The following is a 72,089-nucleotide window of genomic DNA, read 5'->3' as shown; positions in this document are numbered from 1 at the left end:
GCATACATTACTACTAAACACTAACAATTAACATTCAATGGCATTTAAGCATCCAAAAGTTCATGTCAAGAACTATCAAACCCTAGTCAAACATCACAAAATCATTAATCGGGTTTTTGAAGTTTTCTTAATCAACCTACACATCCAAACGAAGCTAGTGATACTAGTAACACAATTAAAACATGCACTTTAACAATCTAACAACATTAACTCATCCAAAATCAAGGATTAAGCACACCCATTTCAAGTTCATGCTAGTTACTCCAAAAACAACAAATCGAGTAAACCAAACATATATTCATGTTAGACTTGAGCCATAGACACTAACTAACACCATTTCAAATCAAAAACACGAATTTAGAGAAATCTAGAGTTTTAGAAATGTTACCCAAACGAGATGAAGTTGGTATCAAATTGTAGAGGATGAAGAGAGGATTCCAAATATGTAATTTGTTTTGAAGTTTGCTTCCCGATCCGGATTTAGATGATGATTTATGTTTGTGTTCTTGAGAGAAAAAAAGAAAGAAAGAAGGAAAAAGAAATGGATGAATGAGGGGTGGAGGTGGTGAGTGGTTGACTAGTCAACTACTAGCCACCTCTTTGGTCAAGTGGCGGAACTAGTCCCTCAAGTTTCAGAGCGGGTGCGGGAATTAACCAAACGAATATTTTTAAAACGCAAGTTAACGAGAGATGTTATAATTAAATGACGGAATTATTGTGAACGTTAGTCAACGGAAACTACGAATTTAAATAACGAAAGGTATTATTTAAAAGAAAAAGACGGTGTTAAAAATAAATTTAACGGAAAAAGGCGGGATGTTACATTATCCACACCTCAAAAGAAATTTCGTCCCGAAATTTAGTTGGAAGTAGTAGTTGTTGAATCTTACTCGAGATTTTGTGTTGCCAATTCTACGAATGAGGGAGAAGTACGTTCTAGGGTATTTCAACGAATTTTTGACGGTCGGGATCATATGTTGTTTTAAGGTTTGGCTTCACGATTTATGGTTTCAACCGGTCCTCCTAGGAAGTGAGGGTTATCGTCGATAGTGAGTTCATCAAAGGAGATAACAAGTTCTCGTTTCGCAAAACACGTCTTTAAGTTGATACATCCAATGTAGGATAAACGGAGACCCAAAATGAGTCGGAAAAGTCTAAACGGCTAGCGACGGGTCCAAAACACCCCAAGAATTTAAAGGATCAAAATATCGCGGATTTAGCTTCCTACGTGTTCCCGAAACGGATTGCACCTTTCCAAGGTGCGACTCCTAACGTGACGCGGTTTTCCCACGTGGAATTTGAAATGTTTACGTCTAACATCGGCGTAGCTCTTGGTGATTACGAGTCGCGTAGGGTTTTACCTGAATATGAATAAATTTTCTCGGTTGCTCATGAATAAACTCGGCCCCGGTGAATTGATCATCGTTTACTTTGTTCGACAAAAGAGAATGACGTTTCCGGTCACGTGTGGTTTCAAAAGGAGTGACGTTAAAACTTGAATGAAAATCATTGTAGTACGAGGATTCGGTTAAAGGAAAATACTTTTCTCAAGTAAATTTGAAGTTGGTAATACAAACTTGTATTATGGTTTCCAAGGTTTAAATCGCATGTTTGTTCGGTCCGTCGGGTTGTGGATGGTACGCGGTACTCATGTCTAAACGCGGTCCCGAGGCTTTTTGTGAGGCACTCCGAAGTCTAGAAATGAAATGAGGATCTCAGTCCAAAACGGAGTACATTCCGTAAGGTATATTTAGACAAGTTTGTTAGGACAAGTTTCTCAAGAAAATTCGCGTCGCGAAAGATTTGTCGGTTTCCAAAAACGTTCGTCGGAACTATTCACCCTCGAGGTGAATACTAGTATAACGTGGCGAGTCTCCCTCCATTGAGAATTTAAAATGAAAGATTTCCTGAACCAGAATTACGAGTATAAGGCGAGAGAAGTTTCCGCCTCGATGCGAGCATAACGAGTAAATTGTAGTTAGTCAACAAGACTGCGCGAGGACGAGCTAGTATACCCGTGTGACATATGGTTGAAGTCGAATGGAATCGGTAATTCATTCGGAAGCATAAGTATAGTTCGACAAAAGTCGAAGGGGTGTCCCCGGTATGGTTGTTATCAATATTCTCGGAGTTTTCGGATGTCCGAACATGAACGGATGAAGTCATGTACATGACACATGGTGGTGTTTAGGTTGATCGAGTCTAACCACCATCACGTGTCACTAGAACTTTGGTATGTCTTACCATAATATAACCACGTTGATCGAGTGTCGTTATATTACGCTAACTCATACCTCCATTCCCACATCACTCTATAGATTCAAGTTCGTGTCATCGCGAAAATCTAAAATAAACAAAATGTAACGACGTCTCAAACGTGACTCGTATTAAATCGAAAGAATTGGTGCAACTCTGAAGATGCGTTCCCCGAGGGAAGTGTATAGTTGATTGTTTACGTCAATGTGGTTCGAGTCAGACAATATGTATTTAGATATGAAAAGAGTAACGAGTCATGATAACAAGTAGTACGCAACCGTAGTGATAAACAGTGATGACGATACTCATCTAGAGTGGTGGTGGTAACTTTACAATACTCATGGATAGTAAGCTAAGACGGGGTGGATAACAACCAAAGAATTAGAGTTCCCGAGCTAGAGTGGCTAACGAAGTCGCGGTCATCCGTACGCGTATGAATCTTGAATTCACGTGTGTTACCAAAAAGTGGCGGAATACGAGTTCGTAGGATGAAGGTTGGGTACCATTAAAAAGTTTGCCTAAGAATGATTCAAGTATAATGCACAAGTAGTCAAGTAAGTGCTATCTATAGCAAATGTATGTCAGAATGCAAATGCTAACTATCCGGTTGTAGTCTAGACTCACTAATGCGTCCTAACGACTCTGTTAGACACACTAATGCACGTCCTAGTTCCCTACAACCTACGCTCTGATACCATCTGTAACGACCCGACCAAAACCGTTATTGACGGCGCCGTTAACTTAGGTCCCGTTGCGTGGTCGTAGTCCCTATATGAGACTCGTTTGACCAAAATTATGTCGCATTCATTTGAAAGGCACAAGACTTGCAAGTTTAGTTTACAAAACCATTCGACAGCAAGTCTAAGTTTACAAAAGTCATAAAGTATAAATGAAATAACTTGCGACATAATATAAGTTGAAAAACACAGTTGCTATAAATAGCGTAAGTATGTAAACAAAAGTTTGAATCCAAAAGTGCTATCCCTAGCGTATGTATGTATGTATGCTTGACCCCAAGCAAGAAATCAGAGTGTATGCATGTATGCTTGACCCCAAGCAAGTATGAATGTACGCGGAAGCATGTATCAAATAGCCATGTATGAACCTGAGAAACATATAGAAAACTGTCAACGAAAAACGTTGGTGAAATCATAGGTGTTTGTAATAAACGTTATATTTTGAACCACAAGATTTAGTATCAAGCGTATACATCTCTAAAGATGTGTTTGTATCAAAAAGTATACATCTCAAAAGATGTTATCTGTATCACGAGCACCCAATTACCAAAACTTAACTGAATCTTCCCTCTGAATTTTGAATATAGTGTTAGAACATACACTATGCACGTTGAAATTATATTTCATCCACTAACGGTAGCGAACCGTCTGAATGAGGGTTCGTTAAACCCGTATGGCCACACAACATAATCACTCGCTTACACTTACACCCTGCAAGTGGAACTAATGATAATTGGATTGAGGACTTTTGTTCTAACTCGCCTGTATCTCTGTATTCGTATTTGTGTTCAAAGTATAAAAGTATGAAAAGTATATATACATGTGAAATGTATATAAGTATGTAATGTATATGTTTCTCAGCCCACGATTTAAAAGAATAAAAGTTGTTGAAATGGTGGGACTATGATCTCACCTCGAGTGCACGAGTATAAAAGTACTTCACAAAGTAACGTATGCATGAAAGTTGCTTAGCCTTGACCTAAACAAATAAGTTGTATCAATTAACCGGTTACGACACAAGGTCGGGTGAAATGTGTTCAATTAGTCCTATGGCTCGTTACGACTCGAATAGTATAGCATGTGAATCACGTTGTCAAGTTTCATGCAAGAATCAAGTATAAAAGCATGTTAGAACGATTGTAATAAAGTTTGAGTTGACATTTCAAAACCTTACCATTAGAAAGGAAATCTTATTACGTTTCCAACGATATTTGATTCATCGAAAACGGAGTTACGGTCAAAAAGTTATGGCCAAAACAAGTTTGCTGAAGTTCGGATGAAACAGGCAATTGTCGCGGCGCGACAAATTGCTCCGCGGCGCGACAAATGCCTATTTTGAAGGTCAGAAAGCCTGAAAAACATGTTCTAAAATCACCCTTTGGGCCACGGCGCGACAAATTGCTCCGCGGCGCGACAAATAACGTGGTCTGGTGCCTGGTCAGTTTCAAAAGTTCAAGTCTTGGTCAAAACTTCAAACAAACGCAAAACTCAAACCGTAAACAATTAGAAAGCGTATCTTATACCGTTGGAAAGCTCTTTTGACAAGGAACACAACTAAACATGTTTCATCAAACAAAAACATCATTTACCATAACCGAAAACTCGTCAATTGATCAAGAAAGGTTTATTTTCAAAGTTTCAAGTTCGTAAAACGTATTTTATGATTCGGGAATCCAATTTACACATACGATATGCCGTTTTGAAGGTAATGAAGCATACATTACTACTAAACACTAACAATTAACATTCAATGGCATTTAAGCATCCAAAAGTTCATGTCAAGAACTATCAAACCCTAGTCAAACATCACAAAATCATTAATCGGGTTTTTGAAGTTTTCTTAATCAACCTACACATCCAAACGAAGCTAGTGATACTAGTAACACAATTAAAACATGCACTTTAACAATCTAACAACATTAACTCATCCAAAATCAAGGATTAAGCACACCCATTTCAAGTTCATGCTAGTTACTCCAAAAACAACAAATCGAGTAAACCAAACATATATTCATGTTAGACTTGAGCCATAGACACTAACTAACACCATTTCAAATCAAAAACACGAATTTAGAGAAATCTAGAGTTTTAGAAATGTTACCCAAACGAGATGAAGTTGGTATCAAATTGTAGAGGATGAAGAGAGGATTCCAAATATGTAATTTGTTTTGAAGTTTGCTTCCCGATCCGGATTTAGATGATGATTTATGTTTGTGTTCTTGAGAGAAAAAAAGAAAGAAAGAAGGAAAAAGAAATGGATGAATGAGGGGTGGAGGTGGTGAGTGGTTGACTAGTCAACTACTAGCCACCTCTTTGGTCAAGTGGCGGAACTAGTCCCTCAAGTTTCAGAGCGGGTGCGGGAATTAACCAAACGAATATTTTTAAAACGCAAGTTAACGAGAGATGTTATAATTAAATGACGGAATTATTGTGAACGTTAGTCAACGGAAACTACGAATTTAAATAACGAAAGGTATTATTTAAAAGAAAAAGACGGTGTTAAAAATAAATTTAACGGAAAAAGGCGGGATGTTACAATTATTATTTTTACATAATAATGTAGTAACTCGCTATAATTTTTCATAGTGGAATATTATTAGGATTTTAGTAGTTAATTCCTTGTACTAGCTATTATGTATGAACTTAACGGGTAGGTAATACCCTAGAAATAATTATAAAATGCTAATAAGAAGAAAAGGCTTTTATAATAATTGGTTCATATTATTAATATGCTACGATTAAATATTGACAACTCATTTTACCTATAATATTCTATATGATTAAATTATATCTGTTGTGTTTATTGAAGAAACATGTTTCAAATGTCGGATGCTGAGTTTGAGCAACTAGTCGAGAAACGTGTGAATGAAAGAATTGCTGCAACCGAAGCAGCAAAAGCAACAGTCGAAGCAGCAGCCAAAGCAGCAGCCGTAAACACAAACTCACGAAACGGATGCTCATACAAAACTTTTCAAGGATGCAAACCACAAACGTTTAGTGGAACCGAGGGACCAGTTGGTCTAACCCGATGGTTTGAAAAGATGGAGTCCGTTTTCAAAATCAGTAATTGTGCGAACGGAGACAAGTCAAAGTATGCTTCGTGCACGTTGCAAGATGGTGCACTTACTTGGTGGAACAATTATGCTAAAGCAGAAGGAATAGATACGGCATATGATATCTCTTGGGAAGAACTAAAAATGATGCTAATCGAGGAGTACTGTCCTCGAAACGAGATCAGAAAAATGGAATCTGAGTTACGTAATCTGAAGGTTATCGGCGCGAATCTCAATAACTATGAAAAGCGTTTCATGGAACTAGCCTTGTTGTGTCCCGAATTGGTGCCAAACGAGAAACGAAAGATAGAAATGTATATTGACGGTTTATCGATCAATATCAAAGGAAATGTTACATCGTCCAAACCGAATACGATGCAGGAAGCCATGACAATGGCACACCAACTCATGGACCAGATCACAGAGAGTTCGATTAAGGCACCAATTACCGAAGTCATGACAACTGAAGGAAAGAGGAAATGGGAAGACTATAAGGGAAAAAGTACTCACCTGAAGAAACAAGAAACTTTTAAAGGTAAACAAGATGGGGCAACTGCAAGTCCAAACTATAAGGGACCCCATCCGTTCTGCAAAAGATGTTACACACATCATGCAGGTTATTGTCAAGTGGTCTGTGATAAGTGCAACAAGAAAGGACATGTGGCGAAAGATTGTTATGCCACCGTTTCTGAAGTAAAGACAAAACTGACCGATGTCAAGAAATGTTTTGGATGCGGGAAGTCTGGTCACTTTATAAATCAATGCCCTGATAAGGAGAAGAACAAAGAACCCGCACGTGGGAGGGCATTTAATGTTAGTGCCAGTAAAGCACGTGAGGATCCTAATCTTGTCACGGGTACGTTTACCGTTAATAATCAACTAGCTTCTATTATGTTTGATACGGGTGCTGATAGAAGTTATATGTGTAAAGACTTTAGTTTTAAACTAAAATGTGCATCATTACCTCTAGACGATAAATATACTATTGAATTAGCTAATGGTAAACTGATAAAAGCCGATAAAATTTGCCATGGTTGCGAAATGAATCTCGCTGGTGAAACCTTCAAAATCGATTTGATACCCGTAGAATTAGGAAGTTTTGATGTAATCGTTGGCATGGACTGGATGTCCAAAACAAGAGCGGAAGTTGTTTGCGCTGAGAAAGCAATTCGCATCCCTCGTAAGGATGAAACGTCATTAATGATTTATGGGGAGAAGAGCAATTCAAAGCTGAACTTTATCAGCTGTATGAAGGCCCAGAAACTTATAAGAAAAGGTTGTTATGCTATTCTGGCACATGTAAAGAAGATCGATACTGAAGAAAGAAGCATTAATGACATGCCGGTTGTAAGAGAATATCCAGGAGTATTTCCAGAAGAATTACCGGGGCTACCTCCACACAGATGTGTAGAATTCCAGATTGATCTCATACCAGGAGCTGCACCTGTAGCCCGATCTCCATATAGACTTGCACCTTCAGAAATGCAAAAATTACAAGACCAGTTGCAAGAATTATCGGACCGTGGATTTATTCGTCCTAGTTTTTCACCTTGGGGTGCTCCTATTCTGTTCGTCAAGAAGAAGGATGGATCTATGAGAATGTGCATAGATTACCGAAAATTAAACAAATTAACGATCAAGAATCGGTACCCATTACCGAGGATTGATGATTTGTTTGATCAATTGCAAGGATCAAGTGTTTATTCTAAGATTGATCTACGCTCCGGATATCATCAACTGAGAGTGAAGGAAGAAGATGTTCCTAAAACTGCATTCAGAACCCGTTACGGTCACAATGAGTTTCTAGTCATGCCTTTTGGATTAACTAATGCTCCAGCAGTATTCATGGATCTAATGAATCGCATCTGTAGACCGTATTTAGACAAATTTGTCATTGTTTTTATCGACGACATATTGATTTACTCGAAGAACAAGGAAGAACATGAGCAACACTTAAGACTGGTACTGGAGATACTCAAGAAAGAAGAATTGTACGCAAAATTTTCGAAGTGTGATTTCTGGTTACAAGAAGTACAATTTTTGGGCCATGTTGTCAGTAAACATGGAACTAAAGTTGACCCCGCCAAGATCGAAGCCATTAGTAAATGGGAAACACCGAAGACTCCAACACAAATCCGCCAATTCTTAGGTCTTGCTGGTTACTACCGAAGATTCATTCAAGATTTCTCTAGAATCGCCAAACCCTTAACTGCATTGACTCAAAAGGGAAAGAAGTATGATTGGTCCACAGAACAGGAATCCTCATTCCAGTTATTAAAGAAGAAGTTAACGTCTGCACCCATTTTGTCATTACCGGAAGGAAATGATGATTTCGTAATCTATTGTGATGCTTCACGCCAAGGTTTAGGATGTGTATTAATGCAACGCACAAAAGTCATCGCATACGCCTCACGACAACTAAAAATTCATGAAAAGAACTATACGACGCACGATTTGGAACTTGGAGCAGTAGTTTTTGCACTCAAAATATGGAGACACTATCTATATGGCACCAAGTGTACAGTGCACACCGACCATAAGAGTCTTCAGCATATTTTTGATCAAAAACAACTCAGTATGAGGCAACGTCGCTGGGTAGAGTTGTTAAACGATTACGATTGTGAAATCCGTTACCACCCCGGAAAGGCTAATGTTGTAGCTGATGCCCTAAGTCGAAAAGAAAGAGTAAAACCTCTTAGGGTCCGAGCTTTGAATATTACAATTCGTACTGATCTCACAAAGCAAATTCAAGCAGCACGGTTAGAGGCTTTAAAATAAGAAAATGAAAAAGGCGAAATGAGCAGAGGGTTAGAAAAACAGCTTGAAGTAAAAGCCGATGGAACCCTGTATTTTGCTGATAGGATATGGGTACCAAAACATGGTAATCTAAGGCAACTAGTACTAGATGAAGCACAAAAAACGAGGTACTCAATTCACCCAGGAAATGGGAAAATGTACCACGATCTCAAGAAGTTTTATTGGTGGCCTAATATAAAGACAGAAATTGCTACTTATGTAAGCAAATGTTTGACGTGTGCAAAGGTCAAAGCTGAGCACCAAAAGCCGTCAGGATTACTGCAACAACCAGAAATTCCGCAGTGGAAATGGGAAAGAATAACTATGGATTTCATTACGAAATTGCCAAGGACTGCAAGTAGTCATGATACTATTTGGGTGATAGTTGATCGTCTAACTAAATCAGCTCACTTTCTACCAATAAAGGAGACAGACAGTATGGAGAAATTAGCACGCCTATATTTGAAGGAAGTAGTTTCCAGGCATGGTGTACCCATCTCTATCATATCTGATCGCCACACCCGATTCACATCACGTTTCTGGCAGTCATTACAAAAAGCATTGGGAACTCGATTAGATATGAGCACCGCTTATCACCCACAGACAGATGGTCAAAGTGAAAGAACAATACAAACATTGGAAGACATGTTACGGGCATGCGTGATTGACTTTGGAACCAGTTGGGATCGACACTTACCATTGGCAGAATTTTCATACAATAACAGCTATCATACGAGCATCAACGCAGCGCCATTTGAAGCACTTTACGGTAGAAAGTGCAGATCTCCTATATGTTGGAGTGAAGTAGGAGAAAGACAACTTACTGGACTAGAAATTATTCACGAAACCACCGAAAAGATCATTCAAATACAACAGCGATTGAAAACGGCCATGAGTCGCCAAAAGAGTTATGCTGATGTAAGAAGAAAACCGCTAGAATTTCAAGTGGGTGACAAAGTCATGTTGAAAGTGTCACCCTGGAAAGGCGTTGTACGATTCGGTAAACGAGGAAATCTAAGTTCTAGGTACGTAGGACCCTTTGAAATCACCGAAAGAATTGGAACAGTTGCTTATCGATTAAAGCTACCGCAAGAACTTAGTAGTGTTCACAACACATTTCACGTGTCAAATTTGAAGAAATGTTTAGCTGAAGAGGATGTCGTAATTCCTCTTGACGAAATACGAATCAATGATAAACTCCATTTTATCGAAGAACCTGTTGAAATCATGGACCGTGAGGTGAAACAATTAAAACAAAGCAAAATACCGATAGTTAGGGTTCGTTGGAGCGCAAGACGAGGACCCGAGTTTACTTGGGAACGTAAAGATCAGATGAAGCAAAAGTATCCACATTTGTTCACTGATATCGCTCTTGAAACAGGTACTACTCAAAATTTCGGGACGAAATTTTCTTTAAGGGGGAGGTACTGTGATGACCCGAAAATTTTTGACTTATTTAAACCAATTCTCTATACGATTTATTATTTTAACACGCTAAACAAACTCTGTTAGATTGAGTCTCAAAATTTTAGAACTGTTTCATATATACAATTACCTTTGATTACTCTCGACAATTCATGAACAATTATATGTATGTATATATATATGTACAAGTAAAACCGACTTTCCTACAGTAAAACCCTATTTGCTACAGTAAAAATTACTTTGCTACAATAAAACACAATTTGCTACAGTAAAACACTATTTGCTACAGTGAAACCGTATTTTGCTACAGTGCTACAGTGAAAAACGAGTTTGCTGCAGTGATTTGCTACAGTGAAACACTATTTGCTACAGTAAAATACTATTTGCTACAGTACACTATTTGCTATAGTACACACTATTTGCTACAGTAAACGCTATTTGATGTCGACGAACTAGCAAACAAAAACAGAAAAGGCGGCCATGCGATCGCATGGCAAAAACACTGAAAACTCATGCGATCGCATGAGCTACAGTAAATCGAAAAGTACTATAAAAGGTCAGTTTTGCTCGACGAAATTTTTCATAATTATTTCTGTAACTTAAATTTTAATTTATAATTATAATTATAATTTAAGTTTAATAATAATAAAGTATATTCGAGGGTGTTTTAATTCGGGTTTCAAACCGCTTTAAGCTAAGGAAATATTGGGTATTGTTCGGGGTATTGTTCTTGAATCCAAGGCCAACCATACAGTCATCTACCATCATTACGTCTACGCAATTTGCCAACAATATTGAGTCTCAATATTGAACTGTGAGTTATAGATCCCTTTTTAAATACTTTAAATATTTTTGGGCTGAGAATACATGCAATTTATTTTAAACGCGATAAGACACAAGTACATACTAAATTCTACACTGAGTTAAACCGGAAATCCCTTAGCTTTGGTAACTAGTAGCTGCCAGTACATATGATATGGACTGGTGGGCGCGAATAATTGTATATGGATCCATAGGGCTTGACATCCCCGTCCGAGCTAGAGCGCTAGCCTGTTAACGGACGTATGTTATTTGAGTTTAAGACACGTTGGTTTGCGTGTATTAAAACGAATGGGGTAATTATCACTATAACGTTAAGTTTAGTTACCAGGGTGCTCTGTTACGTAGAATCTATTGATAAACTTTTGATGAAATCTTGTGGTCTATCTTTATACATGTTTATGACTCGAGCAATTAAACCTATAACTCACCAACATTCGTGTTGACTTTTTAGCATGTTTTATTCTCAGGTCCGTAGAATGCTTCCGCTGTGATGTGCTTGTTGCCTGCATGGAGTCTCTCATGCTTTGTACAAAGTTTATTGCATTCAAAATAAAACTGCGTTGTGTAATAAATAATTGGACTGTGATGTCAACCTGTAAATTAAAGACTTATGTATTTCGGGGTTTTGCTTATACCTAAGCACTCGCCCACATGTTTATAACTTTCTATGTTTAGAAAGTCACTTATTTTAATGAATGCAATATTTTATCAAAACGTATCATATAGAGGTCAAAACCTCACTGTGGAATCAATGATTAACGTGCCGCGTCAATAGCGATTTTGACGGGTCGTTACAACAATGGAACGGAAAAAGTTTAATTTATAATGGAAATATCAGGCGGAGTAATCGAGGCAGATCACCGTATTTAATTATAGAGATCTTAATTTTCTTATTCGCCGAAGAATCAAAATCTTTTAGATTTCGAAGATTTTCTTTAAATTCCTTGAATTCTGGAAATCAACCATGACTAGTGAAAGTTATGATGAAACTTGTCTATCTCAGTTCACTATTTAGTGATAGCTTCACTCGTACGTTTCGCATAAACGAATTGTTTTATCCATATTACTCAATGGTAATAAAACTCTATTTATCAGCTCATATGAGTCATGAAAACTTACTTAGTGTCAGCCATGACCATCCCACTCAAAGTTCGGGACAAAATTTCTTTAACGGGTAGGTACTGTGACAACTCGGAAATTTCTGACCAAATTTAAACTTAATCTTGATATGATTTCGACACGATAAGCAAAGTCTGTAATGTTGAGTCTCGAAAACTTTGGAACAGTTTACATGAATTCATTTGACCTTCGACTGCTCTCGACGATTCACGAACAATTAATTGTAAATAGATATGTGTGTATGTATATATAAATAATAATTCGAAATATAATTTGAAGTATTACATGTTGTTGCTATTAAAAATTAATAAAATAAAGATAGGATATTATAATAATTATTATTTAACATATATCTCTATATATATTAATAAAGTATATTAAAAATAAATATTAAATGCTTGTAATACTCGTTTGATGTTCTGATTGATATTAAGCAAGTTAAATTCAAACTTATATGATTTTAAAATAAACGGTGATTCGAAAATGAGTTCTTTAAATTTTAGGATTACTAAAAATGTATTTAGAACCTAATTATTAAATTTTAACACTTTTTATATTTTACCCATAAATGAGAGGGACAGTTGATATAATTTTTATTTAACAAATTAATGACTGAATTTTATACCATAATGACCCGAATAAATAAATATAGTTAATTTAAAAATATGGAATTTTTCTGAACACTTTTATCCGCCACTAATTTCGCACGATACACAGTCCTTGAAAATTGTCGGTAGAATAATCCACCGGCTGCTAAACTGTGCCTGATTAAATCATTAATGTTACTATACTTGATTGATAGTGTGTTTTCTTACTTTCTTCATTCCACTCACGACATATATTTATATAAATGCATTCATACATACAAGTCACCACTTGCATTCCATTTTGTTTCTTTCCCTGCATGATTGACCACAAACCACTATCTATATCTATATTAAAAAAAATTTTAAAAAAATAAAAACGTGATCTATATATATATATATATATATATATATATATATATATATATATATGTGTGTGTGTGTGTTGTAGATGAAAGATGAAAAAAAAAACACAAACTATCACCAACACTAGCATCTTCCGTTTTTTTTATATATCTATATTCTATATCTTTTAAACACAACCACCTTTATTATATCATTATGAACACAATTCTTCTCTGTATTATTTATATATATACATTAACCATACATACAAGATATAGAAAGGATATATGCTTGTCACCCTCTCCCATTCTTAAAACAACAAACCGGCCACCCATCACCACCGTACTACCACCACCCGTTACTGTCACCATCCGCCATCACCATCTTTAAACCCATATCGTTACCGCTGTTTTACAATCGAGAACAACCACCATTCGCCACTTTTGAACCACCCCAACCATCGTGAACTTCAACCCACCATTGCCACCTTTATTTTTTTTTCTCTTTCGAATGCTACACCCATTTGTCTGTTTTCTCTTTGCTATAAAACACACCACCATTAATCTGTTTGTACTCAAACGTGAACCACGGCTTGGTTTGCTGCTATATTTCGAACTACAACAGCATTCCTATATTTTTTTTTTAATGCGAGAAGAACAAGGTGATACAAGAAAGATGATGAATTATGTCGGGAGCTTTTAGAATTTTTTTTTATTAAAGTAGACCCATGATTTAATTGGTTTATAGGTGAGTGGGGAAGTGGGGTTCTAGTTGGAGACGTTCACTTTGGATTCCAAATCAACCAACCATATAAAAAAAAATCAAATTCCTTTTTATACAAATCGAGTCATGTAAAGAGTGTTGGATTTTTTTTTAAAAGAAAAAGGGCCGTGAACTTGCTTAAGTTAGTTGGGCCGAGATTTTCTTGTTTGTTGGGTCATCGCATTAATATATTGTTGGACCGAAGTTTTACAATTTTCTGTTGGGCCTGGAGGTTTGAAAAGGATAATGGAGTTATATGATACATAATGCTATGGAGATGATAATAATAAATAAGAGTATGATTATAATTATAATTAAGATTATAATTATGATTATGATTAGGATAATGATTCAGGAAGTAACGAATGATGATATGATTAGGATATATATAATGTTAGTTGATGATTCGGTATAGGATAAATGAAAATGATAATGGGTATGATTATGATATTGTTGAAGATTTGGGAAAGATGATAATAGTCCGTGTATATTAAATAACTAAAACGCGAATTATAACAAGAAGTAATGAGTAGTGCAGTGGTTTAGGAAGGAAATGGGTAGATAAGAGGTTGCGAGTTCTAATCTGGGAAACGACATTATTTTACCATGGGAGCTATATATTTAAGGTAGTATTATTATCATTATTATTATTATTATTATTATTATTATTATTATTATTATTATTATTATTATTATTATTATTATTATTATTATTATTATTATTATTATTATTATTATTATTATTATTATTATTATTATTATTATTATTATTATTATTATTATATTACAACATATATTATTTGTATAAAATATATTTATTACATATCTATACTAAAATTACATAGTTTTATATTTTTAAACAAAATATTATTTTTATTAAGTGATACATAATATATAAATATATTATACAATAAAAATAGTAATATGATTATATATGTAAAAATTAATCTTAATACATTATATACTTAGTTGAATTATATTATAATGTGTTAATATATATATACTTGATTTAGGTTCGTGAATCCGAGGCCAACCTTGCATTGTTCAATGTCGTCATATGTATTTTTACTACAAAATACAGTATTATGATTTCATTTGATTCCCTTTTACTCTTTACATTTTTGGGACTGAGAATACATGCGCTACTTTTACAACTGCTTTATTAAATGCTTTTGAAATACATTTTGAAATGCGAATACATGAAATGCTTTTATAAATGTTTGACGAGATAGACACAAGCAAAACATTCCTCGAATGAATTATGTGAACGTGATAATTACCACCATTGAGTTATGTGGACGTGATAATTGCCACAATTGATATGAATATTTTTTCCCTGATTATTATTGTTTGGTAACCTAAGAATTAGGGAACATCACTAATTTTGAGAATTAGTGCACGCCTAATTGACGCGAATCCTAAAGGTAGCTACCGGGTTTAACACCCCCACCCAGAATGTTCACTAGACGGAAGGGCTAGTGGGCGTGGTGTTTAGTACTTCGAAGTTTATATGATTATTATACAGACGGGATGTTCTGTTTTGGGGATATTATTATGCGCATTATATGTTAAGGTCGGTTACCAAGCCAAGCTATGAAAGAAATGAAAAGTGAATGTTATGTATCGAGAGAATGATTTTATACACAGGTTATGTGTATGTTATTTTGTGCACGAGATATGTGTACGGTTATTAAGATTTATGAAAAATGATTTCGTACACGAGAAATGTGTACTGTATTTAAAAGATATCACATGTACATTACAGGTGGGTATAGGATTCGGGACCATTTGTACCATGCAGCATTTAAATCTTGTGGTCTATCAAAATGATGAATTTTATTGTTTTATGATAAACCTATGAACTCACCAACCTTTTGGTTGACACTTGAAAGCATGTTTATTATCAGGTATGAAAGAAATCTTCCGCTGTGCATTTGCTCATTTTAAGGATATTACTTGGAGTCGATCATCGCTCTAGGATCAAATGTTGATGACTTCGTCCAGATGAATTAGGAAAGGGTATGACATCAAACTACTAATAAGATTTAATTTCGCGTTGTTCTTTTCTCCGTACACCATTAAAGGTTTTCCTTTTTCACGCATAATGCGAATCGCATTTTTGTAACAAACGACTTCTGCTCTCACCTTTTTCAACCAGTCCATGCCAATTATTACATCAAAACTCCCTAACTCGACTGGTATTAAATCAATTTTAAAAGTTTCATCCCCCAGTTTAATTTCTCTCTCCCGACATATATTATCTGCTGAAATTAATTTACCGTTTGCTAATTCGAGTAAAAATTTACTATCCAAAGGCGTCAATGGACAACTTAATTTAGCACAAAAATCTCTACTCATATAGCTTCTATCCGCACCCGAATCAAATAAAACATAAGCAGATTTATCGTCAATAAAAAACGTACCCGTAACGAGCTCCGGGTCTTCCTGTGCTTCTGCCGCATTAATATTGAAAACTCTTCCATGGCCCTGCCCATTAGTATTCCCCTGATTCGGGCAATTTCTAATAATGTAGCCCGGTTTTCCACATTTATAACAAACAGCGTTGGTATTACTACTCCGACACTATTCGTTTCAACATTACTTGTTCCGACATTATTTGTTCCTTTAGTTCTGTTAAACTTTGGTTCGTAGACCTCACACTTTGTCGCGCTATGACCATTTCTTTTACACCTGTTGCAAAATGTCGTGCAAAACCCCTGATGATTTTCTTCACACCTATGACATGGCTGTTTTTGGTTTTTGTTGCCGTTGTTGTTATTGAGGTTGTTGTTGGGATTGTTATTGTTGTTGAAACGGTTGTTGTAGTTGTTGTTGTTGTTGGGATGTTTGTTGTAGTTATTGTTAGGATTGCGGTTATTGTTGCAATTGTTGTTGCGGTTTTTGGGATAGTTCTTGCGATTGTGGTTGTAATTGTTGTTGTTGTTATACTGGTGACTCTTGTCACCGTTTTCCTCCCACTTCCTCTTGAGTTGTTTCGTGTTGGCTTCTTCAGCCGCCTGCTCTTTAATTCTTCCCTCAATCTGATTTATGAGTTTATGAGCCATTCGACTTGCCTTCTGTATAGAAGCGGACTCTTGTGAACTTACATCTTTTTGAATCCTTACTGGTAACCCTTTTACAAACGCGTCGATCTTCTCTTCTTCATCTTCGAATGCTCCCGGACACAATAGGCACAAATCTGTGAATCGTCGTTCATATGTGGTAACGTCGAACCCTTGTGTTCGTAACTCTTTATGTTCTGCCTTGAGTTTATTGACTTCGTTTCTAGGACGGTACTGCTCGTTCATCAATTGCTTGAATGCCGACCATGGTAGTGCGTAAGCAGTATTTTGTCTTACCTGTTCAAGATAGGTGTTCCACCACATTAACGCAGTACCTGTGAAGGTATGCGTAGCGTACTTAACTTTGTCCTCTTCAGTACACTTACTTATGGCAAACACCGATTCGACTTTCTCGGTCCACCGTTTCAATCCAATTGGTCCTTCGGTTCCATCAAATTCCAAAAGTTTGCAGGCAGTGAATTCTTTGTAGGAGCATCCTACACGATTTCTTGCGCCGTTAGCTGCATTGCTAGATTTAGCGTTATTATTGGTATGTATCGCAGCCTGTACTGCGGCTATGTTTGCAGCAAGAAAAGTACGAAATTCCTCTTCGCTCATATTCATGGTGTGTCGAGTAGTCGGTGCCATTTCCTTCAAAATAGCCAACTGAATCGAGTTAATCATACATAATATTAAGAGTAGTCAATAGTATTTCGTAGCATAATATGAACTCATTTATAAAAGCTTTTTCTTCATATTAGCGTTTTATAAGTTTAAATTCGGGTACTACCTACCCGTTAAGTTCATACTTAGTAGCTAATATACAATTCAACTACTAAAATTCCATATAAAAACTGATTATAATAATATATCACATACAAATATTCTTCATACTTACAACTTCGCTATATTACATATAACATGAAATATAGTACACTTTGATACAGGACAGTTTTGAAGATAAATCTAGTTAATACTCAAGTTGTTCAGCAAAGAAAATAAAGACACGTAATTCATAAGTCCAGAAACAAGTCATGCATTCTGGTTTTACTAAGACGACTTCCCATCCTTGGTCTTGTGGAAAATAACCGTTATGACCATTGGCTAGGCAGCATGTTGTAATGTCTTCAAAAGGACGAGGGTTTCGTAATGTCCAACAGCCCCGTAATAATCTAAAAACCTTGTTTCTCACCCCAACTACTGAATCCGTCACTTGTGGGAAGGTCTTATTTAAAAGTTGCAATCCGATGTTCTTTTTCTCACTTTGGTAAGAAGCGAACATCACTAACCCGTAAGCATAACATGCTTCTTTATATTGCATGTTAGAAGCTCTTTCTAATTCACGAAATCCTATGTTGGGATATGTTGAGTCAAAATAGGTTCTTAACCCGTAGCATAAAATTGCATTTGGGTTCCCTGAATTTAATGCTTTAAAGAAAACACGGCGTAACTTACGGTCTCCCCAGTGTGATATACCCCACCTATCAAAGGAAAGCCTTTTATAAACTAAGGCATTTCTGGAAAGTCTTTCAAATGTTTGACAAGTTAATTTCGCCATAACTAAATGTGCTGATGAATTCTGACCGACTCTAGACAAGATTTCCTCAATCATATCCTCTGGTAGGTCTTCTAAAATATTCGGTTGCCTACTCTTAACGTCCATTTTGTTTTTATACTATAAAATAGACAAGGATTAGATTCGTAAAAGATAATTAACAAACAATACAAGCAATTTTTACATAGAACATAAAAGTACAAGCACACTACAATACATATAATACACAACATGATTACAACCCTCTAATCTGAATCACTGGTTTCTTCTTCTTTGGACTTGGTTCATTTTCCCAATTTTCTAGGAATATATGGTGTTCCTCTAATACGAGCCGTCATTTTCCATAATGGTTTAGAAAAACCTAGTGGTTTAGAGGTTCCCGGGTCATTGTTACATTTTAGGAAATACGGATGTTGTCGATACATATAAAGTTCATCGGGGTTGGAATTGGGTTTCTCTATTTTTATACCCTTTCCCTTATTATTTTCTTTCGCTTTATTAAATTGGGTCGAGGTAATTTCTATAACATCATCGGAATCCCCATCGGGATCCAATTCATCGGAAAATTGGTAATCTTCCCAATATTTTGCTTCCTCGGCGGAAACACCATTGACCATTATTAACTTTGGTCCGTTGGTTGAGGATTTTCTTTTATTTAATCGATTTACTATAGGTATCAATATTTCTTCCTCTGAAACCTCTTCTTCTTCTGGTTCCTCCTCTTCTGATTCATCCGCTTCTGGTTCCTCTTCTTCCGGTTCCTCCTCTTCCGGTTCCTCTTCGGGAATTTGTGAATCTTCCCAAAATATATTCGACTCTTCATTATTATTAGGTGAATCAATGGGATTTGTACTAGAGGTAGACATCTATCACACAATATCAAACACGTTAAGAGATTAATATATCACATAATATTTACATCTTAATAATATATAGTTTCCAACAAAAAAAATGTTAAGCAATCGTTTTTGAAGAAAAACACGGTCGAAGTCCAGACTCACTAATGCATCCTAACAAACTCGGTAAGACACACTAATGCAATTTTCTGGTTCTCTAAGACCAACGCTCGGATACCAACTGAAATGTCCCGTTCATATTGATTATAAACGTTCCATATTAATTGATTTCGTCGCGAGGTTTTGACCTCTATATGAGACGTTTTTTAAAGACTGCATTCATTTTTAAAACAACCATAACCTTTATTTTATCTATAAAGGTTTAAAAAGCATTACGTAGATTATCAAATAATGATAATCTAAAATATACCGTTTACACACGACCATTACATAATGGTTTACAATAAGAATATATTACATCAAAAATAAGTTTCTTGAATGCAGTTTTTACATAATATCATACAAGCATGGACTCCAAATCTTGTCCTCATTTTAGTATGCAATCGCGAAAGCTCTTAATAATTACCTGAGAATAAACATGCTTAAAACGTCAACAAAAATGTTGGTGAGTTATAGGTTTAACCTATATATTATCAAATCATAATAATAGACCACAAGATTTCATATTTCAATAAACATCCCATACATAGAGATAAAATTCATTCATATGGTGAACACCTGGTAACCGACATTAATAAGATGCATATAAGAATATCCCCTATCATTCCGGGAAATCTTTCGGACATGATAAAAACGAATTCGAAGTACTAAAGCATTCGGTACTTTGAATGGGGTTCGTTAGGCCCAATAGATCTATCTTTAGAATTCGCGTCAATTAGTAGATCGGTTTACTAATTCTTAGGTTACCAAGAAAAAGAGGCATATTCGACTTCGATCATTCACCCATATAATGTAGTTTCATTTACTTGTGTCTATTTCGTAAAACATTTATAAAACTGCATGTATTCTCATCCCAAAATATTAGATTTTAAAAATGGGACTATAACTCACTTTCACAGATTTTTACTTTGTCGGGAAGTAAGACTTGGCCACTGGTCGATTCATGAACCTATAACAAATATGTACACATATATCAAAGTACGTTCAAAATATATTTACAACATTTTTAATACGTTTTACTGTTTTAAGTTTATTAAGTCAGTTGTCCTTGTTAGTAACCTACAACTAGTTGTCCATATTTAGATGTACAGAAATAAATCGATATATATTATCTTGAATCAATCCATGACCCAGTGTATACACGTCTCAGGCTAGATCACAACTCAAACTATATATATTTTTGGAATCAACCTAAACCCTGTATAGCTAACTCCAACATTACTGCATATAGAGTGTCTATGGTTGTTCCAAATAATATATATAGATGGGTCGATATGATATGTCAAAACATTTGCATACGTGTCTATGGTATCGCAAGATTACATAATATATTAGAATACATGTATAATACAATATAAGTTAGCTAGGATATGATTAATATAGATTTGTTACCAATTTTCACGTAGCTACAACAAGCAAAAATAACCAATCTTGTTTTACCCATAACTTCTTCGTTTTAAATCCTTTTTGAGTGAATACAATTGCTATGGTTTAATATTGAACTTAAGTTTATGAAAATATACAGAAAAAGTATAAGTTTATAGTCAAAATTATAGGTTACAAGTCGTTTTTGTAAAGGTAGTCATTTCAGTCGAAAGAACGACGTCTAGATGACCATTTTGGAAAACATACTTCCACTTTGAGTTTAACCATGATTTTTGGATATAGTTTCATTTTCCTAAGAAAAATCATTTTCCCAGAATAAATCAAAGTCTATCATAGTTTTTAATTAACTAACCCAAAACAGCCCGCGGTGTTACTACAACGGCGTATATCCGGTTTTACGGTGTTTTTCGTGTTTTCCGGTTTTAAATCATTAAGTTAGCATATCATATAGATATAGAACATGTGTTTAGTTAATTTTAAAAGTCAAGTTAAAAGGATTAACTTTTGTTTGCGAACAATTTTAGAATTAACTAAACTATGTTCTAGTGATTTCAAGTTTAAACCTTCGAATAAGGTAGTTTTATATATATGAATCGAATGATGTTATGAACATCATTACTACCTCAAGTTTTGTGTATAAACCTACTGGAAATAAGAAAAATAGATCTAGCTTCAAAGGATCCTTGGATGGCTTGAAAGTTCTTGAAGTAGAATCATGACACGAAAACAAGTTCAAGTAAGATTTCCACTCGAAATAAGATTGCTATTGTTATAGAAATTGAATCAAAGTTTGAATATGAGTATTACCTTGTATTAGAAAGATATCTTACTGTAAATAAGAAAGATTTCTTGAAGTTGGATGATCACTTTACAAGATTGGAAGTAAGCTAGCAAACTTGGAAGTATTCTTGATTTTTATGAAACTAGAACTTATAGAATTTATGAAGAACACTTAGAACTTGAAGATAGAACTTGAGAGAGATCACTTAGATGAAGAAAATTGAAGAATGAAAGTGTTTGTAGGTGTTTTTGGTCGTTGGTATATGGATTAGATATAAAGGATGTGTAATTTTATTTTCATGTAAATAAGTCATGAATGATTACTCATATTTTTGTAATTTTATGAGATATTTCATACTAGTTGCCAAATGATGGTTCCCACATGTGTTAGGTGACTCACATGGGCTGCTAAGAGTTGATCATTGGAGTGTATATACCAATAGTACATAAATCTAAAAGCTGTGTATTGTACGAGTACGAATACGGGTGCATACGAGTAGAATTGTTGATGAAACTGAACGAGGATGTAATTGTAAGCATTTTTGTTAAGTAGAAGTATTTTGATAAGTGTCTTGAAGTCTTTCAAAAGTGTATGAATACATATTAAAACACTACATGTATATACATTTTAACTGAGTCGTTAAGTCATCGTTAGTCGTTACATGTAAATGTTGATTTGAAACCTTTAAGTTAACGATCTTGTTAAATGTTGTTAACCCAATGTTTATTATATCTAATGAGATGTTAAATTATTATATTATCATGATATTATGATATATTACTATATCTTAATATGATATATATATATATATATATATATATATATATATATATATATATATATATATATATATATATATATATATATATATATATATATATATATATATATATATATATCATATTTAAATGTCATTACAATGATAATCGTTACATATATGTCTCGTTTCGAAAACCTTAAGTTAGTAGTCTTGTTTTTACATATGTAGTTCATTGTTAATATACATAATGACATGTTTACTTATCATTTATCATGATTAAACATAGTGTATCAATATCTTAATATGATTCATATGTATTTAGTAAGACGTTGTTATAACGATAATCGTTATATATATCGTTTCGAGTTTTTTAATTCAATAAACTCAATTTTATGTATATAACTCATTGTTAAAATACCTAATGAGATATTTACTTATCATAATATCATGTTAACTATATATATAATCATATATATATATCATCATATACTTTTTACAAGTTTTAACGTTCGTGAATCACCGGTCAACTTGGGTGGTCAATTGTCTATATGAAACCTATTTCAATTAATCAAGTCTTAACAAGTTTGATTGCTTAACATTTTGAAAACACTTAATCATGTAAATATCAATTTCATTTAATATATATAAACATGGAAAAGTTCGGGTCACTACACTGTGACTGTATCTGACCCTCGTTAACCCAAAATGTCAAGTTTTTGTGTCAAATATTTGAAGGATGAGATGGTAAAATCTGATTGGAAATTGGGTGGGAAAAAATAAATTAAATATAAATATAAAATGGCAAAAAAATGTGATTGGCTCTACCAAATCTGACCCACATGTCATGTACCGTCAAAAAACAAACTGACGGAATTTGGCGTCAAAAAGTGACGTCGGGTTAACGGCGTCAGTCGCTGCCACCTCACCTGACGAGATGAAAGTGACGCTGGGATATATTCAGTCTAACAAAGAATACAATGCAAACAATAAGGAAGGAGGTCATAAGATATAGTAAGTCGCAATGGATTTACTTATATATCGTCACAACAGATCTAAAAACATGTAAAAATGGTTAACGATTATACAATGGTAAAAAACTATCAAGAACGGTAAAAAAAATGATCAAAAATCTAAAAACATGACTTTTAGTATAGTTTTTTATATATAGATATTGTTTCAAATTAAAGGCAAATATATTTCAAATCAAATATAGATATTTACTTTTAATTTTACATATTTATAGTTGAAATATATATGTTAGAAATATATTTAAAAAGTCAACATTTATCAACATTGGTCAACATTCGTCTCGACTCCGTCTTGATCGTTGCAATGCTTCAAGGTTCCGATCATCTCGATTCGGTCTCACGTCTTTTACGACCTTTAATATAGGGAGAATGCGTTAATTTCTCCATAATTCAAAAGTGGAAAAAATGGGAAAACCCCTTTTTGTATAAGTCTTTTGCATTGCATTGATTAAAGCCTCAAAAGTTCTGTGAAGGGCCATTGCTTCCTATCACTCTTTGGGGAGCATGGTGGTCCTTGTATAAAATAAAAGTAAATAATTAGTTAAAAACTATAATATATATATATATATATATATATATATATATATATGGGCAATCGGGGGGAAGCGGGGAAAGCAAATTTTTTATTTTTTTCATTTTTTTTGGAATTTTTTTCAGGCATCAAGATCACATGAAAATATGAACATTTAGAAAAGACACTTCGTGATGAATGTTATTATTTAGGCGGAAAAACGATCGACAAAAATAACATTCAAGATAATATTGTTCGTGAAGAATGTTAACGTTTTTTTTCTTCATGTTTTGTGAAGTAAAATTTAGCCCGATTTAGAGTTTAGGGTTTAGGGTTTGGTGATTTGGGTTTACTCCATAAATCCAAAACAACAAACCCTAAACCCTAAACTTTAAACCGTTCGTGTTAAAAACTCAATCTAAATCCTAAATCTAAACCCTAAATCTAAACCCTAAACCCTAAATTTCTAAACCCTAATATCTAAACCCAAATATCTAAACCCTAATATCTAAAACCTCAACATACGCTCGAAAAACACGATAATTGTTATATATTACTTCTTCGAGCGTTTTCCCGCCAAAATAAAAACATTTATCACAAAGTGTCTACTAAATGTTCATATTTTCATCTCATCTATAATGTTCGTGAACAAAGTTTTTTCAAAAAACGAAAAAAAAAGTTTTTGCTTCCTCCCGCTTCCCCCGATTGGTTACTTCCCTCTTGATCCTACCACTATATATATATATATATATATATATATATATATATATATATATATATATATATATATATATATATATATATATATATATATATATATATATATATATATATATATATATATATATATGATGATATGCATCCATTTGGGATAAAAGCTAAGGTTCCCTCAGAACAGATTAATATGTTTTGATCTATATGCCTTGATCACTTTTGATGTATATTACTCTCATACTATGAATAATACTCCGTATTGTCTTATGGACAAAACTCCCTTATATACACACTCTAACTAGATGTATACAAGATACATATATAGATATGGATACATTTACAAATGGGAGTAGATATACATACACGGGTTTAAATTTAATTAACCTTTTTAGTTTTAAATTAGTTTAAAGTAGCCTCATATTTTGTTTGAAAGGAAAGTTAGGTGTTGTATGTTTTTCAATTTGTTTCACTTATCAATTAAGATCAAATAATGTCTTATTCTATCTCCAAATTCGCATGCATGCTTAAAAATATGCTTTTTAATGGTACAGACATGATTATAAGTTATTTAACATACATAAAAACAAACACAAACTGACCTTTATATCACATCTACTGTGATCCGCGATCCGCGTTAAAAAACAAATATCACCTTATTCTTTGAAATAATATTGTGAGAAATCTTCGATATATATAATTTTTGTAACTAATGGCAAAAGCATAGATTCTAGTAGCCGAAAACTTGCTATTTCACACATGAAATAATAGAAGAAAAAAACTCAAGTAGCCAAACTCGAATGTGTATTTGTGTGCATCATGATGAACAAGAAATATAATAAAAAAGAATACACCATGATCATGATTTAATTCAATCTCTCAAAATATATCTATAATAATTGAACCATAAATTCCACTCATGCTAAAACTTTAAAAAGCTAGTTAGCTATACAATTAGCTAGCTATTGATAATGATCATACATTCAATCATACCCTACCACACAAACACAAAAACACAACTTGAAAAAAAGTTGAAAGTTTCTTCTAATAAAAACCACACTAGCTACTATCTCTATTTCTTTATCATCAAAGAGATTCAAAATAACATCAAAAAAGTAAACAAACAACTAATCACCAAGTCTATATGATCATTACTAATAAACAAAACTAAAAGTAATTTGCTACAAGCTAGGATTATGATCATCTTACATGTGTATTAACATGGTTATAAAGTGATACCAAATGTGAAGCAAAAAAGAGCTCTATATCGGGTGGATCAAAGAACGAAATCGGTGCTCTTGTCAATGAACAACTCGAACCAATTCTTCGCTTTTTTGGTGCTGGTGGACACGTTTGGATGTTTGGTATCTTGTACTTTTGTGCTTTAGGTGTTGTACAACCAATAGTAGTAATCTCATGATCCATCTTCTTTGATACTAGTAAATTATCAGATGAACATAATTTAATTGGTGATGATGATACATTATTGATCTTTCCTTTCTTCTTATCATCAACAACTTTAATCCTAACATCTTTCTTCTTCTTCTTCTTCTTTAGTGTTTTCCTTGCATTTTTTCCAGATGGTGCCATTTAAATTAAAATAAGTTAAATAAAATATATAACAAAATTAGTAAAAGATATAAGCTCACTAAAACCTTTTTTTTGATTATATTTCTTTCTAAATTTGGATAGATATAAAAAGAGGTAAAAACGTTAACAACCTAACACCATTTCTAAATTAAAAATCTAAAGAAAGAAATATTTTTTTTTTTTTGTGACTGAATTAAACAAATCCTCCTTTGAAGTAATAAAGAAAAATAAAGAGTGGAATCTTGAACAAATGAAAACAAAGATTAACAGAAGAAGTTGAGAAGAAAAGGTAAGTACGAGAATGAAGAAGATAAAAAGCGTAAAAAAAGGAGCAGAAAATTTAACTAAATCTGAAACCCGAGAATATATGAAAGAGAATTCCAATTGTTTGGTTTGGGTGTACATATATAATCAAGTGGATTTTGGGGAATTTTGTGCTCTCTTTTTTTTTCGCTTTTTAATGTTTAATTTTTTTCTGTTATAAAATATCTAGATTGGATGTTAATTTTATTATTATTATATTTCTTGCATAGTAATATTTTATGCTATAAATAGACATGTATGGTAGCCATTTAAGGTACACCATTTCTCTTGAAATATCAATATCAATATTTCTTCTCTCATTCTTCTCTCTTTTTCTCTCTTTGTTCTTATAACCATTAAAGGTAGTTATAAGCCTACTGAATTATAACACGTTATCAGCACGAAAAGCTTAGTGTAATTAAAAGATATCTCAAACGATCACGAATCACTAATCAAGGTATGAAATTATTAATAATTTTCAGACTCGAATATATCAAATTTTGGACTACTAACATTTATATTTATGTTATTTAAGTTATATATGGTCGGTTATACCACCTGAATTATATTTCTGTAATCTAACTTTTACTAACTTCACTAACATTTATATTTATGTTATTTAAGTTATATATGGTCGGTTATACCACATGAATTATATTTTCTGTAATCTAACTCTTATTAACTTCACTAACATTTATATTTATGTTAATAAGACCTCATGATTGTACGCAACACGTCATTTGACAACACGGTACTTTATGTACGCAACACGTCATTTGACAACACGGTACCATGGGTCGAGATTAATTCCGATCAATACGAATACGACGGGGTCTTTATATGTTATCTAACATTTATGATTACTTATGCAATTAATCATTATTTATTTCATGCATACTAATGTTTATTCTTAAATTTATAATTTTAAAAGTTAAAATAAAAAAATAGTTTGTATTTTTATTAAAAGTAAATCTTAAAAGTTAAAATAAGAAAAAGTAGTTTGTACTTTTATTAAAAGTAAATCTTAAAAGTTAAAATACAAAAAGTAGTTTGTATTTTTATTAAAAGTAAATCTTAAAAGTTAAAATAAGAAAAAGTAGTTTGTATTTTTATTAAAAGTATATCTTAAAAGTTAAAGTAAGAAAAAAAAAAGGGGGATGGTAAAATGGAATAGTTTTTTGTCAAAAAATGAAGTATTGAAAATGAAGTGGTCTCCTTCTATAACTAAAAAAAATATATATATACTTTTATCAAATGAATTTTTTTGTGGCCGACAATTTCAAACACGAGTCCGTGTTTAGTTTATCAAGAATATCTCTTGCTTTGGTGAAAGGTCACGATCACGATATCAGGTGTTGTGAAAGAATTAAAAAATTGGTCAAGTGGCCTTTTAAAAACTAGAAAAAAAATTTAAACAAAAAGTTTTTTTTATATATTTATAATTTACGGGTAACGTAAAAAAAGGAAGTTTTTTTTTTAAAAAAAAAACAAAGAAAGTGTTTAAATGAGTTTTACAGAAAGGGGGAAAGCAAAGTAAAAAAAAAAACTTTTTTTCCAAACAAAGGTAAATGAAAGTAGGACTTAATACAAGAAAAAAGTAAGCATCTCCTAGACGTGATAAAATCTATCAATGATAAGTATTAGACTTGATGAGCTAAATGTGACAAAAATGTTTCAACATGTCTTATGTTAATTTTCTAAAATAAGTTATTATTATTCCGAGTTTAACACATATACATATGTTAATTAAAAACAACCTTTTTGTTCTTATGTAGTGTTGGGTTGCAATTTTGGTTGTATGCCATAATTCCATCCAGTAGAGTGACAATAGAAAATTTTTGATGATAATCAATAAAATTTTTTTTTCCAAACTTGTCAAATGTTTTGTTAAAAACGTGACCGTTGAAAAAATGAGGTTGAATAATAAAACTTAAAAAACAAATTATTTTTTTAAGAGTGTGCATCAAAATGGCCCGTTTAATAATGGAGAGTAAAAATATAGTCAAATTGTTTCAACGAACAAGGGTTCAATTGGATGTCTCTTAAAAAAAATCCGCGGGTACGGGTGATGGATCCAATGGATCCGCATCCACGACCCGCGGGTGCTATCCCTAATTGTGACAAGTACAAATCAATTAAAAGTCTAAAAAATAAATGTTCTTATAGGGACCAAATGTTCACAATAATTGCCTAAGCTAGATATGAAACAAATAGTTCATAAAAAAAAAAAAGGTCGTTGTGCGTTTTCGGGATGATAGCCGAAATACACTTACAAAAGTAGGTCAGCCGTCAATTCTTTATGGCCATATCAACGTAGATCAATAAAATCATTTATGGTTTTGATAAAAGATTAATTAAAAATTAATTGTTTTTTGGTCTTGGATTCTCGGTAACAAAAGCAAAGGTTGTTTTTGGTTGCCACAACAAACAAGACAGAGGTTGTTGACTTTTGTTGTTAAACATGGCACAAGTGAACAATAACAATAGATTATTGTTTTTGAAAAGAATAATGATGCGTTAATTTTATTGTATAAAATAAAATTAAAGAAAATGGTTTTCATTAATGACTATGAACAAACGCAAACAAAGTGTTTGTGGTATTTGGTGATTAAAAAAAAAAGTGCATCTAAAGCTTCTACTGAAAATAATATGCATCTAAAGCTTCTACTGAAAATTAATGTGCAAGGTACAACGTATAACTATATTGAAATGTCCCGTTCTTATTGATTAAAAACGTTCCATATTAATTGATTTCGTTGCGAGGTTTTGACCTCTATATGAGACGTTTTTCAAAGACTGCATTCATTTTAAAACAAACCATAACCTTTATTTCATCAATAAAGGTTTAAAAAACTTTTACGTAGATTATCAAATAATGATAATCTAAAATATCCTGTTTACACACGACCATTACATAATGGTTTACAATACAAATATGTTACAACAAAATAAGTTTCTTGAATGCAGTGTTTACACAATATCATACAAGCATGGACTCCAAATCTCGTCCTTATTTAAGTATGCGACAGCGGAAGCTCTTAATAATCACCTGAGAATAAACATGCTTAAAACGTCAACAAAAATGTTGGTGAGTTATAGGTTTAACCTATATATATCAAATCGTAACAATAGACCACAAGATTTCATATTTCAATACACATCCCATACATAGAGATAAAAATCATTCATATGGTGAACACCTGGTAACCGACATTAACAAGATGCATATATAAGAATATCCCCATCATTCCGGGACACCCTTCGGATATGATATAAATTTCGAAGTACTAAAGCATCCGGTACTTTGGATGGGGTTTGTTAAGCCCAATAGATCTATCTTTAGGATTCGCGTCAATTAGAGTGTCTGTTCCCTAATTCTTAGATTACCAGACTTAATAAAAAGGGGCATATTCGATTTCGATAATTCAACCATAGAATGTAGTTTCACGTACTTGTGTCTATTTTGTAAATCATTTATAAACCTGCATGTATTCTCATCCCAAAAATATTAGATTTTAAAAGTGGGACTATAACTCACTTTCACAGATTTTTACTTCGTCGGGAAGTAAGACTTGGCCACTGGTTGATTCACGAACCTATAACAATATATACATATATATCAAAGTATGTTCAAAATATATTTACAACACTTTTAATATATTTTGATGTTTTAAGTTTATTAAGTCAGCTGTCCTCGTTAGTAACCTACAACTAGTTGTCCACAGTTAGATGTACAGAAATAAATCGATAAATATTATCTTGAATCAATCCACGACCCAGTGTATACGTATCTCAGTATTGATCACAACTCAAACTATATATATTTTGGAATCAACCTCAACCCTGTATAGCTAACTCCAACATTCACATATAGAGTGTCTATGGTTGTTCCGAAATATATATAGATGTGTCGACATGATAGGTCGAAACATTGTATACGTGTCTATGGTATCTCAAGATTACATAATATACAATACAAGTTGATTAAGTTATGGTTGGAATAGATTTGTTACCAATTTTCACGTAGCTAAAATGAGAAAAATTATCCAATCTTGTTTTACCCATAACTTCTTCATTTTAAATCCGTTTTGAGTGAATCAAATTGCTATGGTTTCATATTGAACTCTATTTTATGAATCTAAACAGAAAAGGTATAGGTTTATAGTCGAAAAAATAAGTTACAAGTCGTTTTTGTAAAGGTAGTCATTTCAGTCGAAAGAACGACGTCTAGATGACCATTTAGAAAACATACTTTCACTTTGAGTTTAACCATAATTTTTGGATATAGTTTCATGTTCATAATAAAAATCATTTTCTCAGAATAACAACTTTTAAATCAAAGTTTATCATAGTTTTTAATTAACTAACCCAAAACAGCCCGCGGTGTTACTACGACGGCGTAAATCCGGTTTTACGGTGTTTTTCGTGTTTCCAGGTTTTAAATCATTAAGTTAGCATATCATATAGATATAGAACATGTGTTTAGTTGATTTTAAAAGTCAAGTTAGAAGGATTAACTTTTGTTTGCGAACAAGTTTAGAATTAACTAAACTATGTTCTAGTGATTACAAGTTTAAACCTTCGAATAAGATAGCTTTATATGTATGAATCGAATGATGTTATGAACATCATTACTACCTTAAGTTCCTTGGATGAACCTACTGGAAAAGAGAAAAATGGATCTAGCTTCAATGGATCCTTGGATGGCTCAAAGTTCTTGAAGCAAAATCATGACACGAAAACAAGTTCAAGTAAGATCATCACTTGAAATAAGATTGTTATAGTTATAGAAATTGAACCAAAGTTTGAATATGATTATTACCTTGTATTAGAATGATAACCTACTGTAAGAAACAAAGATTTCTTGAGGTTGGATGATCACCTTACAAGATTGGAAGTGAGCTAGCAATCTTGAAAGTATTCTTGATTTTATGAAACTAGAACTTTTGAAATTTATGAAGAACACTTAGAACTTGAAGATAGAACTTGAGAGAGATCAATTAGATGAAGAAAATTGAAGAATGAAAGTGTTTGTAGGTGTTTTTGGTCGTTGGTGTATGGATTAGATATAAAGGATATGTAATTTTGTTTTCATGTAAATAAGTCATGAATGATTACTCATATTTTTGTAATTTTATGAGATATTTCATGCTAGTTGCCAAATGATGGTTCCCACATGTGTTAGGTGACTCACATGGGCTGCTAAGAGCTGATCATTGGAGTGTATATACCAATAGTACATACATCTAAAAGCTGTGTATTGTACGAGTACGAATACGGGTGCATACGAGTAGAATTGTTGATGAAACTGAACGAGGATGTAATTGTAAGCATTTTTGTTAAGTAGAAGTATTTTGATAAGTGTATTGAAGTCTTTCAAAAGTGTATAAATACATATTAAAACACTACATGTATATACATTTTAACTGAGTCGTTAAGTCATCGTTAGTCGTTACATGTAAGTGTTGTTTTGAAACCTTTAGGTTAACGATCTTGTTAAATGTTGTTAACCCAATGTTTATAATATCAAATGAGATTTTAAATTATTATATTATAATGATATTATCATGTATGAATATCTCTTAATATGATATATATACATTAAATGTCTTTACAACGATAATCGTTACATATATGTCTCGTTTAAAAATCATCAAGTTAGTAGTCTTGTTTTTACATATGTAGTTCATTGTTAATATACTTAATGATATGTTTACTTATCATAGTATCATGTTAACTATATATATATCCATATATATGTCATCATATAGTTTTTACAAGTTTTAACGTTCGTGAATCACCGGTCAACTTGGGTGGTCAATTGTCTATATGAAACATATTTCAATTAATCAAGTCTTAAAAAGTTTGATTGCTTAACATGTTGGAAACATTTAATCATGTAAATATCAATCTCAATTAATATATATAAACATGGAAAAGTTCGGGTCACTACAGTACCTACCCGTTAAATAAATTTCGTCCCGAAATTTTAAGCTGTTGAAGGTGTTGACGAATCTTCTGGAAATAGATGCGGGTATTTCTTCTTCATCTGATCTTCACGCTCCCAGGTGAACTCGGGTCCTCTACGAGCATTCCATCGAACCTTAACAATTGGTATCTTGTTTTGCTTAAGTCTTTTAACCTCACGATCCATTATTTCGACGGGTTCTTCGATGAATTGAAGTTTTTCGTTGATTTGGATTTCATCTAACGGAATAGTGAGATCTTCTTTAGCAAAACATTTCTTCAAATTCGAGACGTGGAAAGTGTTATGTACAGCCGCGAGTTGTTGAGGTAATTCTAGTCGGTAAGCTACTGTTCCGACACGATCAATAATCTTGAATGGTCCAATATACCTTGGATTTAATTTCCCTCGTTTACCAAATCGAACAACGCCTTTCCAAGGTGCAATTTTAAGCATGACCATCTCTCCAATTTCAAATTCTATATCTTTTCTTTTAATGTCAGCGTAGCTCTTTTGTCGACTTTGGGCGGTTTTCAACCGTTGTTGAATTTGAATGATCTTCTCGGTAGTTTCTTGTATAATCTCCGGACCCGTAATCTGTCTATCCCCCACTTCACTCCAACAAATCGGAGACCTGCACTTTCTACCATAAAGTGCTTCAAACGGCGCCATCTCAATGCTTGAATGGTAGCTGTTGTTGTAGGAAAATTCTGCTAACGGTAGATGTCGATCCCAACTGCTTCCGAAATCAATAACACATGCTCGTAGCATGTCTTCAAGCGTTTGTATCGTCCTTTCGCTCTGCCCATCAGTTTGTGGATGATAGGCAGTACTCATGTCTAGACGAGTTCCTAATGCTTGCTGTAATGTCTGCCAGAATCTTGAAATAAATCTGCCATCCCTATCAGAGATAATAGAGATTGGTATTCCATGTCTGGAGATGACTTCCTTCAAATACAGTCGTGCTAACTTCTCCATCTTGTCATCTTCTCTTATTGGCAGGAAGTGTGCTGATTTGGTGAGACGATCAACTATTACCCAAATAGTATCAAAACCACTTGCAGTCCTTGGCAATTTAGTGATGAAATCCATGGTAATGTTTTCCCATTTCCATTCTGGGATTTCGGGTTGTTGAAGTAGACCTGATGGTTTCTGATGCTCAGCTTTGACTTTAGAACACGTCAAACATTCTCCTACGTATTTAGCAACATCGGCTTTCATACCCGGCCACCAAAAATGTTTCTTGAGATCCTTGTACATCTTCCCCGTTCCAGGATGTATTGAGTATCTGGTTTTATGAGCTTCTCTAAGTACCATTTCTCTCATATCTCCAAATTTTGGTACCCAAATCCTTTCAGCCCTATACCGGGTTCCGTCTTCCCGAATATTAAGATGCTTCTCCGATCCTTTGGGTATTTCATCCTTTAAATTTCCCTCTTTTAAAACTCCTTGTTGCGCCTCCTTTATTTGAGTAGTAAGGTTATTATGAATCATTATATTCATAGATTTTACTCGAATGGGTTCTCTGTCCTTCCTGCTCAAGGCATCGGCTACCACATTTGCCTTCCCCGGGTGGTAACGAATCTCAAAGTCGTAATCATTCAATAATTCAATCCACCTACGCTGCCTCATATTCAGTTGTTTCTGATTAAATATGTGTTGAAGACTTTTGTGGTCGGTATATATAATACTTTTGACCCCATATAAGTAGTGCCTCCAAGTCTTTAATGCAAAAACAACCGCGCCTAATTCCAAATCATGCGTCGTATAATTTTGTTCGTGAATCTTCAATTGTCTAGACGCATAAGCAATCACCTTCGTTCGTTGCATTAATACACAACCGAGACCTTGCTTTGATGCATCACAATAAATCACAAAATCATCATTCCCTTCAGGCAATGACAATATAGGTGCCGTAGTTAGCTTTTTCTTCAATAACTGAAACGCTTTCTCTTGTTCATCATTCCATTCAAATTTCTTCCCTTTATGCGTTAATGCGGTCAAGGGTTTTGCTATTCTGGAAAAGTCTTGGATGAACCTTCTGTAGTAACCAGCTAGTCCTAAAAACTGGCGTATGTGTTTCGGAGTTTTCGGGGTTTCCCACTTTTCAACAGTTTCTATCTTTGCCGGATCCACCTTAATACCTTCTTTGTTCACTATGTGACCGAGGAATTGAACTTCTTCCAACCAAAATGCACACTTTGAAAACTTAGCGTACAATTCTTCCTTCCTCAATACTTCTAACACTTTTCTCAAATGTTCACCGTGTTCTTGGTCATTCTTTGAGTAAATAAGTATGTCATCAATGTAAACAATGACAAACTTGTCAAGGTATGGTCCACACACTCGGTTCATAAGGTCCATGAACACAGCTGGTGCATTAGTTAAACCAAACGGCATGACCATAAACTCGTAATGACCGTAACGTGTTCTGAAAGCAGTCTTTGGAATATCATCTTCTTTCACCCGCATTTGATGATACCCGGAACGTAAGTCAATCTTTGAATAAACAGACGAGCCTTGTAGTTGATCAAATAAGTCGTCGATTCTCGGTAGTGGGTAGCGGTTCTTGATGGTAAGTTTGTTCAACTCTCGGTAGTCGATACACAATCTGAATGTACCATCTTTCTTCTTGACAAACAAAACAGGAGCTCCCCACGGTGATGTGCTTGGTCGAATGAAACCACGCTCTAAAAGTTCTTGTAATTGGCTTTGCAGTTCTTTCATCTCGCTGGGTGCGAGTCTGTAAGGAGCACGAGCTATTGGTGCAGCTCCTGGTACAAGATCTATTTGAAATTCAACGGATCGATGTGGGGGTAATCCCGGTAATTCTTTCGGAAATACATCGGGAAATTCTTTTGCAATGGGAACATCATTGATGCTCTTTTCTTCAGTTTGTACTTTCTCGACGTGTGCTAGAACAGCATAGCAACCTTTTCTTATTAGTTTTTGTGCCTTCAAATTACTAATAAGATGTAGCTTCGTGTTGCCCTTTTCTCCGTACACCATTAAGGGTTTTCCTTTTTCTCGTATAATGCGAATTGCATTTTTGTAACAAACGATCTCCGCTTTCACTTCTTTCAACCAGTCCATACCGATTATCACATCAAAACTCCCTAACTCTACTGGTATCAAATCAATCTTAAATGTTTCGCTAACCAGTTTAATTTCTCGATTCCGACATATATTATCTGCTGAAATTAATTTACCATTTGCTAATTTGAGTAAAAATTTACTATCCAAAGGCGTCAATGGACAACTTAATTTAGCACAAAAATCTCTACTCATATAGCTTCTATCCGCACCCGAATCAAATAAAACGTAAGCAGATTTATTGTCAATAAGAAACGTACCCGTAACAAGCTCCGGGTCTTCCTGTGCCTCTACCGCATTAATATTGAAAACTCTTCCACGGCCTTGTCCATTCGTGTTCTCCTGGTTCGGGCAATTTCTAATAATGTGGCCTGGTTTTCCACATTTATAACAAACTACATTGGCATAACTTGCTCCGACACTACTTGCTCCGCCATTACTCGTTCCGACACCATTTGTTCCTTTCGTTCTATTAACCCCTGGTCCGTAGACCTCACACTTCGCCGCGCTATGACCATTTCTTTTACACTTGTTGCAAAATTTGGTGCAGAACCCCGAGTGATTCTTTTCACACCTTTGGCATAGCTGCTTTTGATTGTTGTTGTTGTTGCGGTTATTATTGTTGTTGGGATGATTGTTGTAGTTGCTGTTGTTGTTGTTGTTGTTGGGCCGTTTGTTGTAGTTTCGATTGATGTTGCGATTGTTGGGATAATTGTTGCGATTATTGTTGTAATTGTTGTTGTTGTTGTATTGGTGATTCTTATCACCGTTTTCCTCCCACTTTCTTTTGACTTGCTTCACATTGGCCTCTTCAGCAGTCTGTTCTTTAATTCTTTCTTCAATTTGGTTCACGAGTTTGTGAGCCATTCTACATGCCTGTTGTATGGAGGCGGGCTCGTGTGAACTTATATCTTCTTGGATTCTTTCTGGTAATCCTTTCACAAACGCGTCAATCTTCTCTTCCTCATCTTCGAATGCTCCCGGACACAATAGGCACAATTCTGTGAATCGTCTTTCGTATGTGGTAATATCAAATCCTTGGGTTCGTAACCCTCTAAGTTCTGTCTTGAGCTTATTGACCTCAGTTCTGGGACGGTACTTCTCGTTCATCAAGTGCTTGAATGCTGACCAAGGTAGTGCGTACGCATCATCTTGTCCCACTTGCTCTAGATAGGTATTCCACCATGTTAACGCAGAACCTGTGAAGGTATGCGTAGCGTACTTCACTTTGTCCTCTTCAGTACACTTACTTATGGCAAACACCGATTCAACCTTCTCGGTCCACCGTTTCAATCCGATCGGTCATTCGGTTCCATCAAATTCCAAAGGTTTGCAGGCAGTGAATTCTTTGTAGGTGCATCCTACACGATTTCCTGTACTGCTAGATCCAAGGTTATTGTTGGTATGTAGCGCAGCCTGTACTGCGGCTATGTTTGAAGCTAGAAAAGTACGGAATTCCTCTTCATTCATATTCACGGTGTGTCGAGTAGTTGGTGCCATTTCCTTCAAAATAGTTAAATGGAACAAGTTAATCATACAGAATATTAAGAGTAGTTAATAGTATTTCGTAGCATAATATGAACTCATTTATAAAAGCTTTTTCTTCATATTAGCGTTTTATAAGTTTAAATTCGGGTAGTACCTACCCGTTAAGTTCATACTTAGTAGCTAATATACAATTCAACTACTACAATTCTATATGAAAAACTGATTATAATAATATTTCGCGTTCAAACTTTTATACAATATTTTACAAACTTACAATACCGCTTATTTTACATAAAGCATGAAATATAGCACACAATAACTTTGATACAAGATAGTTGTGAAGACAATTCTAGCTAGTTCACAAGTCGTTCAGCAAAGGCAATAAAGACACGTAATTCATACGTCCAGAAACAAGTCATGCATTCTGGTTTTACTAGGACTACTTCCCATCCTTGGTCTTGTGCAACATAACCGTTATGGCCGTTGATAAGACAGCGTGTTGTAACATCATCAAAGGGACGAGGGTTACGTAATGTCCAACAGTCCCGTAATAATCTAAAAACCTCATTTCTTACCCCAATTACCGACTCCGTCACTTGTGGAAACGTTTTGTTTAATAGTTGTAGCCCGATGTTCTTGTTCTCACATTGGTGAGAAGCGAACATTACTAATCCGTAAGCATAACATGCTTCTTTATGTTGCATGTTAGCCGCTTTTTCTAAATCACGAAGTCCAATATTCGGATATATTGAGTCAAAATAATTTCTTAACCCGTTGCGTAAAATAGCATTTGGGTTCCCCGCAATATATGCGTCAAAGTAAACACATCGTAACTTATGGGTTTCCCAATGTGATATCCCCCATCTTTCAAAAGAAAGTCTCTTATAAACCAAGACATTCTTGGAACGTTCTTCGAATGTCTTACAAACTGATCTCGCCTTAAATAGTTGTGCCGAGGAATTCTGACCGACTCTAGACAAGATTTCATCAATCATGTCTCCGGGTAGGTCTCTTAAAATATTGGGTTGTCTATCCATTTTGTGTTTTTAAACTGTAAAATAGACAAGAGTTAGATTCATAAAAAAAATACTTATTAATACAAGCAATTTTTACATATATCATAAAGCATAAGCACACTATATTACATATATTACACCACACGAATACAACTATCTTATTCCGACTCGCTCGTTTCTTCTTGTTGGGTTTTGGTTCGTTTTGCCAAGTTTCTAGGGATATATGATGTTCCCCTAATACGAGCCATCGTTGTCCACATTGGTTTAGAAAAACCTGGTGGTTTAGAGGTTCCCGGGTCATTGTTACAACTTAAGGACTTCGGGGGTTGACGATACATATAAAGTTCATCGGGGTTGGAATTAGATTTCTCTATTTTTATGCCCTTTCCCTTATTATTTTCTTTTGCCTTTTTAAATTCAGTTGGGGTTATTTCTATAACATCATCGGAATTCTCGTCGGAATCCGATTCATCGGAGAATTGGTAATCCTCCCAATATTTTGCTTCCTTGGCGGAAACACCATTGACCATAATTAACCTTGGTCGGTTGGTTGAGGATTCTCTTTTACTTAACCGTTTTATTATTTCCCCCACCGGTTCAATTTCTTCTTCCGGTTCCGATTCTTCTTCCGGTTCCGATTCTTCTTCCGGTTCCCACTCTTCTTCCGGTTCCTCTTCGGGAACTTGTGAATCAGTCCACGAATCATTCCAATTTACATTTGACTCTTCATTATTATTAGGTGAGTCAATGGGACTTGTTCTAGAGGTAGACATCTATCACATAATATCAAACACGTTAAGAGATTAATATATCACATAATATTCATATGTTAAAAATATATAGTTTCCAACAAAAATGTTAAGCAATCATTTTTAAAGAAAACACGGTCGAAGTCCAGACTCACTAATGCATCCTAACAAACTCGATAAGACACACTAATGCAATTTTCTGGTTCTCTAAGACCAACGCTCGGATACCAACTGAAATGTCCCGTTCTTATTGATTAAAAACGTTCCATATTAATTGATTTCGTTGCGAGGTTTTGACCTCTATATGAGACGTTTTTCAAAGACTGCATTCATTTTAAAACAAACCATAACCTTTATTTCATCAATAAAGGTTTAAAAAACTTTTACGTAGATTATCAAATAATGATAATCTAAAATATCCTGTTTACACACGACCATTACATAATGGTTTACAATACAAATATGTTACAACAAAAATAAGTTTCTTGAATGCAGTGTTTACACAATATCATACAAGCATGGACTCCAAATCTCGTCCTTATTTAAGTATGCGACAGCGGAAGCTCTTAATAATCACCTGAGAATAAACATGCTTAAAACGTCAACAAAAATGTTGGTGAGTTATAGGTTTAACCTATATATATCAAATCGTAACAATAGACCACAAGATTTCATATTTCAATACACATCCCATACATAGAGATAAAAATCATTCATATGGTGAACACCTGGTAACCGACATTAACAAGATGCATATATAAGAATATCCCCATCATTCCGGGACACCCTTCGGATATGATATAAATTTCGAAGTACTAAAGCATCCGGTACTTTGGATGGGGTTTGTTAAGCCCAATAGATCTATCTTTAGGATTCGCGTCAATTAGAGTGTCTGTTCCCTAATTCTTAGATTACCAGACTTAATAAAAAGGGGCATATTCGATTTCGATAATTCAACCATAGAATGTAGTTTCACGTACTTGTGTCTATTTTGTAAATCATTTATAAACCTGCATGTATTCTCATCCCAAAAATATTAGATTTTAAAAGTGGGACTATAACTCACTTTCACAGATTTTTACTTCGTCGGGAAGTAAGACTTGGCCACTGGTTGATTCACGAACCTATAACAATATATACATATATATCAAAGTATGTTCAAAATATATTTACAACACTTTTAATATATTTTGATGTTTTAAGTTTATTAAGTCAGCTGTCCTCGTTAGTAACCTACAACTAGTTGTCCACAGTTAGATGTACAGAAATAAATCGATAAATATTATCTTGAATCAATCCACGACCCAGTGTATACGTATCTCAGTATTGATCACAACTCAAACTATATATATTTTGGAATCAACCTCAACCCTGTATAGCTAACTCCAACATTCACATATAGAGTGTCTATGGTTGTTCCGAAATATATATAGATGTGTCGACATGATAGGTCGAAACATTGTATACGTGTCTATGGTATCTCAAGATTACATAATATACAATACAAGTTGATTAAGTTATGGTTGGAATAGATTTGTTACCAATTTTCACGTAGCTAAAATGAGAAAAATTATCCAATCTTGTTTTACCCATAACTTCTTCATTTTAAATCCGTTTTGAGTGAATCAAATTGCTATGGTTTCATATTGAACTCTATTTTATGAATCTAAACAGAAAAGGTATAGGTTTATAGTCGAAAAAATAAGTTACAAGTCGTTTTTGTAAAGGTAGTCATTTCAGTCGAAAGAACGACGTCTAGATGACCATTTAGAAAACATACTTCCACTTTGAGTTTAACCATAATTTTTGGATATAGTTTCATGTTCATAATAAAAATCATTTTCTCAAAATAACAACTTTTAAATCAAAGTTTATCATAGTTTTTAATTAACTAACCCAAAACAGCCCGCGGTGTTACTACGACGGCGTAAATCCGGTTTTACGGTGTTTTTCGTGTTTCCAGGTTTTAAATCATTAAGTTAGCATATCATATAGATATAGAACATGTGTTTAGTTGATTTTAAAAGTCAAGTTAGAAGGATTAACTTTTGTTTGCGAACAAGTTTAGAATTAACTAAACTATGTTCTAGTGATTACAAGTTTAAACCTTCGAATAAGATAGCTTTATATGTATGAATCGAATGATGTTATGAACATCATTACTACCTTAAGTTCCTTGGATGAACCTACTGGAAAAGAGAAAAATGGATCTAGCTTCAATGGATCCTTGGATGGCTCAAAGTTCTTGAAGCAAAATCATGACACGAAAACAAGTTCAAGTAAGATCATCACTTGAAATAAGATTGTTATAGTTATAGAAATTGAACCAAAGTTTGAATATGATTATTACCTTGTATTAGAATGATAACCTACTGTAAGAAACAAAGATTTCTTGAGGTTGGATGATCACCTTACAAGATTGGAAGTGAGCTAGCAATCTTGAAAGTATTCTTGATTTTATGAAACTAGAACTTTTGAAATTTATGAAGAACACTTAGAACTTGAAGATAGAACTTGAGAGAGATCAATTAGATGAAGAAAATTGAAGAATGAAAGTGTTTGTAGGTGTTTTTGGTCGTTGGTGTATGGATTAGATATAAAGGATATGTAATTTTGTTTTCATGTAAATAAGTCATGAATGATTACTCATATTTTTGTAATTTTATGAGATATTTCATGCTAGTTGCCAAATGATGGTTCCCACATGTGTTAGGTGACTCACATGGGCTGCTAAGAGCTGATCATTGGAGTGTATATACCAATAGTACATACATCTAAAAGCTGTGTATTGTACGAGTACGAATACGGGTGCATACGAGTAGAATTGTTGATGAAACTGAACGAGGATGTAATTGTAAGCATTTTTGTTAAGTAGAAGTATTTTGATAAGTGTATTGAAGTCTTTCAAAAGTGTATAAATACATATTAAAACACTACATGTATATACATTTTAACTGAGTCGTTAAGTCATCGTTAGTCGTTACATGTAAGTGTTGTTTTGAAACCTTTAGGTTAACGATCTTGTTAAATGTTGTTAACCCAATGTTTATAATATCAAATGAGATTTTAAATTATTATATTATAATGATATTATCATGTATGAATATCTCTTAATATGATATATATACATTAAATGTCTTTACAACGATAATCGTTACATATATGTCTCGTTTAAAAATCATCAAGTTAGTAGTCTTGTTTTTACATATGTAGTTCATTGTTAATATACTTAATGATATGTTTACTTATCATAGTATCATGTTAACTATATATATATCCATATATATGTCATCATATAGTTTTTACAAGTTTTAACGTTCGTGAATCACCGGTCAACTTGGGTGGTCAATTGTCTATATGAAACATATTTCAATTAATCAAGTCTTAAAAAGTTTGATTGCTTAACATGTTGGAAACATTTAATCATGTAAATATCAATCTCAATTAATATATATAAACATGGAAAAGTTCGGGTCACTACATATATGGTCAAATTCATTTGAGCCTTCGGAGTCACAAGTATATGATGTATATATATATTACTCAATTAACAAAATAGTAAATCTAAATTAATTCATATGAATAGTAAAACGAAATTAATTAATTTACTATTCACATAAAAAAGCGCATATGATAAAAAGCGCATCGCATATGATAAGCGCATATGATAAAAAGCGAATATGATGAAAAGCACAACGCATATGATGAAAATCGCATATGATTAAAAGCGCATATGGTGAAAAACACAGCGCATATGATTAAAAGCGTATATGGTGAAAAGGATATATGATAAAAAAAAACACATATGGTGATTTATAAAAAAAAAAAAAAAACACATATGGTGATTAATGGAAAGCACATATGGTGATTAATGAAAAGTATATTGTGAAAAAGAATCACAAATGTTTCTTGAAAGAATTCAAGGTAAGATATATGAACCAATTCATCCATCATGTGAACCATTTTGATATTTCATGGTTCTAATAGACGCATCTAGCGGATGGTCTCATATTTGTATGTTATCAAGCCGTAATATGGCATTTGCAAAGTTTCTTGCACAAATTATTAAATTGAGAACACATTATTCTGATTACACCATTAAAAGGATGAGACTTGATAATGCTGGTGAGTTAACATCTCAAGCATTTAATGATCATTATATATCTACAGGGATTGTTGTTGAACATCCAGTTGCTCATGTGCATACGCAAAATTGGTTTAGCTGAATCAATAGATAAACGCTTACAGCTAATAACTAGACAATTGATAATGAGTACAAATCTCTCAATATTTATATGTGGACATGTAAATTTACATGCTGCGACATTAATTCGCATTATACCATGTGGAAGTCGTAAATATTTTCACTTAATACTTGATTTTGGCCAAGAGCCAAATATTTTCTACCTTAAAACATTGGTTGTGCAGTGTATGTTCCAATTGTATCACCACAACACAATAAAATGGTTCTTCAAAGAAAGATGATAATATATTTTGGATATAAAACATCTTCAATCATAAGATATATTGAACCCATGATGGGTGATGTTTTTACAGCACGTTTTGCTGATTGTCATTTTAATAAAACATTGTTCCCTAGATTAGGGGGAGAAATAAAAATAAAAAATAAAATGATGCTTCATGATGTGAACATCAATTAAGGTATATTGAACTCGCACAAAAGAATGTGAAACGAAAGTTCAAAAATAATGCATATGCAAGAACTTGCAAATTAATTACTTTATGCATTTACAGATATAAAAAAGTGACTAAATCATATATACCAGCGATAAATGCTCCAGCTCGAACTGAAATTCCAAAAGCTGGCAATAATGTCACTGTTGAGTCTTTGCCACGCATCAAACGTGGAAGATCAATTGGTTCCGAAGATAAAAATCCTCGAAAAAGAAAATCAGCTGATAATGAGGTAAGAGAAAGTGTTCAAGAAGAACCACAAATCAATATTCCTTCTGCAGAGGATATTGATAAATGTAAATACTAAAATTGCGATAAATTATGCAATATTATGGAACCGAAATGAAACTAAAATCTCTATGAGATATTTTCATATAATGTTACAATGACATCATGAATAAAGATGATGATCTGGAACTAAAATCTGTCATTGAATATACAAAATGGACATGATTGAGCTCAATGGAAAGGAGCAATAAGAGCTGAATTAGAATCGCTCGATAAAAGAAAAGTTTTCGGATCAATCGTTATCACTTTTAAAGATGTGAAACGTATGGGATACAAATGAATTTTTATCCGAAAAGAAATGTGCAAATGAAGTTACAAGGCAAAACTAGACTTGTAACTCAATATTTCCCACAAAGACCAGAAATGAATTAGGAGGAAAAATTATCCTCCTGTAATGGATACAATTACTTATTAGATACTTAATCAACCTGGTAGTTATTTAAATGCATCTCATGAATGTTGTTACTACTTATCTGTATGGATCACTTAATAGTGATATATATATGAATATACCTAAAGGGTTAAGGTATCATAAGCATCTAATGTAAAACCCAAGGGAATATATTCCATTAAATCACAAAGATTTCTAAGTGGGTTTATACAAACGGGACGTATGTGGTATAACCGATTAAATGACTACTTGATAAAAGAAAAGGGTATAAATATAAACTTATTTTGCACGTATGTTTTATAAAAACAATGTTCGGATATGAGATCGTAGTTGTTTATGTCAATGTTCTTAACATCATATGAACAAATAAAGAGATCTATGAAATCATTCAACTTCTAAAGAATTATTTTGAAATGAAAGATCTTGAAAAAACCAAGTATTACCTTGGATTGCAAATTGAGCATATGCCTAATGGTTTACTTGTACATCAAACAACTTATACCGAAAAGATTTTAAAACATTTTTTTTAAAGACAAACTCATTGTTGTTAGATCACTCAATATTGACACTGATCTATTTCATCCCTGCGAAGATCATGAAAATTTTAACAGATCGGAAGTTCTATATTTTAGTGCAATTAAGGTTCTTATGTATCTTATAGATTATACAAGATCTGACATTTCTTTTGCAGTTAATTTGTTGACAAGGTTCAGCTCAACCCCTACCAAAAGACATTGGAATGGGATCAAACAAATAGTTTGATACCTTCGGGGAACTACTGATTTATAATTATTTTATTCTAACAACTCGAAACAAGATTTGTTTGGTTATACAGATGCAGATTATTTATCCGATCTACATAAAGCTAAATCTCAAACTGGATATGTATTCCTAAATGGAGGCACCGCAATATCATGACGTTCTCAAAACAAACACTTGTTGCAACATCATCAAATCATGCCGAAGTGATTGCATTACATGAAGCTACTCGAGAATGATTTTAGTTAAGATCAATGATACAAATCATTATTGATTCTTGTGGACTAGAACGCTATAAAAGCGTAACAACTATCTATGAAAATAATACAGCTTACATAATACAAATGAAAGAAGAGTATCAAAAATGACAGAACAAAACATAATTGTCCCAGATTAATTGTCCAGTATTTCTTTTTGAGACGTCCCAGATTAATTGTCCACTTCCAAATATGGAAAGTAATTTTGATAAAGTTTACAATATTGTCCCTAATGAATTAATTAAATTACAAAGGTGAGAGAGATTTCTAATTAATTAGTTGAGGGTAAAACAGTAAAGTAAGAAAAAGGTACAGAAAAAGTACAGTGTGATAATGACATTTCTTAAACTGTGTGTTTTTTGTCTGGGAACAATTAATCTGGGACGGAGGGAGTAACTTAATATGATTTTTTTAAAGGGAATTCACCCGATAAATATATTAAGATAACGAATATTTACAATGAAGTACAAGGACGACACTTAGAGACGTGCCTCAAAAGTGTCAACGAGCCAAAAATACACCACACCAAAACAATAAACGAACGCAACTACAGTGACTAATGTATTTTCCAATCCGCTTTCATTGTTTGCACCGTCTTCGTGTTCTTCCAATTAATGGCCATAATCTTCATCCAAACCGTAGAGTAAATCGACTCCTTAACTTTGTCACAATCCATAGTCTTCTTCATGAAAAGTCTTCTATTCCTTTCTTGCCATATATAATAAACAGAAGCTCCAAATAATAATTTTGCAACGATAACAGTAGATGTTTTCTTCGTCGCAACTGATGTTAAGTTGTAATACCCCGTCAAAATGTGGCATTGACGTGCTGTATTACCAGAGGTCAAAGTCTGATCGGTGCAAGCTATATGCAACGTTTTAAAAGCAATAGTGGCATTTTATTCAAAAACCAAAGTGTTTACATAACTTAAAGAAAACCAACAAAGTACTAATCAAAACCAAATGTATTTAAAATGAAAAGACATAATGCGACTATCAAAGTTTAAACAAATCTTCATTCCAAATGCATGACCTATACTGCCTTACTAGCTAGAGCGGAAGCATTCCCTAATTACCTGAGAATAAACATGTAAAAACGTCAATACAAGGTTGAGTGAATCATACGTTTAAGTAGTATAAAGTGTAGATTATAGACCACAAGATTTTGTTTGCATGCTTTGCCGGCATCTTTAAAAATATAAAAAAGATTCTATAAGTTTGAGCACCCGGTAACTAAGCCTTAACATTTGTTTAATACCCCTGTTTCTAAGTACACTTAACCACTGTGTACTACCTCAAATAGTATACGCCCGACTTATGCTAGCGCGACTAGCCCGGACGGGTATGTCAAGCCCTATGGATTCATATACACCTATTCGCGCCCACCAGTTCCTAAACTGGTAGTTACTAGTTACCAAAGCTAAGGGATTTTCGGTTATAACTCAGCATAGAATGTAAGTTTAGTACTTGTGTCTACTTGTAAAACAGAAAAAGACATGTATTCTCACCCCGAAAATAGTTTATAAAACAATTAAAAAGTTTGGGCTATGACTCACCTTATGAGCGCAGTAAACAGTATGATAGTAAATAGCAGCGGTAGTCCAAAGTTGTCAACCTATCATCATTAGGTTTAGGTTAGTCGGATCATCATGGTCATCATCATCATCATCATCATCATCATTATAGTTATGTGTTTAATATATATGTTCATATATATTACCGGTGTCCTTTGTAGAGTTTACAATGTTAATCATTCCCATAGTTTAGATGTTGCATAACTCAAACGATCCTCGTTGCTATCAAGTAAGTCAATGGACAGCCAGATGTAACCGGGGGCCAGGACTCTTGATCCGACTTTAAGTCGTGACATTCGAGATCCACAACCTTATCCCAAACTAGAAACCGTGAGTAGCGGTGAGTCTCGTGATAGTCACACGTTATTTGTTTGTGATTATGTTCTAGTGAGTATAGGAATACTTCACTTGATTATTTCTTTCCATATATATACTTACACACATACACATATACTTCTAATTATGAGGTATGTATATATGTATCTACATTTATACATGCGTGCACTCATGTATACATGTATATCTACATATACGCATAAACATAATCTTCCATATATATCAATATGTTTTCATATATACACAATATCACATCCGTATTAGGGTTTTACAAATAAAATATTTTCAAGTTATAATACACTATCCTTATCATAATGTCAAATCATAATACTTTCCTTCATCTCTAAATTACCATTCAATATTTTGATTCAAGTATTATCTTTCACCAACTTTTAATCCATCTAGTTTATTCATGTTCATAGCTATCATAGTCCATATTAATATTTATCATCTTCGTATCGCAATACTTAAATTAACTTCATATTTTTAACATGTTCGTAATCTTTGATATCATTAATATTCATACTACTAATATTTTTTTATTAATACTTAAGATCATAATCTTATCATTAAACATAACCATCTTTGCATGCATGCATATTTCCACCTTTCAATTTTTCAAAATCTTTTTGAACAATCAAGATTATAATCTTTAAACACATCTTTATTAATCACAATCTATTCAAGTGTTCATCCATATTTTAATAACCATATCATTACTCAATACTTATTTTATTAGTCATATTCATAAGTTTATTTAGTTTCATGTTCATGTTCATGTTCATGATCATGTTATTAATTATCTTCATGTGTTCATGTTTAAAGTTTACTCATTAATCACATCCATTATATTAGTATTACTTATAAACTTTGACCTTTTATCATAATACAAACTAGTAACTTTAAAGAGTTAAAACAAAATAAAAGTATCATTAGTTTATAAGTTTTTAGGGATACCTTATGTGTTTTAGAGCAACGGAAAGTGGTGTTTGATGGGGACAGGAATCCGAACAGCAGCAGTAGCAAAACAGGAGCAAAAACGTGACAAAAAGTGGCCAAAAAGGTGGCGGTTTGGTGGTGTTCTGCGGCGGACAGCAGCAGCAAAAACAGGAGGCTGCAGGGGCTGTTTGAGGGTGGTTTTGGGCGGGTTTCTACGCTGCAGACAGCAGCTAAAAGTGGGGTGGAGGTAGCGGTTTTGGCTGCCAAAACGCAGCAGCAGCAGGAGTAAGAGAGGGGCTGTTTGGGCAGCCTGAGGTGGTGATGATGGTTCAGTAGTGGTGACCGAAGGGTGGTAGGGTGGTGGTGCTTGAGGGTGCCAAAAATTGGAGAGGGAGAGGAGGGTTTTGAGTGATTTTTGTGAGGTGATTTGTGAATGGGAATGGGTAGATTAGGGGGAGGGGGTATTTATAGGATAGCTAGAAAAATTCTAGAGTTTAAGTGTAGAGTTAAATTACAATTAGTTTAAGTTTAGGATTATGCTTTATCTCTTTTGATTTAGATTAGGATTACTTTGAGTTGGTTTAGGACTAGTCTTAGTTTGGATTAGGATAAAAGTTTTATACTTAATATTTAATTATCTATAATTAACTTTATTTTATTTATTATTATTATTATTAATTTTTTTTATATAGCCGATTATATATATATTTTTTATATATTTTTTTCGGTTTTTATATATATATTATATATATATATGTATATTTTAATTTTTATCATTTTAATTAATGTGCATTTTAGTCCCTGCACATTTTTTTCGCGTTAGTCCTTCGTTAAATTTTTATGATGATGACGAGCCATGATCGTTAGTTTATGTAACCCCGTACCCATTTCATTAGTTTCGGTTTTCTAACCGAGCAAGTTTGCTTTGGACAACCTAAGTTTCAAGTTCGTTCGTATAAAAAAAATGATCGAAAAAGTTTGGGTGTTATAGTACCTACCCGTTATTAGAAATTTCGTCCCGAAATTTGGTCGTTACCGCCATCTGGCGTTTCGTTTGAAAATAAATGAGGATATTTCTCTCTCATATGATCTTCACGTTCCCACGTAGTCTCGGGTCCTCGAAGCGCGTTCCATCGAACTTTGACGATTGGTATTCTACTCTGACGAAGTCCTTTGACATTCCGGTCAATGATTTCCGCGGGTTTTTCAATAAAGTTCAGTTTGTTGTCAACTTGGATTTCATCAAGTGGGATGATAAGGCCCTCCTTCGCTAAGCAATTTTTCAAATTCGACACATGAAACGTATCGTGTATTCCAGCGAGTTGTTGAGGTAATTCTAGTCGATAGGCCACTGGCCTAATACGTTCGATGATCTTAAAAGGCCCCACATATCTTGGGCTCAGCTTTCCTTGTTTGCCAAAGCGTATTACACCTTTCCACGATGACACCTTTAGCAGAACCATGTCGTTTTCTTGGAATTCTAACGGTTTTCTTCTGACGTCAGCATAACTCTTTTGACGACTTCGGTCTGTCTCTAGCCTTTGCTTAATCTTTACAATGTGTTCGTTCATCTCGTGGATAATTTTGGGTCCAGTCAATTGTCAGTCACCTACTTCATTCCAACAGATTGGCGATCTACACTTTCGCCCATAGAGTGCCTCAAACGGTGCGGCTTGGATACTTGAATGGTAGCTGTTATTATATGAAAACTCAGCTAATGGCAGGATTCGGTCCCATCCTTTTCCAAAATCAATAACACAGGCTCGTAACATATTTTCGAGCGTTTGAATCATTCTCTCGCTTTGTCCATCTGTTTGAGGATGGTAAGCAGCAGTACTCATGTCTAATTGCATTCCCAAAGCTTCTTGCAACGAATTCCAGAATCTAGAAGTAAAACGGCTATCTCGATCCGAAATAATAGAAACAGGCACACCATGTCTTGAAACAACTTCCTTCAAATACAACTGAGCAAGCTTTTCCATCTTATCAGTTTCCTTCATTGGTAAAAAGTGAGCTGATTTGGTGAGACGGTCAACAATCACCCAAATCGTATCATAGCCATTCGCAGTTTTTGGCAACTTCGTAATGAAATCCATGGTAATTCGTTCCCACTTCCACTCGGGAATCTCGGGCTGTTGCAGTACCCAGAAGGTTTCTGGTGTTCAGCTTTAACTTTAGAGCAAGTCAAGCACATGCCCACATAGGTAGCAATATCCGCTTTCATTCCAGGCCACCAATATAACATTTTTAAATCATGATACATCTTTTCAGTGCCTGAGTGAATCGAATACCTTGTCTTATGTGCCTCATCAAGCACTTTCTTTCTTACTTTGCCAATTTTTGGGACCCAAATTCTTCCGGCAAAATAACGAGTTCCATCTCCTTTAATTTCGAACTGCTTGTCTAAACCTCTAAGAGATTCTTCCTTCTTATTTTCTTCTTTAAGCGCTTCAAGTTGGACATCTCGAATTTGTGTAGTCAAATTGGTATGGACAATCAGATTTAAAGCTCTGACTCATAAAGGTTTAGCCCTTTCTTTTCAGCTTAGGGAGTCAGCCACCACATTTGCTTTACCAGGGTGGTATCGGATGTCGCAATCGTAATCATTTAATAACTCAACCCAGCATCGTTACCTCATGTTGAGTTGTTTCTGGTTCAGAATATGCTGCAAACTCTTATGATCAGTAAAGATGGTACACTTGGTCCCATAAAGATAGTGTCTCCACATTTCGAGTGCGAAGACCACTGCACCAAGTTCTAAATCATGTGTGGTGTAGTTTTGTTCGTGAATCTTTAGTTGACGGGAGGCGTAAGCAATGACCTTTTGCCGTTGCATCAAGACACAGCCAAAACCTTGGCGGGATGCGTCACAGTATACAACAAAGTCATTGTTTCCTTCGGGTAGGGACAGGATAGGAGCAGATGTTAACTTCTATTTCAGAAGTTGGAAAGCAGCTTCATGCACATCAGACCACTCATATTTCTTGCCTTTATGAGTCAAGGCAGTCAATGGTCGTGAAATCTTGGAGAAGCCTTCAATGAATCTCCTATAATAGCCAGCAAGACCTAAGAGTTGTCTCACTTGGGTTGGCATCTTAGGTGATTCCCAGTTTCTAATAGAGTCAATCTTCACTGGATCCACTTGTATTCCTTGACTACTAACCACGTGACCAAGGAATTGTACCTTTGATAGCCACAACTCGCACTTCAAAAACTTTGCGTACAATTGTTCCTTCTTGAGTAGTTCCAATAGTAATCTCAGGTGTTGCTCATGTTCCGCTTTACTCTTCGAGTATACCAAGATGTCATCGATGAACACGATTACAAACTTGTCCAGATAGGGCTTGCATACACGATTCATAAGGTCCATGAATACTGCAGGTGCATTTGTTAACCCGAATGGCATCACTAGGAATTCGTAATGGCCATAGTGAGTTCTAAATGCTGTCTTGGAGATATCTTCATCCTTCACCCTCAATTGGTGATAAACAAATCTCAAATCGATCTTAGAGTATACGGATGACCCTTGTAGTTGGTCGAATAGATCATCGATTCTCGGTAGTGGATACATGTTCTTGATAGTTAACTTATTCAGCTCGTGATAGTCGATACGCATTCGCAGGGATCCATCCTTCTTTTTGACAAAGAGAATGGGGGCTCCCCACGGAGATGAGCTTGGTCGAATGAAACCTCTATCTAACAATTCTTGCAAATTGTTGGACAACTCTTTTAGTTCCGATGGTGCAAATATATATGGTGATCGTGAAACTGGTGCAGCTCCGGGTACGAGATCTATTTTGAATTCTACCAATCTATGAGGTGGAAGACCAGGTAGTTCTGCGGGAAAGACGTTCAGGAATTCTCTAACAATTGGTACATCTTCAATTCACTTTTCTTCGGTTTCGATCTCCTTCACATGTGCTAGGATAGCTTGATAACCTTTCCTCAGATACTTTTGTGCCTTCATGCATGAAATCAAGTTAAGTTTTATGCCGGTTTTATCTCCATAAACCATCAAATTCTCCCCATTATCAAGGGGTATACGAATCGCCTTCTCGAAACACACTACTTCGGCTCTATTCTTAGACAACCAGTCCATTCCTATTACTACGTCAAAACTTCCTATCTCAATAGGCATCAGGTCCACCAAAAATGGTATTCCTTCTAAAACTAAGGTACACTCTTTGTAGATTTTATTAGCCTTCATAAGTTTACCGTTCACCAATTCAATACAGTACTTAGTGTCTACGGGTTCATGGGTTTTATCAAGCATGCAACTAGATTCTATGGATACGAAACTTCTATTGGCACCACAATCAAACAGTACTGCAACAATGTGATTGTTTAGAAGAAACGTACCAGTAACCAAGTCGGGGTCCTCACGAGCCTCGTGAGCATTGATATTGAAGGCTATTCCTCTTCCTTTCTCTGGTCCTTTCTTGTTTGGGCATTCATTTCTAAAATGCCCCTTCTGACCGCACTCATAACATGTCTTCATGACACCAGTATTAGTAGCAGGAGGATTTGCAGTACCAGTAGTCTTTGACCAGCAGTTCTTGGTCAGTGCCCTATTTTCTTGCACTTCCACAAGTCACAGTGCATCTTCCCTCATGGTGCCTCTCACACCTTGAACAATAAGGAGCCTTTCCTTGATATCCCTTTCCAGAAACTTCCTGCTTTTTGGATGACTGGGAGTTAAAGTTTCCAGTCCACTTCCTCTTATTATCCCCAGATTTTACTTCAGCAGCATTCCGTTGAGTAAATTGATCCATGAGATAATTTGCCATATTAATGGTCTCTTGCAAAGTTTGGGGTTTGGAAGCATGAACACTAGCTTGAATATTTTCAGAAAGACCCTTAACATAACGATCGATTTTCTTCCTTTCCGTTGGGACCATACCCGGACACAGCAGAATCAATTCCAAATAGCGGTTGGTGTAAGTAGCAAGATCAGTCCCAATAACCTTTAGATCCCATAAATCAGCCTCCATCTTCTTAATTTCATTATCGAGACAATACTCAGTAGTCATACGGGTTTTGATGTCTTCCCAAGGGATGGCATGAGTAGCCTCGAGACCCATTGGTCGAGCAATAGAATTCCACCAGGTCAAGGCTTTACCTTCCAGGGTAGAAGTAGCAAACTTTACCCAGTTAGCTTGAGCACAGTTACTAATACTAAACACTGACTCCATCTTCTCAATCCAATGGGTTAGACCCACTGGTCCTTCAGTGCCTTTGAATGGTATTGGCTTACAAGCCATAAATTCATTGTAAGTGCAGTTTTGTCTCGAGTTCGAGCCTTCAGGAATATTAACCAATGCAGCGGAGACACCTTCATTGATAAGTGCTCGGAGTTCATCAGGACTGTAGGTTCGTCTTCCGAACATTGTTCTTCAAACAATAAATACAGAGTTAGCATCCTTAGGTATGTATGCATATTGTCAAATAGTCGGGGTGATTTCTCCATTCGGAGGAGGTCGTAGGGTGGTAGCTTGGTGAATGGCTAGGACTTTCATCCTCGGATTCGGAGAGAATGATGGGTTAGCTTTTGACATGTTATCTAAAAGAAAACGAGTAAATCTAGAGTAACAAGTAAGTAAGGCAACTTATAATCATCTAGTTATAGATTAGGCTTATTAACGCATCCTATAGGCAGACACACTAATGCATCCTAATTTCCTATAACCAGAGCTCTGATACCAACTGTAATACCCCGTCAAAATGTAGCATTGACGTGCTATATTACCAGAGGTCAAAGTCTGATCGATGTAAGCTATATGCAAAGTTTTAAAAGCAATAGTGGCATTTTATTCAAAAACCAAAGTGTTTACATAACTTAAAGAAAACCAACAAAGTACTAATCAAAACCAAATGTCGGAAATAACCACCGGCATCTTTAAAAATATAAAAAGATTCTATAAGTTTGAGCACCCGGTAACTAAGCCTTAACGTTTGTTTAATACCCCTGTTTCTAAGCACACTTAACCACTGTGTACTACCTCAAATAGTATACGCCCAACTTATGCTAGCGCGACTAGCCCGGACGGGGATGTCAAGCCCTATGGATCCATATACACCTATTCGCGCCCACCAGTTCCTAAATTGGTAGTTACTAGTTACCAAAGCTAAGGGATTTTCAGTTATAACTCAGCATAGAATGTAAGTTTAGTACTTGTGTCTACTTGTAAAACAGAAAAAACATGTATTCTCACCCCAAAAATAGTTTATAAAACAATTAAAAAGTTGGGGCTATGACTCACCTTATGATCGCAATAAACAGTATGATAGTAAATAACAGCGGTAGTCCAAAGTTGTCAACCTATCATCATTAGGTTTAGGTTAGTCGGATCATCATGGTCATCATCATCATCATCATCATCATCATTATAGTTATGTGTTTGATATATATGTTCATATATATTACCGGTGTCCTTTGTAGAGTTTACAATGTTAATCTTTCCCATAGTTTAGATGTTGCATAACTCAAACGATCCTCGTTGCTATCAAGTAAGTCAATGGACAACCAGATGTAACCGGGGGCCAGGACTCTTGATCTGACTTTAAGTCGTGACATTCGAGATCCACAACCTTATCCCAAACTGGCAACCTAGACACCATCCATGACCGTGAGTAGCGGTGAGTCTCGTGATAGTCATACGTTATTTGTTTGTGATTATAGTTCCACGTATGTTCTAGTGAGTATAGGAATACTTCACTTAATTATTTCTTTCCATGTATATACTTACACACATACACATATACTTCTAATTATGAGGTACGTATATATGTATCTACATTTATACATGTGTGCACTCATGTATACATGTATATCTACATATACACATAAACATAATCTTCCATATATATCTATATGTTTTCATATATACACAATATCACATCAATATTAGGGTTTTACAAATAAAATATTTTCAAGTTATAATACACTATCCTTATCATAATGTCAAATCATAATACTTTCCTTCATATCTAAATTACCATTCAATATTTTGATTCAAGTATTATCTTTCACCAACTTTTAATCCATCTAGTTTATTCGTGTTCATAGCTATCATAGTCCATATTAATACTTATCATCTTCGTATCACAATACTTAAATTAACTTCATAGTTTTAACATGTTCGTAATCTTTGCTATCATTAATATTCATACTACTAATATTTTTTATTAATACTTAAGATCATAATCTTATCATTAAACATAACCATCTTTGCATACATGCATATATCCACCTTTCAATTTTTCAAAATCTTTTTGCACAATCAAGATTATAATCTTTAAACACATCTTTATTAATCACAATCTATTCAAGTGTTATCCATATTTTAATAACCATATCATTACTCAATACTTATTTTATTAGTCATATTCATAAGTTTATTTAGTTTTATGTTCATGTTCATGATCATGTTATTAATTATCTTCATGTGTTCATGTTTAAAGTTTACTCATTAATCACATTCATTATATTAGTATTACTCATAAACTTTGATCTTTTATCACAATACAAACTAGTAACTTTAAAGAGTTAAAACAAAATAAAAGTATCATTAGTTTATAAGTTTTCAGGGATAACTTATGTGTTTTAGAGCAACGGAAAGTGGTGTTTGATGGGGACAGGAATCCGAACAGCAGCAGTAGCAAAACAGGAGCAAAAACGCGACAAAAAGTGGCCAAAAAGGTGGCGGTTTGGTGGTGTTCTGCGGCGGACAGCAGCAGCAAAAACAGGAGGCTGCAGGGGCTGTTTGAGGGTGGTTTTGGGCGGGTTTCTAAGCTGCAGACAGCAGCTAAAAGTGGGGTGGAGGTGTCGGTTTTGGCTGCCAAAAACGCAGCAGCAGCAGGAGTAAGAGAGGGGCTGTTTGGGCGGCCTGAGGTGGTGAAGATGGTTCAGTAGTGGTGACCGAAGGGTGGTAGGGTGGTGGTGCTTGAGGGTGCCGAAAATTGGAGAGGGAGAGGAGGGTTTTGAGTGATTTTTGTGAGGTGATTTGTGAATGGGAATGGGTAGATTAGGGGGGTATTTATAGGATAGCTAGGAAAATTCTAGAGTTTAAGTGTTAGAGTTAAATTACAATTAGTTTAAGTTTAGGATTAGGCTTTATCTCTTTTGATTTAGATTAGGATTACTTTGAGTTGGTTTAGGACTAGTCTTAGTTTGGATTAGGATAGAAGTTTTATACTTAACATTTAATTATCTATAATTAACTTTATTTTATTTATTATTATTATTTTATATATATATATATATATATATATATATATATATATATATATATATATAGCCTATTTTATATATATTATTTATATATTATTTTTTCAGTTTTTATATATATATATATTATATATGTATATTTTAATTTTTATCATTTTAATTAATGTGCATTTTAGTCCCCGCACATTTTATTCGCGTTTGTCCTTCGTTAAATTTTTATGATGATGACGAGCCATGATTGTTAGTTTATGTAACCCCGTACCCATTTCATTACTTTCATTAGTTTCGGTTTTCTAACTGAGCAAGTTTGCTTTGGATAACCTAAGTTTCAAGTTCGTTCGTATAAAAAAAATGATCGAAAAAGTTGGTGTGCTATATAAGTTCAGGACAACTTCTTTCCATGTTGGATCACCCATATCCACCTTAGCATGGCTTCTACAGTAACTCCATACTTGCAACGAAAATGGGCATTCGAAGAACAAATTGGAGTGCGAGTCTGATACTACCGAACATAGTGAACAAACGTTAGATAAAGAGATGTTGTAGCTCGTCTCCCATGCTTGTCATTTGTCTTGGGTTTTCAAATTTTCTCCCATTAACAGCCAAGTCATAAACGAATATCTCGGTACACAATTTGCAAACCAGACAACATTATACCATGGAACCACAGCTTGTCGCTCACGAATTGAATTCCATGCTACACCGACCGAAAACTGTTGCAGGTCACCATCAAAATTACGCCACTGTGTATCATCGTGACCATCGGCAAAGGCTGGAACTGCCATGCCTTGCAATTGTGGGTATTTAGATTCCCATTCAGTTGGCCAAATCCAACACCCATCAGGACATATATCTCGAACTTTAGCGTTTCTAGAGAACCCAGCACGATGATTATGTCGATAACTAATGAAGTAATCGAGCGGACCGTTGTCACTCCATATATCATGCCAAGCGTACACATGCCTCCCATCACCAATTACTAATAATACGGTCACGGATTCGGTCTCTGATTGAAAGAAGCTTGCGTCATCAACTACTAGAAAATCTAAAATTACCGACGGCAAAATCTGTCCCAAATCCGTCGCAAAACACCATTAGCGACGGATTTTCAACGGATTTGGTCTGACCCTAAAATCGCCCTCGATAAAATTTAGGGACGGATTTTGCGACGACACAGAAATTTAGCGACAGATTTCCGATGGCAATGTTTGGGGACGGATTTGCTTCGGATTAACTTTGGATGTTCGTTGGGTTTTCCCAACGGATTAATTAGCGACGACAGCTTTACCGTCGAATTAACGACACTAGCTTTTAGCAACAGATTAATGACGGCCGCATCTGCAACGGATTAATGACGACAGACTTTAGCGACGGATTAACGATGAAATGTCCCGTTCTTATTGATTAAAAACGTTGAATATTAATTGATTTCGTTGCGAGGTTTTGACCTCTATATGAGACGTTTTTCAAAGACTGCATTCATTTTAAAACAAACCATAACCTTTATTTCATCAATAAAGGTTTAAAAAGCTTTACGTAGATTATCAAATAATGATAATCTAAAATATCATGTTTACACACGACTATTACATAATGGTTTACAATACAAATATGTTACAACGAAATAAGTTTCTTGAATGCAGTTTTTACACAATATCATACAAGCATGGACTCCAAATCTTGTCCTTATTTAAGTATGCGACAGCGGAAGCTCTTAATATTCACCTGAGAATAAACATGCTTTAAACGTCAACAAAAATGTTGGTGAGTTATAGGTTTAACCTATATATATATCAAATCGTAACAATAGACCACAAGATTTCGTATTTCAATATACATCCCATACATAGAGATAAAATTCATTCATATGGTGAACACCTGGTAACCGACATTAACAAGATGCATATATAAGAATATCCCCATCATTCCGGGACACCCTTCGGATATGATATAAATTTCGAAGTACTAAAGCATCCGGTACTTTGGATGGGGTTTGTTAGGCCCAATAGATCTATCTTTAGGATTCACGTCAATTAGGGTGTCTGTTCCCTAATTCTTAGATTACCAGACTTAATAAAAAGGGGCATATTTGATTTCGATAATTCAACCATAGAATGTAGTTTCACGTACTTGTGTCTATTTTGTAAATCATTTATAAAACCTGCATGTATTCTCATCCCAAAAATATTAGATTTTAAAAGTGGGACTATAACTCACTTTCACAGATTTTTACTTCGTCGGGAAGTAAGACTTGGCCACTGGTCGATTCACGAACGTATAACAAATATGTACATATATATCAAAGTATGTTCAAAATATATTTACAACACTTTTAATACATTTTGATGTTTTAAGTTCATTAAGTCAGCTGTCCTCGTTAGTAACCTACAACTAGTTGTCCAAAGTTAGATGTACAGAAAATAAATTGATATATATTATCTTGAATCAATCCACGACCCAGTGTATACACGTCTCAGGCTAGATCACAACTCAAAGTATATATATTTTTGGAATCAACCTCAACCCTGTATAGCTAACTCCCACATTACTGCATATAGAGTGTCTATGGTTGTTCCAAATAATATATACACATGGGTCGATATGATATGTCAAAACATTTGCATACGTGTCTATGGTATCCCAAGATTACATAATATATTAGAATACAAGTATAATACAATATAAGTTAGCTAGGATATGATTAATATAGATTTTTTACCAATTTTCACGTTGCTACAACAAGAAAAATTATCCAATCTTGTTTTACCCATAACTTCTTCATTTTAAATCCGTTTTGAGTGAATCAAATTGCTATGGTTTCATATTGAACTCTATTTTATGAATCTAAACAGAAAAATTATAGGTTTATAGTCAAAAATATAAGTTACAAGTCATTTTTGTAAAGGTAGTCATTTCAGTCGAAAGAACGACGTCTAGATGACCATTTTAGAAAACAAACTTCCACTTTGAGTTTAACCATGATTTTTGGATATAGTTTCATGTTCATAAGAAAAATCATTTTTCCAGAAGAACCACTTTTAAATCAAAGTTTATCATAGTTTTTAATTAACTAACCCAAAACAGCCCGCGGTGTTACTACGACGGCATATGTCCGGTTTTACAGTGTTCTTCGTGTTTCCAGGTTTTAAATCATTAAGTTAGCATATCATATAGATATAGAACATGTGTTTAGTTGATTTTAAAAGTCAAGTTAGAAGGATTAACTTTTGTTTGCGAACAAGTTTAGAATTAACTAAACTATGTTCTAGTGATTACAAGTTTAAACCTTCGAATAAGATAGCTTTATATGTATGAATCGAATGATGTTATGAACATCATTACTACCTCAAGTTTTCTGGATAAAGCTACTGGAAATGAGAAAAATGGATCTAACTTCAAAGGATCCTTGGATGGCTTGAAAGTTCTTAAAGCAGAATCATGACACGAAAAACAAGTTCAAGTAAGATTTCCACTCAAAATAAGATTGTTATAGTTATAGAAATTGAATCAAAGTTTGAATATGAGTATTACCTTGTATTAGAAAGATATTTTACTGTAAATAAGAAAGATTTCTTGAGGTTGGATGATCACTCTACAAGATTGGAAGTAAGATAGCAAACTTGAAAGTATTCTTGATTTTATGAAACTAGAACTTGTAGAATTTATGAAGAACACTTAGAACTTGAAGATAGAACTTGAGAGAGATCAATTAGATGAAGAAAATTGAAGAATTAAAGTGTTTGTAGGTGTTTTTGGTCGTTGGTGTATGGATTAGATATAAAGGATATGTAATTTTGTTTTCATGTAAATAAGTCATGAATGATTACTCATATTTTTGTAATTTTATGAGATATTTCATGCTAGTTTCCAAATGATGGTTCCCACATATGTTAGGTGACTCACATGGGCTTCTAAGAGCTGATCATTGGAGTGTATATACCAATAGTACATACATCTAAAAGCTGTGTATTGTACGAGTACGAATACGGGTACATACGAGTAGAATTGTTGATGAAACTGAACGAGGATGTAATTGTAAGCATTTTTGTTAAGTAGAAGTATTTTGATAAGTGTCTTAAAGTCTTTCAAAAGTGTATGAATACATATTAAAACACTACATGTATATACATTTTAACTGAGTCGTTAAGTCATCGTTAGTCGTTACATGTAAGTGTTGTTTTGAAACCTTTAGGTTAACGATCTTGTTAAATGTTGTTAACCCAATGTTTATAATATCAAATGAGATTTTAAATTATTATATTATCATGATATTATGATGTACGAATATCTCTTAATATGATATATATACATTAAATGTCGTTACAACGATAATCGTTACATATATGTCTCGTTTCAAAATCATTAAGTTAGTAGTCTTGTTTTTACATATGTAGTTCATTATTAATATACTTAATGATATGTTTACTTATCATAATATCATGTTAACTATATATATAACCATATATATGTCATCATATAGTTTTTACAAGTTTTAACGTTCGTGAATCACCGGTCAACTTGGGTGGTCAATTGTCTATATGAAACATATTTCAATTAATCAAGTCTTAACAAGTTTGATTACTTAACATGTTGGAAACACTTAATCATGTAAATAACAATTTCATTTAATATATATATAAACATGGAAAAGTTCTGGTCACTACAGTACCTACCAGTTAAATAAATTTCGTCCCGAAATTTTAAGCAGTTGGAGGTGTTGACGTATCTTCTGGAAATAAATGCGGGTATTTCTTCTTCATCTGATCTTCTCGTTCCCAGGTGAACTCGGGTCCTCTATGAGCATTCCATCGAACCTTAACAATTGGTATCTTGTTTTGCTTAAGTCTTTTAACCTCACGATCCATTATTTCGATGGGTTCTTCGATGAATTGAAGTTTTTCGTTGATTTGGATTTCATCTAATGGAATAGTGAGATCTTCTTTAGCAAAACATTTTTTCAAATTTGAGACGTGGAAAGTGTTATGTACAGCCGCGAGTTGTTGAGGTAACTCAAGTCGGTAAGCTACTGGTCCGACACGATCAATAATCTTGAATGGTCCGATATACCTTGGATTTAATTTCCCTCGTTTACCAAATCGAACAACGCCTTTCCAAGGTGCAACTTTAAGCATGACCATCTCTCCAATTTCAAATTCTATATCTTTTCTTTTAATGTCAGCGTAGCTCTTTTGTCGACTTTGGGCGGTTTTCAACCGTTGTTGAATTTGGATGATCTTCTCGGTAGTTTCTTGTATTATCTCCGGACCCGTAATCTGTCTATCCCCCACTTCACTCCAACAAATCGGAGACCTGCACTTTCTACCATAAAGTGCTTCAAACGGCGCCATCTCAATGCTTGAATGGTAGCTGTTGTTGTAGGAAAATTCTGCTAACGGTAGATGTCGATCCCAACTGTTTCCGAAATCAATAACACATGCTCGTAGCATGTCTTCAAGCGTTTGTATCGTCCTTTCGCTATGCCCATCAGTTTGTGGATGATAGGCAGTACTCATGTCTAGACGAGTTCCTAATGCTTGCTGTAATGTCTGCCAGAATCTTGAAATAAATCTGCCATCCCTATCAGAGATAATAGAGATTGGTATTCCATGTCTGGAGATGACTTCCTTCAAATACAGTCGTGTTAACTTCTCCATCTTGTCATCTTCTCTTATTGGCAGGAAGTGTGCTGATTTGGTGAGACGATCAACTATTACCCAAATAGTATCAAAACCACTTGCAGTCCTTGGCAATTTAGTGATGAAATCCATGGTAATGTTTTCCCATTTCCATTCCGGAATTTCGGGTTGTTGAAGTAGACCTGATGGTTTCTGATGCTCAGCTATGACCTTAGAACGCGTCAAACATTCTCCTATGTATTTAGCAACATCGGCTTTCATACCCGGCCACCAAAAATGTTTCTTGAGATCCTTGTACATCTTCCCCGTTCCAGGATGTATTGAGTATCTGGTTTTATGAGCTTCTCTAAGTACCATTTCTCTCATATCTCTAAATTTTGGTACCCAAATTCTTTCAGCCCTATACCGGGTTCCGTCTTCCCGAATATTAAGATGCTTCTCCGATCCTTTGGGTATTTCATCCTTTAAATTTCCCTCTTTTAAAACTCCTTGTTGCGCCTCCTTTATTTGAGTAGTAAGGTTATTGTGAATCATTATATTCATAGATTTTACTCTAATGAGTTCTCTGTCCTTCCTGCTCAAGGCGTCGGCTACCACATTTTCCTTCCCCAGGTGGTAACGAATCTCAAAGTCGTAATCATTCAACAATTCAATCCACCTACGCTGCCTCATATTCAGTTGTTTCTGATTAAATATGTGGTGAAGACTTTTGTGGTCGGTATATATAATACTTTTGACCCCATATAAGTAGTGTCTCCAAGTCTTTAATGCAAAAACAACCGCGCCTAATTCCAAATCATGCGTCGTATAATTTTGTTCGTGAATCTTCAATTGTCTAGACGCATAAGCAATCACCTTCGTTCGTTGCATTAATACACAACCGAAACCTTGCTTTGATGCGTCACAATAAATCACAAAATCATCATTCCCTTCAGGCAATGACAATATAGGTGCCGTAGTTAGCTTTTTCTTCAATAACTGGAATGCTTTCTCTTGTTCATCCTTCCATTCAAATTTCTTCCCTTTATGCGTTAATGCAGTCAAGGGTTTTGCTATTCTGGAAAAGTCTTGGATGAACCTTCTGTAGTAACCAGCTAGTCCTAAAAACTGGCGTATGTGTTTCGGAGTTTTCGGGGTTTCCCACTTTTCAACAATTTCTATCTTTGTTGGATCCACCTTAATACCTTCTTTGTTCACTATGTGACAGAGGAATTGAACTTCTTTAAACCAAAATACACACTTTGAAAACTTAGCGTACAATTCTTCCTTCCTCAATACTTCTAACACCTTTCTCAAATGTTCACCTTGTTCTTGGTCATTCTTTGAGTAAATAAGTATGTCATCAATGAAAACAATGACAAACTTGTCAAGGTATGGTCCACACACTCGGTTTATAAGGTCCATGAACACAGCTGGTGCATTAGTTAAACCAAACGGCATGACCATAAACTCGTAATGACCGTAACGTGTTCTGAAAGCAGTCTTTGGAATATCATCTTCTTTCACCCGCATTTGATGATACCCGGAACGTAAGTTAATCTTTGAATAAACAGACGAGCCTAGTAGTTGATCAAATAAGTCGTCGATTCTCGGTAGTGGATAGCAGTTCTTGATGGTAAGTTTGTTCAACTCTCGGTAGTCGATACACAACCTGAATGTACCATCTTTCTTCTTGACAAACAAAACAGGAGCTCCCCACGGTGATGTGCTTGGTCGAATGAAACCACGCTCTAAAAGTTCTTGTAATTGGCTTTGCAGTTCTTTCATCTCGCTGGGTGAGAGTCTGTAAGGAGCACGAGCTATTGTTGCAGCTCCTGGTACAAGATCTATTTGAAATTCAACGGATCGATGTGGGGGTAATCCCGGTAATTCTTTCGAAAATACATCGGGAAATTCTTTTGCGACGGGAACATCATTGATGCTCTTTTCTTCAGTTTGTACTTTCTCGACGTGTGCTAGAACAGCATAGCAACCTTTTCTTATTAGTTTTTGTGCCTTCAAATTACTAATAAGATGTAGCTTCGTGTTGCCCTTTTCTCCGTACACCATTAAGGGTTTTTCTTTTTCTCGTATAATGCGAATTGCATTTTTGTAACAAACGATCTCTACTTTCACTTCTTTCAACCAGTCCATACCGATTATCACATCAAAACTCCCTAACTCTACTGGTATCAAGTCAATCTTAAATGTTTCGCTAACCAGTTTAATTTCTCGATTCCGACATATATTATCTGCTGAAATTAATTTACCATTTGCTAATTCGAGTAAAAATTTACTATCCAAAGGCGTCAATGGACAACTTAATTTAGCACAAAAATCTCTACTCATATAGCTTCTATCCGCACCCGAATCAAATAAAACGTAAGCAGATTTATTGTCAATAAGAAACGTACCCGTAACAAGCTCCGGGTCTTCCTGTGCCTCTGCCGCATTAATATTGAAAACTATTCCACGGCCTTGTCCATTCGTGTCCTCCTGGTTCGGGCAATTTCTAATAATGTGGCCCGGTTTTCCACATTTATAACAAACTACATTGGCATAACTTGCTCCGACACTACTTGCTCTGCCATTACTCGTTTCGACACCATTTGTTCCTTTCGTTCTGTTAACCCCTGGTCCATAGACCTCACACTTCGCCGCGCTATGACCATTTCTTTTACACTTGTTGCAAAATTTGGTGCAGAACCCCGAGTGATACTTTTCACACCTTTGGCATAGCTGCTTCTGATTGTTGTTGTTGTTGCTGTTGCAGTTATTATTGTTGTTAGGATGATTGTTGTAGTTGCTGTTGCTGTTGCTGTTGTTGTTGTTGTTGTTGTTGTTGTTGTTGTTGTTGTTGTTGTTGTTGTTGTTGTTGTTGTTGTTGTTGTTGTTGTTGTTGTTGTTGTTGTTGTTGTTGTTGTTGTTGTTGTTGTTGTTGTTGTTGTTGTTGTTGTTGTTGTTGTTGTTGTTGTTGTTGTTGTTGTTGTTGTTGTTGTTGTTGTTGTTGTTGTTGTTGTTGGGCCGTTTGTTCTAGTTGCGATTGATGTTGCGATTGTTGGGATAGTTGTTGCGATTATTGTTGTAATTGCTGTTGTTGTTGTATTGGTGATTCTTATCACCGTTTTCCTCCCACTTTCTTTTGACTTGCTTCACATTGGCCTCTTCAGCAGTCTGTTCTTTAATTCTTTCTTCAATCTGGTTCACTAGTTTGTGAGCCATTCTACATGCCTGTTGTATGGAGGCGGGCTCGTGTGAACTTATATCTTCTTGGATTCTTTCCGGTAATCCTTTCACAAACGCGTCGATCTTCTCTTCCTCATCTTCGAACGCTCCCGGACACAATAGGCACAATTTTATGAATCGTCTTTCGTACGTGGTAATATCAAATCCTTGGGTTCGTAACCCTCTAAGTTCTATCTTGATCTTATTGACCTCGGTTTTGGGATGGTACTTCTCGTTCATCAAGTGCTTGAATGCTGACCACGGTAGTGCTTAAGCATCATCTTGTCCCACTTGCTCTAGATAGGTATTCCACCATGTTAACGCAGAACCTGTGAAGGTATGCGTAGCGTACTTCACTTTGTCCTCTTCAGTACACTTACTTATGGCAAGCACCGATTCGACCTTCTCGGTCCACCGTTTCAATCCGATCGGTCCTTCGGTTCCATCAAATTCCAAAGGTTTACAGGCAGTGAATTCTTTGTAGGTGCATCCTACACAATTTCCTGTACTGCTAGATCCAAGGTTATTGTTGGTATGTAGCACAGCCTGTACTGCAGCTATGTTTGAAGCAAGAAAGGCACGAAATTCCTCTTCGCTCATATTCAAGGTTTGTCGAGTAGTCGGTGCCATTTCCTTCAAATAGTCAAATGAAACAAGTTAATCATACAGAATATTAAGAGTAGTCAACAGTATCTCGTAGCATAATATGAACTCATTTATAAAAGCTTTTTCTTCATATTAGCGTTTTATAAGTTTAAATTCGGGTAGTACCTACCCGTTAAGTTCATACTTAGTAGCTAATATACAATTCAACTACTACAATTCTATATGAAAAACTGATTATAATAATATTTCGCGTTCAAACTTTTACACAATATTTTACAAACTTACAATACCGCTTATTTTACATATAGCATAAAATATAGCACACAATAACTTTGATACAAGATAGTTGTGAAGATAATTCTAGCTAGTACACAAGTCGTTCAGCAAAGGCAATAAAGACACGTAATTCATACGTCCAGAAACAAGTCATGCATTCTGGTTTTACTAGGACTACTTCCCATCCTTGGTCTTGTGGAACATAACCGTTATGGCCGTTGATAAGACAACGTGTTGTAACGTCGTCAAAGGGACGAGGGTTACGTAATATCCAACAGTCCCTTAACAATCTAAAAACCTCATTTCTTACCCCAATTACCGACTCCGTCACTTGTGGGAACGTTTTGTTTAATAGTTGTAGCCCGATGTTCTTGTTCTCACTTTGGTGAGAAGCGAACATTACTAACCCGTAAGCATAACATGCTTCTTTATGTTGCATGTTAGCCGCTTTTTCTAAATCACGAAGTCCTATATTCGGATATATTGAGTAAAAATAATTTCTTAACCCGTTGCGTAAAATAGCATTTGGGTTCCCCGCAATATATGAGTCAAAGTAAACACATCGTAACTTATGGATTTCCCAATGTGATATCCCCCATCTTTTGAACGAAAGCCTTTTATAAACCAAGGAATTCTTGGAACGTTCTTCGAATGTCTTACAAACTGATCTCGCCTTAAATAGTTGTGCCGAGGAATTCTGAACGACTCTAGACAAGATTTCATCAATCATGTCTCCGGGTAGGTCTCTTAAAATATTGGGTTGTCTATCCATTTTGTGTTTTTATACTGTAAAATAGACAAGAGTTAGATTCATAAAAAAAAATACTTATTAATACAAGCAATTTTTACATATATCATAAAGCATAAGCACACTATATTACATATATTACACCACACGAATACAACTATCTTATTCCGACTCGCTCGTTTCTTCTTCTTCTTCGGTTTTGGTTCGTTTTGACAAGTTTCTAGGGATATATGATGTTCCCCTAATACGAGCTGTCGTTTTCCACATTGGTTTAGAAAAACCTGGTGGTTTAGAGGTTCCCGAGTTATTGTCACAACATAAGAAATACGGGTGTTGACGATACATATAAAGTTCATCGGGTTTGGAATCAAATTTCTCTATTTTTATGCCCTTTCCCTTATTGTTCTCTTTTGCCTTATTAAATTGTGTTGGGGTAATTTCTATAACATCATCGGATTCCTTGTCGGGATCCGATTCATCGGAGAATTGGTAATCCTCCCAATACTTTGCTTCCTTGGCAGAAACACCATGGACCATAATTAACTTTGGTCGGTTGGTTGAGGATTTTCTTCTACTTAACCATTTTATTATTTCCCCCACTGGTTCTATTTCTTCATCCGGTTCCGATTCTTCTTCCGGTTCCGACTCTTCTTCCGGTTCCTCTTCGGGAACTTGTGAATCAGTCCACGAATTATTCCAATTTACATTTGACTCTTCATTATTATTAGGTGAGTTAATGGGACTTGTTCTAGAGGTAGACATCTATCACATAATATCAAACACGTTAAGAGATTAATATATCACATAATATTTACATGTTAATAATATATAGTTTCCAACAAAAATGTTATGCAATCATTTTTAAAGAAAACACGGTCGAAGTCCAGACTCACTAATGCATCCTAACAAACTCGATAAGACACACTAATGCAAATTTTTCTGGTTCTCTAAGACCAACGCTCGGATACCAACTAAAATGTCCCGTTCTTATTGATTAAAAACGTTCCATATTAATTGATTTCGTTGCGAGGTTTTGACCTCTATATGAGACGTTTTTCAAAGACTGCATTCATTTTAAAACAAACCATAACCTTTATTTCATCAATAAAGGTTTAAAAAGCTTTACGTAGATTATCAAATAATGATAATCTAAAATATCCTGTTTACACACGACTATTACATAATGGTTTACAATACAAATATGTTACAACGAAATAAGTTTCTTGAATGCAGTTTTTACACAATATCATACAAGCATGGACTCCAAATCTTGTCCTTATTTAAGTATGCGACAGCGGAAGCTCTTAATATTCACCTGAGAATAAACATGCTTTAAACGTCAACAAAAATGTTGGTGAGTTATAGGTTTAAATTATATATATCAAATCGTAACAATAGACCACAAGATTTCATATTTCAATATACATCCCATACATAGAGATAAAATTCAATCATATGGTGAACACCTGGTAACCGACATTAACAAGATGCATATATAAGAATATCCCCATCATTCCGGGACACCCTTCGGATATGATATAAATTTCGAAGTACTAAAGCATCCGGTACATTGGATGGGGTTTGTTAGGCCCAATAGATCTATCTTTAGGATTCACGTCAATTAGGGTATCTGTTCCGTAATTCTTAGATTACTAGACTTAATAAAAAGGGGCATATTCGATTTCGATAATTCAACCATAGAATGTAGTTTCACGTACTTGTGTCTATTTTGTAAATCATTTATAAAACCTGCATGTATTCTCATCCCAAAAATATTAGATTTTAAAAGTGGGACTATAACTCACTTTCACAGATTTTTACTTCGTCGGGAAGTAAGACTTGGCCACTGGTCGATTCACGAACCTATAACAAATATGTACATATATATCAAAGTATGTTCAAAATATATTTACAACACTTTTAATACATTTTGATGTTTTAAGTTCATTAAGTCAGCTGTCCTCGTTAGTAACCTACAACTACTTGTCCAAAGTTAGATGTACAGAAAATAAATTGATATATATTATCTTGAATCAATCCACGACCCAGTGTATACACGTCTCAGGCTAGATCACAACTCAAAGTATATATATTTTTGGAATCAACCTAAACCCTGTATAGCTAACTCCCACATTATTGCATATAGAGTGTCTATGGTTGTTCCAAATAATATATACACATGGGTCGATATGATATGTCAAAACATTTGCATACGTGTCTATGGTATCCCAAGATTACATAATATATTAGAATACATATATAATACAATATAAGTTAGCTAGGATATGATTAATATAGATTTGTTACCAATTTTCACGTTGCTACAACAAGAAAAATTATCCAATCTTGTTTTATCCATAACTTCTTCATTTTACATCCGTTTTGAGTGAATCAAATTGCTATGGTTTCATATTGAACTCTATTTTATGAATCTATACAGAAAAATTATAGATTTATAGTCAAAAATATAAGTTACAAGTCATTTTTGTAAAAGTAGTCATTTCAGTCGAAAGAACGACGTCTAGATGACCATTTTAGAAAACAAACTTCCACTTTGAGTTTAACCATGATTTTTGGATATAGTTTCATGTTCATAAGAAAAATCATTTTTCCAGAAGAACCACTTTTAAATCAAAGTTTATCATAGTTTTTAATTAACTAACCCAAAACAGCCCGCGGTGTAACTACGACGGTGTATGTCCGGTTTTACAGTGTTCTTCGTGTTTCCAGGTTTTAAATCATTAAGTTAGCATATCATATAGATATAGAACATGTGTTTAGTTGATTTTAAAAGTCAAGTTAGAAGGATTAACTTTTATTTGCGAACAAGTTTAGAATTAACTAAACTATGTTCTAGTGATTACAAGTTTAAACCTTCGAATAAGATAGCTTTATATGTATGAATCGAATGATGTTATGAACATCATTACTACCTCAAGTTTTCTGGATAAAGCTACTAAAAATGAGAAAAATGGATCTAACTTCAAAGGATTCTTGGATGGCTTGAAAGTTCTTGAAGCTGAATCATGACACGAAAAACAAGTTCAAGTAAGATTTCCACTCAAAATAAGATTGTTATAGTTATAGAAATTGAATCAAAGTTTGAATATGAGTATTACCTTGTATTATAAAGATATATTACTGTAAATAAGAAAGATTTCTTGAGGTTGGATGATCACTCTACAAGATTGGAAGTAAGATAGCAAACTTGGAAGTATTCTTGATTTTATGAAACTAGAACTTGTAGAATTTATGAAGAACACTTAGAACTTGAAGATAGAACTTGAGAGAGATCAATTAGATGAATAAAATTGAAGAATGAAAGTGTTTGTAGGTGTTTTTGGTCGTTGGTGTATGGATTAGATATAAAGGATATGTAATATTGTTTTCATGTAAATAAGTCATGAATGATTACTCATATTTTTGTAATTTTATGAGATATTTCATGCTAGTTGCCAAATGATGGTTCCCACATGTTTTAGGTGACTCACATGGGCTGCTAAGAGCTGATAATTGGAGTGTATATACCAATAGTACATACATCTAAAAGCTGTGTATTGTACGAGTACGAATACGGGTACATACGAGTTGAATTGTTGATGAAACTGAACGAGGATGTAATTGTAAGCATTTTTGTTAAGTAGAAGTATTTTGATAAGTGTCTTGAAGTCTTTCAAAAGTGTATGAATACATATTAAAATACTACATGTATATACATTTTAACTGAGTCGTTAAGTCATCGTTAGTCGTTACATGTAAGTGTTGTTTTGAAACCTTTAGGTTAACGATCTTGTTAAATGTTGTTAACCCAATGTTTATAATATCAAATGAGATTTTAAATTACTATATTATCATGATATTATGATGTACGAATATCTCTTAATATGATATATATACATTAAATGTCGTTACAACGATAATCGTTACATATATGTCTCGTTTCAAAATCATTAAGTTAGTAGTCTTGTTTTTACATATGTAGTTCATTATTAATATACTTAATGATATGTTTACTTATCATAATATCATGTTAACTATATATATAACCATATATATGTCATCATATAGTTTTTACAAGTTTTAACGTTCGTGAATCACCGGTCAACTTGGGTGGTCAATTGTCTATATGAAACATATTTCAATTAATCAAGTCTTAACAAGTTTGATTACTTAACATGTTGGAAACACTTAATCATGTAAATAACAATTTCATTTAATATATATATAAACATGGAAAAGTTCAGGTCACTACAAACGACGACGGACTTAGCGATAGATTAGCGAACGAATTATTAGCGACGAAAGAACCTTCCTAAATCCGTTGCTAATGTGTTTTTTTCCTTGCAAATATTTTTTCTTAAAAATTGCAATTCCCCTTTTTTCAGCTTTTCAATCCAGTATCATTCATCCACATATAATAATATGCATTCAATTATCCAAAAACAAAAATAGGAAACTGTTACATTTTCAAAATAAATTGCATTTGGTAAAGAACACAAAGGTACAAAGATTATACGAAACTGTTACACTTTCAAAACAAAATTACAAAACATGGAAAATGTAACAAAATCCCCAAATAAGTAACATCTCTAATCAAATTATCTAAAAAGATCTTGAGTCATCGCATGTCTCCTCGTAAATCAAACTGATGATACGCGTCACATGGCCTCTACGAGTTAACCTTCAAATTGCAGGTTTAGTGATTCCTAAAATCACCGAGATCGCTCTTCCCTTTTCTAATTCTTTGCTCCTTTACCACATCTTAAAATATGTGATAGTAAATATGTGATAGTTTATGAACATCGGATTTGAGATTTAGAGTTTTGGAGTTGTTAGTATTGATGTTAGGACTTTCTGATTGAGTTATATTTAGGTAGGTTTGAATAAAAATTGAAGAAGTATTTGATTATAAGGAGGAACTCCGTATATATTAGTAGGTTGGTTTTGAATAAAAAAAATGGAATTGATGGATGTGAAATATACAGTAAATTAAATTGGTGTTTTTCACGGTGTAACATCCATTGGATGGGATCTAATTGGATGGACCTTAAGTAAATTGAATGGATCTGTGTAGGGATGGCAATGGATCGGATATGTATCGGTTGAGGCCCTATCCATATCCATATCCATTTATTTTTTTTACTTTTCATCCATCCATATCCATATCCGTTGGGTGAAGCGGGTTAATGGATAATTATCCATATCCGTTTAAATTTATTTTATTTTTAACAATTATAAGCG

The 72,089-nt window shown here is 34.4% G+C and overlaps 2 protein-coding genes across 2 annotated transcripts; both read right to left on the bottom strand.

Moving 5' to 3' along the window:
• Nucleotides 1–52,037: 52,037 nt before the first annotated feature.
• Nucleotides 52,038–52,649, bottom strand: LOC139854675 (uncharacterized). The gene has a single exon (XM_071843966.1). It carries the CDS (start codon nt 52,647–52,649, stop codon nt 52,038–52,040), a length of 612 nt encoding a protein of 203 aa, XP_071700067.1.
• Nucleotides 52,650–56,941: 4,292 nt separating this feature from the next.
• Nucleotides 56,942–57,473, bottom strand: LOC139854674 (uncharacterized). Its single transcript, XM_071843965.1, has 2 exons — nt 57,434–57,473; nt 56,942–57,384 (listed from the first exon to the last, which is right to left on the bottom strand). Exons 1-2 carry the CDS (start codon nt 57,471–57,473, stop codon nt 56,942–56,944), a joined length of 483 nt encoding a protein of 160 aa, XP_071700066.1.
• Nucleotides 57,474–72,089: the final 14,616 nt, after the last annotated feature.

Source organism: Rutidosis leptorrhynchoides, chromosome 6, assembly GCF_046630445.1.
Source record: "Rutidosis leptorrhynchoides isolate AG116_Rl617_1_P2 chromosome 6, CSIRO_AGI_Rlap_v1, whole genome shotgun sequence".
Taxonomy (NCBI): domain Eukaryota; kingdom Viridiplantae; phylum Streptophyta; class Magnoliopsida; order Asterales; family Asteraceae; genus Rutidosis; species Rutidosis leptorrhynchoides.
This window is presented reverse-complemented; position numbering and strand designations above follow the sequence as displayed.

Coding starts and splice junctions, on each gene's coding strand:
- LOC139854674 (XM_071843965.1), bottom strand. CDS start 57,473: ATGGTGTTTTGCGACGGATTTGGGACAGATTTTGCCGTCG. Junction 57,385..57,433: donor TGGGACAGATTTTGCCGTCG/GTAATTTTAGAT, acceptor TCTTTCAATCAG/AGACCGAATCCGTGACCGTA.
- LOC139854675 (XM_071843966.1), bottom strand. CDS start 52,649: ATGAAGACATGTTATGAGTGCGGTCAGAAGGGGCATTTTAGAAATGAA.